Source organism: Eptatretus burgeri, chromosome 7 (assembly GCF_056783735.1).
Source record: "Eptatretus burgeri isolate ZD-2024b chromosome 7, Ebu_testis_v1, whole genome shotgun sequence".
Lineage (NCBI taxonomy): Eukaryota > Metazoa > Chordata > Myxini > Myxiniformes > Myxinidae > Eptatretus > Eptatretus burgeri.
The window spans coordinates 89,809,517-89,881,605 of NC_140967.1; the positions used below are offsets into that span (position 1 = coordinate 89,809,517).

A 72,089-nucleotide genomic window follows, 5' to 3' on the forward strand; every position below is an offset into this window, starting at 1 on the left:
ATGGTCAGACACGATTGAGGGGAGCTACTTCCAGGCGGTCCAATGGCTGGATATATGCGGCCGGAATGGAATCATCCTCAACCCGGAGAAGTTTGTCTTCAGCGCACCCACGGTGGACTTCGCGGGCTTCACCATCACCATGACCGACGTGCGACCGTGCAGCCGCTACCTGGAAGCAATCCACGATTTCCCACAACCGCGTAACATCACCGACGTCAGATCGTGGTTCGGGCTTGTCAACCAGGTGGCATACGCCTTTAGTATGGCCGAACGAATGCAGCCATTCCGGAAGCTCCTGAAAAGTGGAGAATGCTTCCAGTGGTCCATGGAGTTAGAGAACATATTCCGCGAGTCGAAAGACGTGATCGTACAAGAAATCAAACACGGTGTCTGCATATTTGACAAAACTAAGCCAACATGCATCGCCACGGACTGGTCGAAGGAGGGAATCGGATTCTGGTTGCTTCAAAAGCACTGCCGATGCGTGCCAGTTAGACCATTCTGCTGCACTGATGGATGGAAAATAACCCTGGTCGGCAGCAGATTTACACACGCGGCAGAATCCAGATACGCGCCCATAGAGGGCGAGGCTCTCGCAGTCGCGGACGCCTTGGACAAGGCGCGCTACTTCGTACTGGGCTGCAAGAACCTGATCGTTGCGGTAGACCACAAACCACTGCTGAAACTACTTTCGGACAGAGCACTTGACGACATACCCAACCCCCGCCTCAGGAACCTCAAGGAGAAGACCCTGCGTTATCGCTTCCGCATCATACATATCCCGGGCATGAAGAACAAGGCGGCAGATGCCATGTCGCGCAGGCCGGTTGGCACCACGCGACCTCCACTCATGAACCTTCCAGATGACAATGCCACCATAGCGACCCACCTCCAACCAAGCACGCACACCGACGTTCTGTCCCTCCTACGCCAAACTGAGCAGGAGTATGATGACGACGTCGAGGAGGACAACCTGGCATGGTGTGCCGCGGGCCTCGAATCATTGCGATCAGTAACATGGGATCGCGTCAGGGAAGCCACCAGCAGCGATGGCGATATGCACATATTGGAGGGAATGACAATGAACGGCATCCCCGACTCAAAAATCGAGATGCCAGAGACAATTCGCGACTATCACCAGTACCGCGAGAACATTACATCGACAGATGGAGTGATCCTATACAAGGACCGAGTAGTCATACCACCCTCACTCCACCCTACACGCTGCCCACCAGGGTGTATCAATGATGACCGCCCGCGCAGAATCCTCTGTATTCTGGCCAGGCATGTCGGCCGACATCAGCGCCACTCGGAAAAACTGCGAACACTGCCACCGGATGGCACCATCACAGCCTGGAGCGCCACCAACTCCACCTATTCCGGTCGTTTACCCCTTTCAGGCAGTGTGCTCGGACTTCTTTGTACACAGGGGTGCACACTACCTTGTGACGGTGGACAGATACTCGAACTGGCCGATCATCTCAAAGTCGACGGGTGGCGCCGCCGGACTCATAAACCACTTACGTTGCGCCTTCGTGACGTACGGGACACCAGAAGAGCTCGCGTCGGATGGGGGACCGGAGTTCACCTCCACCGAGACCAGGTCATTCCTGCACAGATGGGGCGTACACCACCGCTTGTCATCGGTGGCCTTCCCTCACAGCAAATGTCGCGCGGAGATTGGAGTTAAAGACAATGAAACGACTTATCACGGACAACACCAGCCCGCAGGGAGAACTTGACACTGACGCTGTGCAGAGAGCGATACTACAATATCGTAACACGCCTGACCCTGACACGAAGATCTCCCCGGCAATGTGTGTCTTCGGCCGCCCGATACGCGATTTCATCCCAATTATCCCCGGGAAGTACAGACCGCACGACACTTGGCATGAGACCCTGAAAGCGAGGGAGGAGGCCCTCCGCAAACGTCATATCCGCACAGCCGACACCTGGGCAGAACACACCAAACGCCTTCCGCCACTTGCTGTAGGGGACCTAGTCCGTGTACAGAACCAGACAGGATTCCACCCCAAAAAATGAGACAAGACAGGCAGTATTGTGGAGGTACGCCAACACGACCAATACGTGATCAAGATCGATGGCTCGGGCAGAGTCACACTTCGGAACAGGAAATTCCTGCGCAAGTTTAGCCCAGTTCGCAATGACCAGCTGCCACCCCGGTCTATCTATGATGATCTAGCAACCCGCATCACTGTACCTGCACCCGTTGTAACACCGCAACTGCCTGACCTCGACAGCGAACCCGTGACATCTGCGACGCCAACGGGGCCCACGCCGGCACTGACGTCAGTATGCACACCCCGGCGCAAGACCACACCCGTTTCAGACACGCCAGCAGCACCAGGACGAGGCACACCGAGGCGCGCGATCCTTCAGACGCCACCATCGGCCCCTGAAACCCCGAGAGCCCCATCCCCACTGGGGCCCGATGTGACACCACCAGCACGAGCGATAGGTCAACGCCGATCCACCAGAGCGACCAGCGTGCCTGCCTGGCACAACGACTACTCCATGAAATAGTCACACGATGGGCGATATCAACTTTTGTTCATTCATTAAACTTAATATTTTCTCAGCCTTTATCTATTAACATAATAAAGACTCGGAGGGAGATAGAGAACATTGTACTTTACGGTACTTCTACATATCGACGGCCCCCTGTGCCAGTGCGCATGCGCAGCCTGAGCCGGAGCCAGGGATGTTGTGGGTGTTTCAACCTGTTCAATACTTGTTTGATTATTGTCGTTTCACGCTAATAAAGTGGTCGAACAAATTGAACTCTGTTCTTATTTACATACATACATATATATATATATATATATATATATATATATATATATATATATATATATATATATATATATATTTAGTTACGTGGAGGGGTGCACATATATATATATATATATATATATATATATATATATATATATATATATATATATATATATATATATATATATATATACATATAGTTACGTGGAGGGGTGCACATATATATATATATGTATATATATATATATATATATATATATATATATATATATATATATATATATATATATATATATATACATATAATTATAGTAGAGCGAAATGGAGACAGTTGGTCCGCTGTGGCGACCCCTAACGGGAGCAAGCCGAAAGAAGAAGAAGAAGAAGATATATATATATATATATATACATATAGTTACATATACATATACATACATATACTTACATATACATATACAGTATATATATGTATATATATATATATATATATATATATATATATATATATATATATATATATATATATATACATATACATACATATACATACATATACAATATATATATATATATACATATACATACATATACAGTATATATACACATATATATATATACATATACATACATATACATACATATACAGTATATATATATACATATATATATATATACATATACAGTATATATATATACATATATATATATATATATATATACATATACATACATATACATACATATACAGTATATATATATATATATATATATACATATATATATATATATATATATATATACATATATATATATACATATATGTACATACATATATATATCTACTAATATACATATACATATATACAGTATATATATATATATATATATATATATATATCTATATATATATATATATATATATATATATATATATATATATATATATATATATATATATCTATATATATATATATATATATATATATATATATATACATACATACCGTATATACTTACATACATGCAAGGTTACATTGTAAATAAAAGTTTGAGAACAATACTTCGTGGCTGCAACTCCATTTCTTACATATTTTATCACAAACACGGCAAAAAGTTCCTAAGTAGAAGAAGAAGAATCCCATAGAGGAAGTGGAAGCGCTCCGTGTGGGCTGTGCTTGAAATGAGTCGATTGAGACAGTACGACCGGCTCCCCGTGTGGATCGTCGAAGACCACCACGATGTAAGATTGCGTTCATACTTTGAAACTGTGGGGGGGTCTGTATCCCTTGGCTTTATTAGTGAAGTGACAGAGAAATCCGAAGATGTTGGTTTGTTTTATCGGTGCCACATGTTTCGAAGAAAACCATCGACGACTTCCGCATCGCACTTTCGAGGAAAGTGGTTTTGAGACGATCATCGACTTCTGAGTCGCACTTTCGTCCCCTCGTCCAAAATCGAATCGCCTCGTGACCTTGTCCCTTGACCGACTCGTCCAGCACGTTTTGTAATGACTTGTCTACAACTCTTCGCGATGTCAGGATGTACGGCAAGTCGCTTTTGGCCCCATCATTCAATGTTGAAAAATGAATTAAATAATTCTCGTGTCCGCATCCGGATCTGCACCAAAATCGAATCGATTCTTCCTCGTCACACACCCAATCCGTCCACGAAGTTTCGTCCGAATCCGTCCACAACTTTTTGAGATATACTGCTCACAGACAGACAGACAGACAGACAGACAGGGATGAAAGCAACGTCTGACCTTTGGTGGCAGAGCCAATCGGTTTAAGCACTCAAACAAGCTCTCCATGGAAACGGTTGCTAAGCAACGGCTGGCTTGGCAAGCGATCGCTCGCTGATTGGCTCTGCTACTGAAGGTGGACAGAGGTTATGTTTTCACGTCTGTCTGTCTGTCTCTGTTTGTCTGTCTGTCTGTCTCTGTTTGTCTGTCTGTCTGTCTCTGTTTGTCTGTCTGTCTCTCTGTTTGTCTGTCTGTCTCTGTCTGTCTGTCTGTCATGTTTGTCTTTGAGCAGGATATCTCAAAACGTTGTGGACGGATTAGGATGAAACTTGGTTGCCAACAGGTTGGATGTGCCACGTGTGACACTGATGAATTGATTCGATTTTGGACCAGATCTTCACCAAAATCCTGCTCACAGACAGACAGACAGACAGACAAATAGACATCGGTGAAAACATCACCTCCGTCTACCTTCGGTGGTGGAGGCAATAAGGACAAGTACAACAAAATATTTTGTGAAATAATTTATCCCAGAAATTGTTAATATAATTGCATTTAATTGTATTGATCGAATCGATAAAATAGCATTCCTTTACCTTTTTGAGTTCTCAACGATTTCTACAGCTGATGAAGTCCGAATGAAACTAGAATACAATTGGATGGATTCTAATAATTGTTAATGATGGAATTTAAATAATAAATTACATGCCTGAGTAAATTGGCCAAATAATTTTATAACTACATGATCTGCATTGTTACTGCATTTTATTACTACACAAGCAAATACCTACTGTCGCTTTGCTGATGGTAATACTAAAGGGGGGGGGAGGGAGAAAAACAGGGGGAAGAGGGTGAGAGAGGGGGGAGAGTGAAGAGGTGGAGGGGAAAGGAGAGAGGAGGGAGGAGGGAGGAGTAGCAAGGAAGAGTGGGGGAAAGGAAGGCAGATGTGTGGTTGAGCGTTAATTACGATTCATACCGTCTCATCAAAATGATTCTACATAGAATAACAGTGAAGATGGAAATAAAATGATGTCTGAAATCAATTTTCTACCGGACAGACTATAAATACCGCCCAGACACGTCTGGAGCTAAGCACGTCCGGAGCCAAACCCTGTTCAGACATAACCACCATCCATATATGGACAGAGAGATAGAGAGAGAAAAAAAATAGTGGGAGGAGGGTGCTGCACTGTATTGGGAGGCGGTAGAACATGGATGGGACATATATATATACATACATACATACATACATACATACATACACACACACACACACACACACACACACACACACACACACACACACACACACACACACACACACACACACACACACACACACACACACACACACGTGCTTGGCCGATTCGGATAACTTGATCGGCAATTTTTCAGGAATCTGCAGGTTGGAGTCAGTATGATTACCAACGACAGTACATACTGCATACAACCCAGAAACCTTGAGTAACTTTCACCGAAAAACAACAGTTGTATTTACATAGACGTTTCAGGGATATGTTCACAAACATTATTCTTTATAAACAGCTGCATGACTGGTGGAAAAAAAATTTGGTTCGGTAATTTAGAAAATACGTTGAGGCAACCGCTTGGAAATCAGGTGTTATTTCACAACTCGCTCAGAATGACGGAGCATGAACCTCTCGCTCAGGGAGGTGGAACACTGACCTCTCGCTCAGGGTGACGGAGCACAGACCACCCGCTCGGGGTGACGGAGCACAGACCACCCGCTCGGGGTGACGGAGCACAGACCACCCGCTCGGGGTGACGGAGCACAGACCACCCGCTCGGGGTGACGGAGCACAGACCACCCGCATGGGGTGGCCGAGCACAAGACGCTCACTCTGAATGATGTGGCGGGCAAAAGCGTCCGCAGTGAGTGAACAATTCGTTCAGAAGGACGTTGCAAGGTACCGCTATCAACTGTAAGGCATTCGGCAAATGGCATAAGCACTCATACAAGCACTCCAATTAAATGGTTGATAAGGAACGGTTGGGCAGGCTATCGCTGCATATCATATCGGATCCCTTTACATTTAAAGCCCTTCACCGCAGATGCAGCAGTTTTAGTGAAATGGTATGAATTCATTCAAATAATGACTATCCACAAAAGAGTTGCAGCTTCATGCAGAACAACCCTGAGTACATTGCAAAGTTCAATCGCCCGTGAAATAAACATTGCAGATAATCTGCCATCTTGCCTGCATCTCTGTGCACACGTCACGTGGTACATTGGTTCAGGATCCGTGCAAACATTATAACTTTTCTTTAAAACGTCCGTTTTTCACTAGATTTGCTTTGATACCCCAGAGAGCACCTCGTGGAACCTCCGAAAATAGACACAGGTCTGGCAAACGCTGTGGATAGGCAGTCCCTCCAGCAAGACAGGGTGCGAGGTCGAACAGTGAATGCACTAAATCATATAGCTCAAAATCATATTGACATTTATTAGTATGGATTATTATCAGCATTGTTACTACATTTCATTACTACATTATCTGCGTTGTTACTACATTTTATTACTACATATCTGTGCATTGTGACTGCATTATCTGCATTGTTACTACATTTTATTACTACATTATCTGTACATTGTGACTGCATTATCTGCATTGTTACTACATTATCTGCATTGTTACTATATTTTATTATTCCCTTATCTGCATTGTAACAACATTTTATTATGACATTATCTACATTGTTACTACATTTTATTTCCACATCATCTGCATTGTTACTACATTTTATTACGACATAATCTGCATTGTTATTACATTTTATGATTACATTATCTGCATTGTTACTACATTTTATTCCTATATTATCTGCATTGTTACAACATTTTTTTACTGCATTGTTACTACATTTTATTATGACATTATCTGCATTGTTACTATATTTTATGACTACATTATCTGCATTGTTACTACATTTTATTACGACATTATCTGCATTGTTACTACATTTTATTACTACATTATCTGTGCATTGTGACTGCATTATCTGCATTGTTCCTACATTTTATTACCACCTTGTCTGCATTGTTGCTACATTTCATTACTACATTATCTGCATTGTTTCTACATTTTATTACTACCTTATCTGCATTGTTACTACATTTTATTACGACATTATCTGCATTGTTTCAACATTTTATTACCACATATCTGTGCATTGTTACTACATTATCTGCATTGTTACTATATTTTATTACTTCCTTATCTGCATTGTAACAACATTTTATTATGACATTATCTACATTGTTACTACATTTTATTTCCACATTATCTGCATTGTTACTACATAATCTGCATTGTTACTACATTTTATGATGACATTATCTGCATTGTTACTACATTTTATTATGACATTATCTGCATTGTTACTATATTTTATGACTACATTATCTGCATTGTTACTACATTTTATGACTACATTATCTGCATTGTTCCTACATTTTATTACCACCTTGTCTGCATTGTTGCTACATTTCATTACGACATTATCTGCATTGTTTCTACATTTTATTACTACCTTATCTGCATTGTTACTACATTTTATTATGACATTATCTGCATTGTTTCAACATTTTATTACCACATATCTGTGCATTGTGACTGCATTATCTGCATTATTACTACATTTTATTAATACATTATCTGTACATTGTGACTGCATTATCTGCATTGTTACTACATTTTATGACTACATTATCTGCATTGTTACTACATTTTATTACTACATTATCTGTGCATTGTGACTGCATTATCTGCATTGTTCCTACATTTTATTACCACCTTGTCTGCATTGTTGCTACATTTCATTACGACATTATCTGCATTGTTTCTACATTTTATTACTACCTTATCTGCATTGTTACTACATTTTAATATGACATTATCTGCATTGTTTCAACATTTTATTACCACATATCTGTGCATTGTGACTGCATTATCTGCATTGTTACTACATTTTATTACTACATTATCTGTACATTGTGACTGCATTATCTGCATTGTTACTACATTATCTGCATTGTTACTACATTTTATTACTTCCTTATCTGCATTGTTACTACATTTTATTATGACATTATCTGTACATTGTGACTGCATGATCTGCATTGTCACTACATTATCTGCATTGTTACTACATTTTATTACTTCCTTATCTGCATTGTTACTACATTTTATTACTACATTATCTGCGTTGTTACTGCATTTTATTACGACATTATCTGCATTGTTACTACAGTTTATTACTACATATCTGTGCATTGTGACTGCATTATCTGCATTGTTACTACATTTTATTACTACATTATCTGTACATTGTGACTGCATTATCTGCATTGTTACTACATTATCTGCATTGTTACTACATTTTATTACGACATTATCTGCTTATCTGCATTGTTACATTTTATTTCCACATTATCTGCATTGTTGCTACATTTTATTACTACATAATCTGCATTGTTACTACATTTTATTACTGCCTTCTCTGCATTGTTACTACATTTTATTATGACATTATCTGCATTGTTACTACATTTTATAACCACATTATCTGCATTGTTACAACATTTTATTACTTCATTGTTACTACATTTTATAACTACATTATCTGTGCATTGTGACTGCATTATCTGCATTGTTCCTACATTTTATTACCACCTTGTCTGCATTGTTGCTACATTTCATTACGACATTATCTGCATTGTTTCTACATTTTATTACTACCTTATCTGCATTGTTACTACATTTTATTACGACATTATCTGCATTGTTTTGGTGGCAGGTTTTGCACTCCGGCCACCGTAAAACCCTTCATTCCGCAAAACGCAAAAACGCAAAACGCAAAAACCTAACTGACTGGAAGAGGGGCCTTGTTGTCCCTCTCTGGAAAGGGAAGCGTGATCGCCAAGACTGCAACAACTACCGAGGGGTGACGCTGCTCTCAGTGCCGGGCAAGGTCTTTGCTCGGATAATTCTTGATAGGGTTCGCCACCATCTGCTTGACCACCAGCATCCAGAGCAGTCAGGCTTTACACCAAAGAGGTCAACGGTTGACCGTATCCTTGCACTTCGTGTCCTCACCGAACGCAGACGAGAGTTTTGGCAGGGGCTGCTTGCAGCCTATGTTGATCTCTGTAAAGCGTTCGATTCAGTGAATCGGGATGTTCTCTGGAGGATTCTTGGTCTTCGTGGGGTGCCACCAAAACTGATCGATCTGATGTCTGAACTCTACTCTGGTACTGAGAGTGCTGTGAAGTGTGGTGGTACCATCTCTGACTTATTTCCAGTTGTTACTGGAGTTCGTCAGGGATGTGTACTTGCCCCCACACTTTTCAGCACTTGTATGGACTGGATTTTAGGGAGGATGTCGGAGAGATCAAGTTGCGGTGCATCGTTTGGGAATGTCAAGATCTCGGACCTTGATTTTGCAGATGATGCAGTCATCTTTGCGGAGACTTTAGACATCCTCTTGGGGGCCCTCGAGATGCTGAATGAGGAGTCGGAGCCGTTGGGATTACGGGTTTCTTGGGTCAAAACTAAGATCCAGGCTTTCGGTGACATCTTGGATGCTGCTGTCCTGTCTGTGTCTGTTTGTGGTGAGGATGTTGAGGTCGTGGAGAGATTCACTTACCTTGGCAGTGATATTCATGTCTCTGCTGGCTGCGAGTCAGAGGTCAATAGACGTCTGGGTCGGGCCTGGGGAGTCATGGATTCACTGGATCATGGGGTGTGGCACTGCCGGTACCTGTGCGGGAGGACGAAAGTCCGAGTCTTCAGGTCCTTGGTACTTCCAGTCTTGCTCTATGGGTGCGAGACTTGGACTCTGACCAAGGATCTGAGACGGAGACTTAATTCCTTTGGTACCGGGTCTCTTCGGAGAATCCTTGGCTATCGCTGGTCGGATTTTGTGTCCAACTAGCGGTTGCTAAGAGAGACTCGGATGAGATTTGTTACCTGCATAGTCCGTGAGCGTCAGTTGCGGCTGTATGGACATGTGGCTCGTTTTCCTGACGCTGATCCTGCTCACCAGATTCTCTCAGTGAGGGAGTCTCATGAGTAGAGGAGGCCAGTGGGCCGACCACATGCCTCGTGGTTGCAGCAGGTTGACCATTATCTCACGGAGATGGGGATGGGCCTGGCATCTGCCTGGGGGATGGCCAGACGGAGGCCCCTGGAGTACCGGCGGAAAGTGGACGCAGCGACGCGCTGTTCTGGCACATGCTCCCATACCTGACCTGACCTGCATTGTTTCAACATTTTATTACCACATATCTGTGCATTGTCACTGCATTATCTGCATTGTTACTACATTTTATGACTACATTATCTGCATTGTTACTACATTTTATTACTACCTTATCTTCTTCATTTCAACATTTTATTACTACATTATCTGCATTGTTACTATATTATCTGCATTTTTACTATTTTTTATGACTACCTTATCTGCATTGTAACTACATTTTATGATGACATTATCTTCATTGTTACTACATTTTATTTCCACATTATCTGCATTGTTACTACATTTTATAACTACATAATCTGCATTGTTACTACATTTTATGATGACATTATCCACATTGTTACTACATTTTATTACTATATTATCTGCATTGTTACTACATTTTATTACTGCATTATCTGCATTGTTACTACATTTTATTACTGCATTGTTACTACCTTTTATAATGACATTATCTGCATTGTTACTATATTTTATTACTACATTATCTGCATTGTTACTACATTTTATTACGACATTATCTGCATTGTTACTACATTTTATTACTACATTATCTGTGCATTGTGACTGCATTATCTGCATTGTTACTACATTTTATTACCACCTTGTCTGCATTGGTGCTTCATTTCATTACGACATTATCTGCATTGTTTCTGCATTTTATTACTACATTATCTGCATTGTTTCAACATTTTATTACTACATTATCTGCATTGTTACTACATTTTATTACTACCTTACTGCATTGTTTCTACATTTTATTATAACATTATCTGCATTGTAACGACATTTTATTTCCACATTATCTGCATTGTTACATTTTATTTCCACATTATCTGCATTGTTACTACATTTTATTACTACATAATCTGCATTGTTACGACATTTTATGACGACATTATCTGCATTGTTACAACATTTTATTACTATATTATCTGCATTGTTACTACATTTTATTACTGCATTATCTGCATTGTTACTACATTTTATTACTGCCTTCTCTGCATTGTTACTACATTTTATTATGACATTATCTGCATTGTTACTACATTTTATAACCACATTATCTGCATTGTTACTACATTTTATGACTACATATCTGTGCATTGTGACTGCATTATCTGCATTGTTACTACATTTCATTATGACATTATCTGCATTGTTTCAACATTTTATTACAACATTATCTGCATTGTTCCTATATTTTATTACTATATTATCTGCATTTTTACTATTTTATTACTACCTTATCTGCATTGTTACTACATTTTATTATGACATTATCTGCATTGTTTCTCCATTTTATTTCCACATTATCTGCAATGTTACTACATTTTATAACTACATAATCTGCATTGTTCCTACATTTTATGATGACATTATCTGCATTGTTATTACATTTTATGATGACATTATCTGCATTGTGACTATATTTTATTACTACATTATCTGCATTGTTAATACATTTTATTACTACATTATCTGCATTGTTACAACATTTTATGAATACATTATCTGTGCATTGTGACTGCATTATCTGCATTGTTACTACATTTTATTACCACCTTATCTGCATTGTTACATCATTTCATTTCGACATTATCTGCGTTGTTTCTACATTTTATTACTATATTATCTGTGCATTGTGACTGCATTATCTGCATTGTTCCTACATTTTATTACTACATTATCTGTGCATTTTGACTGCATTATCTGCATTGTTACTACATTTTATTTGTCCCCAAGTACAATTCCCTGAGATTGCTGTGAAGCTTATCCAATATTTAACTTCTGTCTGCAACAAGAATAGAAAGCTTCATCAAAGCTGTTCGAATCTCCTTAACTTGATAAACATCATTGAATGAGGGTTCTTCACTTTGCCACATCATTACTTGTTTCTCCTTGTTAAAAACCAGCCGTGTTGATGGATATTTGCACATTTACTAGACTTCTGTCAATTCGCGGATTTCCTCTCCCTCCCCCCCCATCTTCAAAATTGGTCTTTTTATGAAGCTAAATAATCAAAGGTTTATTTATTTTACTTGCATGCACCCCCACCATCCTGGTGACAGTGCCCGTGATGGTCCACCGAAAGAGGTTGGCCAATTTGTGTCTGGGAGTCAAAAAAAAGTAAAATTTCAGGAACAGCACCGTGATCAAAATATAAATCACCAGGATGAGTGATGAGGTGAGGAAAGCGTGTGATAAAAAGATCGCACCGTAATCACCAATATTATAATCACCTCGGTGCTATGACCAATCGACAAGTGAATATTGCTGACATAGCTACAGGCACTCAAACTTTATTTATTTCCTCCGCCACTGAAGGTGAAAGATGTTGTTTTCACTCCTCTCTGTCTGTTTGTTAATTGGCAAAAAAAATTTTTGCCAAGTATGTTTGTCTGTAGCGTTTGTCTGTCTGTTTGTCACACAATTTTTGGCCACAGTTTTCAAGCAATTGTTCTGAATTTTTTTTGGTGTGTGTAGGTGACCAGCCAATGACAGCATCACTAAACTTTGGTGAAGATCCGGATCTGAGAATTTCTAAAGTGATTCTTCACCTTTGAGAGATCCGGCCAAAAACGATAAATAGCATGATATCTTAAAAGATTTTGGATACGAGAATTATTTAATTTAAAAAGTGATTCTTCACCATTTAGAGATAGGGCCAAAAACGATTAATAGCATGATATTTCAAAAATGTACTGGGCCAAATATGTTCTCATGGATCAGGCATTGCGTGTCCGGAGGTATGCGCTCTACCGCGTGCCCTTCTATTTATAGTAGATTCTGCTTTCCCTACTTCCTCCCCAAGCTAATGTCGTAACCATATCATCTCAGGCTGTTTAACCAGGGAGGGGGGGGTGGGGGCTTTACAATTCTACCATTCAAAGGTAAAACCTCGGGAGCTGCTAGCCGATTGGCCAAAACATCAATTAATATGTTTGTCCTTTGGACAATTTGCTTCTATTCAAAAACCTTTCACTGTTTACCTTACACCAGGCCCTGCCATACATATACCGTGCTTTGGGCTCTCGACACCTTCCATTGCAAGACATTTCCTTACTACATTGTGACTCGCATCCAGACCTTCTCCTGCCGACCAAAATGCCTGCTGATTGCGTCTTTGACACTCAACGCTTATTCAGGTGTGTTATGGAGCCACTTACGAGATATGCGTCTGTAAATGAACACCATAATCCTCTTCCTGAGGGTCATCTCTTTTTGGTGTTTGAAGAAATTGATATGTTCATGGCCTTGAAGGCTGCCCCACACTAGGTGATGTTCGCTGACGCAACGCAATAACATTGTTGGTGACCAATCTTGTACAATATTGTTTTGTCATAGACTGCCGCACCCTTGACTCACACAACGCGATTGTCTATCTCACTATTTTCGTTAAACAAAATGGCAATGAATAAGAAATGCAGGGAAAGGATGAGAAGGGTGAACATTCTGAGCAATGCTGCTTTGGCACCTGTGCTGGTTCAACGCTGACTGCCTACCAGGAGAAAGAAGCGGCCGTGCCGGGTAAAACCCAACGTGGAGAGAAGACTGAATCGGGGAGCGTTCAACAACTTGCTCGTGGAGTTTGCTGCAGAAAAAGAGCGTTGTGATGCTAACTTCCAGGGGATGCATCCGACATTCATTAATGAGCGAGTGGAGAAAGGAGAAACATGACTTATTCAGGGGTGCCATGTCTGTTGCAGAGCGGGTCGCAAGAACTTTGTGATTTTTGGCCACAGGTTTTGCAGTATTGAAACTTAAACAAGCATTCACTCGAACTACACACACACACTCGCTCGCAAACATACACCTGGTAGGTACAATAATAATAATAATATTACCATTCCTTTCGCGCCGTAAAGGCGCATAGGGCTGCCGAGACAGTTTCATTGGCAAGGAGTGCAGTCCTTGACAGGTCGTCACTCCGACGCAGGTCACCTCTTATGGTTATTACCCCAGTACACTGGTACTCATTTCGCCAACCTCAGAAGGATGATAGACTGAGTCAACCCCACCTGGTGTTAATTCAATGGTCGACAGAGGTTCCAACTCAGGACCCAGAGGTCCCAAGCCAGCTACCTTAACCGCTAAGCCAACACCAGTAATCATGTCAATGTAATTCATAGGCAGAGACTGTCATTCAAAGTTGTTACAACACAATGTACTGAGAATATAGTAAAATTTTACATTTCTGAAGCTTTGTTAAATACAGGAAACAAAGGGCAGGTTGAGGCTACAATATTGAACTAACCATAAGACATTTTTGGGCTTCAAAGTTCACAAAAGCTACAATTTTTTTTTCTAATGCTGTAGATGACATAACGCCATGACCCGGAGCTACTGAAAGTTGAAATTTAATTGGTCAACACATTTCGCTGCTCTGGTGATTGTTGGAGACTGTCGTACACTACAGCCTGAGGTGTGCGGCCTGATCATCCCGGGGGCAGCTACAAGTGAGTTTGATGTATCACGTTTGCTGTCCTCTCCCACCTCGTCTGCTCTCCATGCTCCCGCATTTAATGAGATATCAGCAACTTGTCCATTGTAGCCAATAGCTCAGAAAGAAGGGTGCTGCTGACATTTAACTCCTTTTTAAAAAAAAATTGTCTGTGCATTTTGTTTTTATTACGCCGTGCATGCAAAGAAAAAAGCGGGATTAAGTAATTGGTTCAAGTCCGTCCGTCTGTCTGTCATCAATTTATGATTCTCAGTTTATGATCGAGAAACAATTTATTTAAATAGAATGTTAAATTTTGAACATGAATCGGAAAATGAATATGAAGCAAAGTGTGCCGCTTTACCGTATCTTGGCTTTGAATTCGTCCCAATCGCACGTGCGCAGAGAGGAATGAGATAATTTTCTAATCTGTCTGCTTGTCTGGCAGTGAAACAAAATTGAAAATCATTCCAAGCAGGAAACTTACTGTTTTTAAGGACGTCATAAAGGACACAAACAACAGGCGCAAATAAATAATTTAACGTGTTAGATTGGCACCCTCAGCCAATGATACTACCCCGCAGCCTTGTGATTCACACAAATGAAGAATAAGTTGAATATCAGGCCTGGCCAGCCAGTTCGTGAAAGAATTGTGTCAAAAAGCTTCCTCGGCCGACCCCACAAGAAGGTAGGAATAATTGGGCCCGTTAACAAAGTTGTAGTGTATTATTGTCACTGTCCCGGTTCTGTTCTTTGTTATGTTCACATCTGTGATGTATACGAATGACATCACACGGGAGCAACAAGATTGGTGGGAGTATATTCAGCAATTTTAACGGTTAAACCACTCGGCTGTTCTCGGGATTTTGATTGAGGCGATGGGTGTTTGGACCATTTGAGATGTGACCCAACTTTCCCCATGTAAGTCAATTGGACCTGTCCAACTGTGTTGCACTCCGACTCACCAGTACGCACTTTCCTTTGATAAAGATGTTAAGTTGGCTGCTCTCCCATCTTCTAGCATTTGCTTGGGGGCATTAACGATCCCTTTCATCACAAAAGGGTACCATTGCATACCGGTACCATGGACAAAATTTAAATTGTAAATTGACGAGTTTCCGTGACATCACATCTGCGGGGCAAAGACTCACAAGGAAGTGGCATCATTGAAAATTTGTCCATCTTAAAACTTTTTTCTTTTTTTCTAATCATGTGGAGACTGAGAAAAGGTGTTTAAAAAAAAAACCCCAAAAAAACAGCAGGGTTTTGTAGTTTCTCCAATTTTGGTATCGAGGCTTGTTTTAAGGGATTTGCCCTAAACATGGGATTTGGAATGAGGCCCTTGTGGGATAGCTTTGCACTCAACCCCAAGAATCCTTCCCCTCCTTCCTGCCTTCTCATCCCATCTACATCATTTTCTTCCCACTGCCTCTACATATTTATTTGATTCCTTTTTTTTTTACCCAAAAACTGCCCTTATTCACACTACTCGCTCAGGAAAACCATTCCCATACGTTTTACTAACTACTCTGAAAAAAAAATAAAATTCTCTCATCTTGGTTCACACTTTTTGTTTATTTTCCTTGTCTTAAAACTGTGCCCCATAGTCCTGTAACCCACCCCACCATTTTGAACAATCCACTTGCGATCTGAAATCAGCGATTGGAATGTGATGGGTGCATCGACAGTTCGATTTACCTGATTTCCTGACAAGTAACAATTTTTTCAAGTTGACATCCCTTTTTATTGTTTTACTGTTGGCATCTTTTGATTTGAGTGCACAGCTCTCTGGATGAGAAGGTTTTGTTGTTTGTTCTTCATACGTAAACATTATTATCCCCACGCTTTTTGAAAAAAAAATGGGGGGGGGGAGGAAGGGGGGATATTGTAATCGGTTCCGTCTGTCCGTCACGCTGTGTCCTCATAAATGGTTGCACAGAAATTCATCAAACTTGGTAGTTATGATCCAACACATGGCACAAATGTGCAAGAGCAGGATCATTTTGGCTCCCCCCCTCTCCGGGATGGGGTCAAAAGGTCAAATACCAAAAATGCAATTACGGTCACATTTTAAAACATTTTTTTAATGAAAGCTTGTGTATGCAATCAATACTGGGCGACGCATGAAATATATGACGATTTTTTGGATTTCATCCCCGGTCCATGCCCCACGAAGTGAGGACTTTGTCTTCGGGGTCAAAACATAAAAAAAAAAATTTAACTCAAAATTTGATATTGGGTCATTCCTGGTGGAACCCTTTGTCATCCTTCAACCTTACTTTAGGTGGGAAGCGTGGGGATTTGCAATGGCTCACCATCGACTTCGCTCTAGTTATTATTTGATTTCTGTTGGACGTTACCGTTTGGACTACACGCATTGGCAAGGAAATGAAGAGGCTGCCATATTGATTGTTATCTTGATGATTGACATTTCCTTCTCTCTCCTTGTCCCATAGTGAGTTGAGTATTGAGAACTGGATCCTGCCAGCTGTTTACGCAGGTCATGTTGCCCACGTGATTTGGCTTAGACCACCTTGGGCTGAGCAGCTCGGTGAGGGACAGCACAACTTCCTCGTCGGCAAAGACCGGAAAAACGAGACCATCAGGTGAAGCTTGCTCGAAAAGCATTTTTGTTTAATACGTTTTATCAAAATAATTATATTCAGTCCAGCGGTGCATGCCACGACAAGGCAAATTATACTCCACTTCTTTACCGTTCAGATGTACTCAAACTACTGACGTCATATAGCAATATGAACTTCCTTCCGAGTGTAGTGGCCACAGTATGATTCAGGTAGCTGGGACAGTGTTGGCTTTTGTCTATTCCAAGCTATTGAGATCAAAAGGATGAAAATGTCTTTCTGGACTGGTATTGCATTATGTGATTGGCTAAGAGGTGGCAAATGAGATTTGGTAGTGCAAAGAAATGCAATTGTATGAATTAGCAGAAGGATAAGGGCTTAATAGCTCATGGGTTTGGGCATTACCTACTTGGAATGATCCCTGACAAGCAGCCAGGGCCCTTTGGGGAAATGCGATTTGGTAGGCTGGAACCAAAAATGCCCTTCAATGATTGGAAACGATTACAAAAAGTCCAGAAAGCAACACGGACCCATCTGAGGCTGAGACCTCAGTCTGTGCGGCCACACCGAGCGCCGGAATATGTGCCGAAAAGAAAATAGACTGCACCTTCTTCAGTGAGGAAGAAGATCTCAACCTCATTATGCAAATTATGAGTTATGAGTTTGCATCAAAGCAAAACCTGAAGAGGTAGGTGCCGCCTGCCCCCAAACAAACAAGGACTATGCTCCACAAGAATCGAAAGGTTAACTGGAGCATAGAGTAGTGGGAGACCATGTTGTACTGCAGACACATCCCAGCATGCTTTACAGAAAAATAGAGCTCAGTCACCCAGGTCATGATTCACAGGTGTACATGTTAGAGGCAGAGAGGAGCATTTTTCTCTTCTGTATACAGAGGCTCATGGAAAAGCTAGGACACTGAATGGATCAGGACGTAACAGGCCAAAAGGAACGAGAGAGAGAGAGGGGGGGTGGACACCAACAGCAGACTTGAAGGACAAGATAGAGAGAGACTTGGACAAACAATGGGTGTGGCGAGGAATGGGGGACAGGAAAGGATGCATGGGGTGTACAGGATGGATACAGAAGGAAACTCTCAGGAGCAAACAACTGGACATTTGGAAGGAGAAGGGCTTGAGTGGTGGTTAACGAGGGTAGAAAAGATCATGGTTTTGGATTGGTGAAGATCTGAGATGGTGGTGAACAGTTGCCTTGAAGACCTGGAGGGAAGAATGAGATTGAAGAGAATGTGAAAGTTGGTTCCATAGGTGGGAAAAAGAGGAATGAATGAGTGGAGGTGAACAAACAGTGGTTCTGGATTTCGGTAGTTTCACCAGAAGGGGTTGATGGTGGACCTTGTGTGCCCTGCAGAACCTTGGGGGGTGGGAGCGGGAGGTGACAAAGCAAGGAAAGAGCAGAGACTCCAAGAGCAGGCAAGGCAGCGGTAGAAGACAGAGACCACCGACCTGTCTGATTGGAAAGTAATCGGCCCATAGACTCAGCTTCAGCACAGATGATTCCAATGATCTTGAATTCCTTGGTTTCCATATTGTCAAGCTGAGCAACATGTGAGGCAGAGGGGCCAGCCCAGAGAGGAGAGCAGTATTAGGTCAACCTGTGGATGAAGACTTTGGATGAGGTAGAGAGGAGTTCAGGTGTGCCAAGGAAGGACTTTGTATGATGGAGCATGCCCAGTCGGCGACTGGCTTTGGAAGCCAGCTTTGAAATGTGGTTTGCACAAGAAAGATCATTTCTGATAGTGAGACCCAAGAGTTTGAGTGACTGAACTTCCTCAAGAGGATTGTTGAAAAATAGGGGCAATACCCCAGGGTGCTTACCTGGTAGTGGCTGGATAAGAAAACCAGGGAACCACTGTTGGCATGGATGACGCACAAAATATGTAATGGAGAAGAAAGTAAAGGGTGGAGGAAGGAGGGGAAGAGGTGGGTGGGAGGAGAGGAGAGGAGAGGAGGGGAAAGGGTGGGGTGGGAATCCAGAGGGAGGGGTTGTGGTTGTAGGAAGTAGGGGAAGGGGTGCAAGAGGAGGGACCCGACATTGTCCGGCAATGGTTTTGGAGTTATGGAGGAGACACTGACATACAATGACATTTATTATAGATTAACAAAGGTACCTGGCGTTGCTAGGTAACTCTGGGTACCTTTGCTCGTATCTAATATATAAAGGTCTTTCTAATCACTCACTCAGTTGTAGACTGTATAAACGTTAAGTACTTTCTATATGGGCTAGAATGTTGAAATTTGGCAAACTTATGTAACTCAGTCATGATTGCAGAAAAATAATCAAAAAACTGTCCGTAAATGTCTGTAAACAAAAATATCCATGAACAAAACTTGGCCTCTGGAGCCGTGCTCTCCTCGCTGGGAGAGGGACGGAGCTCGGACTGCATGTTAATAAAGAGCTCGTACTGCTCATTCATTCTTAATTTAATGCAAGTACAATGCACTTGTAAATAATATCGTTTCCACAGCTTGGGAAACCTGTTTGAATTTGTCATGCCACAAGTTGATCCATGTACAGTGCTTATAGAAAGTGTACACACACCCCCCTTTCAAGATTTTCACCTTTTGTTGACTTGTATCTTGGAATTCACAATGATGTCTCACAATGCCCTTGCCTTTCACATGATAGATGTATGTTGGCACAGCAGTGGAGCCTTTTATAAGTTTTGGATGGGCACGATCAAGAAAGTCATAAAAATGAGACGTTCACGTCCTCGGCAGGGTCACAAGCACGGAGACGTACTTTCTGAGCGATGGCTTGTACTCACCGCCATCACAGTTGGAGCCTGCAAAACACCTGACACTCGACGTATTCACGGTGATGCCTACCGAACAGGCAGAATTCAGTTGTGCGAGCGGGGAAGAGAAATGCCAAGGCGGTCAATTGACCTGCGGACGCCGAATGGAGCCCTTCTCGTACGATTCCGGCCAAACATCGTTGCCTTCCTTCAACAAGGCAGCCTTCATTTTGGATATCGACCTTGACTTCTTCTCAGTGCAAAATCCTTTTAAGGACCTTTATACTGAGGTGAGGATATAATTGAGGAAGGGGAACAGGGTCAGAAAGGGTAAAGCTGGAAGCTAAGGGGTCGGATTGATGATTCACGGGAAGATGAATCGATTCTGTTTTTTGTGTTCGTTTGATCGGTCGAGCTGCATCGATTAATAGAGGGCCGTCATGTGAGAACATTTTCAGAAATCCTGATACCCTGGATGGAGACTGATGAGAAATCTTGGGGGTTTTGTTTTTTTTCTTCTTCTTCTTACAGGAAGAGATGACTCTGTTGGAAGATCTTTATCGGTTCTGGCGTCCTGCTGTGGTTGATGAACAGGTAAATTCTCCCTTACCTGAGGTTCAGTTTACATTTTGATTCTGTTTAACCATCTTTCTGCTGATTACACTGAACAACAAAATTTTTTACTGGAGATGTGTAAAGTGATTTAGACTAATTTGGGTATGCTGATTTCAAAAATCATCACCGTTTTGCTGTATCACGTCAGGATTTTCAGTAACAGAAATATTCCCATTGCCTAGAAGTCAGGATTTCAATGAAATTTACAAAAATTCATTTATTCATTTATTTCATCATGAATGCTTCAAAATTATAGAAATTACAGAAAAACTCCACTAGAATGTAATTAAAAATGCTTTAGGCATTTGACTTTGCGTTTGTGCTGCTCTGTGTCAGTTTCACGATGCAGGAACCAGCAGAAATCGCCCATCATGTTCGGGTTGTGCCGCCCTTGGTAACGCGTCTCCATGAGTGAAATCTCTTGGTGGAATTGCTCGCCGTGCTCGTCCGAGACTGCTCCCAAGTTGTCAGGGAAGAAGTTCAGGTGCTGGTGTAGGAAATGGATTTTCAGGGACATCCTGGAGCCAAGTTTCCTGAAGGACTCCAGCAGCTGCTGCACTATTTCTTCATAGTTGTCCGCGCGCTCGTTCCCCAAGAAGTTGTCCGTCACAGCTTTGAAGCTCCTCCACGCTGCCAGCTCTTTGGGGTTTAGAGTTGTCGGAAAAGTTTCGTCCTTCATAATCTGTCGGATTTGCGGTCCAACAAAGACACCAGCCTTGATCTTGGCCTCCGACAAGGTGTTACCAAACATTTCCTTGAGGTATAAAAACCCACGCCCATTCAGATCCATTGCCCGTACAAAACTTTTCATCAAGCCGAGCTTTATGTGGAGTGGTGGAAGGAAAACCTTGGCTGGGTCGACAAGGGCGACATGCTTCACGTTGTGTCGACCAGGTACATGCTCTTTTCGCTCTTCCCAATCTTTCTTCGTCCAGTGATTCTTGTCGTCTCTGCTATCCCAGAGACAAAGGAAGCACATGTATTTCGTGTAGCCTGACTGCAGCCCTAACAACAGCGCCACCACTTTCAAGTCTCCGCAGATGTGCCAGTTGAAGTCATTGTACTTGATGGAATCAAGCAGCTGCCGCATAGTCTCATAGGTCTCTGTCATGCCGAACGCGTGAGCCAGTGGGACTGATGGTTTCTCGTTGCCATTGTGGAGCAAAACAGCCTTCAAGCTGTTCTTCCCCGAGTCGATGAAGAGGCGCCAGTCTGCAGGATCGTGATCACACCCAAGTTCTTTCAACAGACCGTTGATGTCACTGCAGAATGTCATCGTGTCTTCCATCTCAAAGAACTCAGCCATGTCTCTGTGACGTGCTCTGAACAAGGATATCTTGGTGTTAGGTTCAAGTAGATTCCACTGCTGCAGCCTTGATCCAAGCAGCTCTGCCTTCGCCTTTGACAGCGAGAGATCTCTTACAAGATCATTTAAGTCTCCCTGGTTCAGAAGGTATGATTCTTGAGTGTCGGGTTCAAAAGGTTCATCATCACCATCCTCTTCACCACTGCTTACAGCTATGTTCTGATCAGCTGGAGGTGTTGGAACGGGGTTCTCGTCATCATGAGGCACAGGTTTACGAGCAGAGATGCAGTCAGCGTACTTGATGTGACCTTTATTCTTCTTGTTGAAGCCGGCGATGCTTGTGCAGCAGAAATAACAATCATCATGATGATTCTGCGGCTCACGCCATATCATGGGCACCGCAAATGGCATGCTCGCGCGCTTGCCCACCAACCACTGAGTCAAGGTTGTGTGACAGCTTGTGCAGCAGATGTGTGGTGCCCAGCTCTGTTCTTGGTCCCCCACCTTACACCCGAAGTAGTGAAAGTAGGCGGCCTTCATTTTCACTGCTGTAGATATACTTCGCTGTTGATCTTTTTTGGTATACCGACCACAGACATAACAGAAGTTGTCAGGATGATTGGTACAGGAACGCCTACTCATCTTTATCTGAAAGAAAGAAATATAACACAAGTTAACAACAATTGTACGAAATAGACATGTTAAAGACATATGTAAATTTCATTGAAATCCTGACTTCGAGGCAATGGGAATATTTCTGTTCCTGAAAATCCTGACGTGATACAGCAAAACGGTTATGATTTTTGAAATCAGCGTACCCAAATTAGTCTTAATCACTTTACACATCTCCAGTGAAAAATTTTTTTTGAAATTTGTTGTTCAGTGTTATGTACGAGTCAGTACAGTACTTCCATAAAAAAATAAAAAAACACATTGCCAGGCATCTGTAGGTTTCAGAGATCTGAGTACAGGTGAACATTCCTCAAATTTTCCTTTTGCTTTGTAATTCTGAGTTATACTTTTGATGACAATGAGGACGGTCTCGTTTTGTAACGAGTATGCGGTGAGTGTTGTCATAAGCAGGTAACTGCAGGGTACCTTCAAATCTCTCGTGCTGAGGTCGAGTGCCCTTTTTTCTGGAGAGATGCTCACTCGTAATCACGTTTCATGGAGAACACGTATTGAAAGAGGGCAAGAAGATCGATGTATGTAGATATTGTGGTGCTTTACGTCAAAAGGTGTGTGGCTGCAGACGCTGCTGGAGTGTACGACACTACGTCGGCAGCAGCTGAACCAGCTTTGTGAGGCTTTCTCCCGGCTCAGTCAGGACGATGGGCCCGGCGTCGTAGAAGAACTCTGTACACAGGAGAGGTGTGTAGTACGCACAAATGGGATCTCGAGTCATCTATTTATTATGTACTTGAGAGGACTGGAGGGCTGGGGTGTGGGAATTGAGAAAAGCTTACTCGATTAATAAAGAGAAAAGAGGAGGGGGAATGATAGGATAGTGTGCAGTGGGAGGATCGGGAGATGAATGGGGAAACTAAGTTGGGAGGGAAGAGGAGCAAAGGAAATGGAAGGAAGAGGAATTTATTGCTCCGAAGTCAGTATCTTATCTGCAATGTGAATGTAAAGATTACAGAATATTTCATTATCAAGGCATGGCCGATAGTATAGGCCCCAGCACAGCTCCCTGGGATGGTTGGCCACGTAAGGCATTTGTATTTTATGGATTAGTTTGTCTGTTTTTGCTGCTTTTTCTTACAGTTCTTACAAATTCTAGTCAAAGTGCTCTTCTAGTGGGGTGGCTTAGCCCAAATATTCAAAAGAATTGTGCATTTTGTGATACAAGCACCAAATTTGGCACAAATGTACATTAATATGTTGTGAACATTTTCAGATATTGGGCCACTTGAAATTCTCTCTTTATGTCCGCCATATTGGATTTCAAAATGGCCACCACTTGAAATCTACATTTGCTATTATCTCTGGACGTAATGTAGCTATTGACTTGATTCTGGTATCTAAATGTATGTTTTTGGGGGCAAGGAATCCAATGGTACCATTTTCAACTTCATATTATCTATCACAGTCTGTTATATAATTTTATTTGGAAATTATCTCGGCAAATATTGGATTCAACACAATACTTTGAAAAGAATGTCTTAGTTCTGTGAATGTCTTAGGTATAATACTGACATGCTACATGGTCTAGTATTTGAGGCTAGGTGTACTGGTATCTGAGGCTAGGTATATAACGGTACTGAAGATACGTGTACATAAACAGTGTCATGTTAACAAGTTCAGCATTGCCACAAGTACATGTATGTTGTTGACTCATAGTCATGTGCAGTCCCCTTCACACACACAGAGGGCTGTGCACTGAAGGGCAGCCTTTTTGCACTTGCAGCGCCTCACACACCCTTTCTTGCACTTGCAAGAAACCAGCTCAATGCAGCTGTGAGCTGCCTCAGTTAGCCTGGTCCAGTAAGGTGTGTACTGTCCTTCTCCAGTCCTTGACCAACCCCAGTTGGTTGGTGGAGGGAGCTCTGGTGCTGGCAGCAGTATCTGACCCCACACATGTCCACCTTGATACATTGCCCTCTTGACATGTTCCTCCAGAGCTGCCTTCGTTGGAGGGATGAGCTGCACATTGTTCTTCCTTGCGAAAAGTTTCCTCTTGGCCTTGTCAATGTCTGTGCATTTGCTGGTTCGATCATACAACAGGATCACGAACCTCTCGATGATGCGCATTGCATCGTCTGGTATGTCACGAGGTGCAGAGGACAGCAGCAGCAGCGCCTCAGTGAGTTCTGGCAGTACCGTCCAGACTGCCCATGCAGTCTTCTTGCCATGTCTATGAAAACTAGACACAGTGTCGCATCCAGTTAGAGCGTAGAACATTGGCAGTGCACGAACCTCTCTCGTCCCAATCCAGCTGCTATTTCGTGTGCTGCTAGGTATCAGAAACTCTGGCCTGTTCCGAATGCCAGCCACAGTTTGTCTTCTGGTTGCAACTCCTGTGCCAGGGACACTGCCAGCACCACAACATCGGTGTCTACAGTCCAGATGAGTATTGCATGGTGTCCATGCTGGACTGCGTGAGATGCATGCAGCAACATCCGACTGTCAGCTTCTTCATGGTTACATGGGGCGAGTGAGGTCAGATCTGGCAGTAGTGGCTTCCTGAGCACTGCCTCTCCATCAGTAATGACAAGTTGCTTGTCCTCCTGGTCAAACCATTCCATGAGAGCTGCTGAGAGGAACCTGAACAGCTCGGTCTTGTTGCTGTCCACTCGTAGGAAGTTCTGCCAGTGTCCTGGTATGGCTGCGGCCGCCACCACACGTCTCCGCACACCTTGTCCCCACTTTGCACGTGTACTACCTTTCAGTGAATCAGCAAGGTAAGTATCCCAGACCAGATCCAGGCGTGACACTGTTTGCAGCTTCGTGGACATATATGGGATGAAGATCTGTTGTGCATACTCTTCAAAGGTCTTTGATGCAGCCGGCTTCAGCATCTGGACGATGGCTGCTCCATCAAGCACAATACAGGTCGTGACAGGAGTCTCTGTCTTTTCGTCGGAGACTTCTTCCAAGCATGTGAGGAGATCACTCTTGGTACCGGTGCAGAGGCTTCCACCATCAGACAATGCAGGAGGACATGCCTGATTCTCGTGACAAAAGAACTCCTTAAGGTTTCCATCCCTCGTCTGGCAGCCAATGTACAGGCGAGCGAAGAGTTCACGGTCATTCTTGATGGAGGCGAGCTGTTGCTGACCAATGCTCTGGCTTCTTGGAGTGGAAGTGCTGAACACCTTCAGCTTGTTACGAGGAATGGGTGCGTCCACTGCCTTTGTTCTGTCCAACAGAGACTCTCTGGTGAAAGCCTCGAACTGCTCTTGGCCAATCCTCTTGGCATTCATCACGGTCTCCACAGCAGCAGGATCTGCGATCTCCTTTGTGTCCAGTTTGACTACATCCTGACTCCTCCTCGAATGGGTTGCCCATCTCCTCTATGACACCGACGAGAGAGATAAGAGCGAACATCTTTCACAAATGAGGCCTGTACACTGATGACGTGTGTCTGCTGTTTGCCGTCTCCAGTGTTGGTTCCAGTGTGTTGAAATTCAACAATCTGTGCAGCATGGGCAAGATGGACTGCATCACTATCACTGTCCAGCTCCCAGGCTTTGGCAAGAGCAGCACCGACATCTTCTTCAAATGCCATCAGGATGTCTCTCCCCTTGGTGTGTGCCCGCATGTCAGGAAACTGAGCCAACAGTCTCTGTTTGAGTCGTGTGGAATGGACTCTCGTGTCGAGCTGGACTCCTAGCTGTTCCATTCTGGACTGATAGAGCTGGAACAAGGTCAGCCAATCTGAATACTGGTGCCGTCTCCTCATCTTGTCTGGTTTCTTCAATGTCGAGGACGAGTTCAGCGAAGACAACTGCCGACATTACTCGCTCTTGTTTTGTGTCCTGTGATCCTGTTGACTGGGCCTTTCATTTTGAAAATGGTACCATTGGATTCCTTGCCCCCAAAAACATACATTTAGATACCAGAATCAAGTCAATAGCTGCATTACGTCCAGAGATAATAGCAAATGTAGATTTCAAGTGGCGGCCATTTTGAAATCCAATATGGCGGACATAAAGAGAGAATTTCAAGTGGCCCAATATCTGAAAATGTTCGCAACATATTAATGTACATTTGTGCCAAATTTGGTGCTTGTATCACAAAATGCACAACAGGTTTGCTGTGCTGCTGCACTATTTAACTCGACAGGTTTCTCTGCATTTGTTGTTGAGGCTTTTGCAGCATCTCTGCTTGATTTGTATTGTGACGTTCTGCAACTTATTTCATTTACTCCAACTTTCTGTTCGACCTAAAAACAACACGAGGAGGATTCATTTGGATCAAATGGACCTCGTAAAGGCCATTGTGGAGTCCAGTGTGACCTGCAGGGATGTCTGTCTGCAGGTGGAAGCCCCTGGAGCAACTTGTGATTCTGCTCAAACGACGACTCGGCTCAAAGCCAGACTATGAGATGGTACTTAAAATTTGTTCTCTGCTCATTCTCACTCCTGCAATTATCCTTTTTGACTTTTACAGCAATCCATTCCACCACCTTTGGAAAAGCAAAACTGCATGTTGTGTTCACATTCAACATGTAATATATGTATACGTCATTGGAATGTAATTTGTTGTGACGTAGTTGACATTTTATCTCAAGAATGTGATTGATTGTTGCAGGTACACCAGGCCGGCTTGACGTGTGATGGAACTCCGCTACCTCATCACGTAAGCTCAAAGGATGAGGTGCGGAAACTGATGGACAGTCTGTCACGGCTTCTCTGCTCCCTGCCAGCTCCGACCATCATCACTATAGCACGGTACCTACCATCTGGGTCTTGGCTTGGTTTGTAAGAGAATATGTCCATGGAGCTCAAGGCAGGCAGTGGGGATGGTTATCGAGTAACTCTGGCAGTCTTTATTTTGAAATGACACAGCAATTCTAACTCGTGGTGCAGTTCATTAAGTGAATAACGCATTGTGCGGTGGAAACACTTTAATCGCATTTCTGAACAACAACAAATTAAATAAATAAATAAATAAATTTTAAAACCCCAGTTTGCTACGAATATTCACTTTCCATGAACTATTCTTTTTTTCCAACTACAGTGCCAACTCACCCCTCTCACCCCTCCCTCTCAAAGCAACCATCACACTCTTCACCCTCCAAGCCTCCCTCTCACCTTTCTCAAAAACTCCCCCCTCACCTTTCTCCGACAACTCTCCCCACTCACCCTTCTCCCACCATTCACCCCCCTCACTCACCCTTATCAAAGTTGCCCCCCCTCTCATCCACAAAGCTGCCTCCTTCCCCTGCCCTCTCACCTCCATCTCATCACTCCACCTCCTCAAATCCTCAACTGCCTTCTGCCCCATCTCTTGCCCCCCTCTCCCCCAGCACCACAGAGCCTTTTCTCCTCCTCATCCGGCCCCCTCTCCGAGCTATTCTGCAATCTCCCACACTCTTTCAACAACTCTCCTTACCTCCCCCCTCCTCCCTTGTCCTACCCTGCCCCCCCCCTCCCCTCCCCTCCCCTCCCCTCCCATCCCCTGCACCCAAATCCTCCTCCCTCCCTCTTCATTAACAGTGTGGACCTCAAATATCCGGGGCCTTCGCTCAAACCTTTCAGATCTTTCCATACAGGTTACCACTGACAAACAGAAACTTTCCTCCCTCATGATGTCTCTGACTCCCAAGTATCTCTCCCTGGTTACTCCGTCCTCCGGAATGATAGACCTGAGCCTCGTACTGGTGGAGGAGTTGCTCTCTTCGTCAAAGACTCTATTCCTCACTCTCCATGCACTGCCCTCACTCCCCCACACCCCGAGGAATACCTCTGGCTTCGGCTTCCCCTCCACTCCCACCTCATGTTTAGATGTGTACTGTACCGTCCACCGAACAGTGATGACTCCATCTACACTTCACTATCCGAAAACATGGACCAACTTCTATCTTCTCATCCAAACTCTCTCTTCCTCATATGTGGTGACTTCATTTGTCATCACGCCAGTTGGCTCGGTGTGGGTACCTCTCTCACCTGTCATGGCACCTCAGCAAAAGCTTTCTGCGACTCATTGGGACTGACTCAATCGGTCAACTTCCCGACCTGGATCTCATCCAATGGTACTTCATCTCTTCTGGATCTGATTTTGACAAATTTCCCTGAAAATATCTGCTGTTCTTCCTTCGCTCCAATCGGTTCTTCTGACCACGTCTTTGTCAAAGTGGGCATCTCTCTGGCTGTTCTTAGAGAACCTCCTCACCGCCGTCGAGTCTGGCATTTCACTCAGGTCGACTGGCAGGGTCTCCAAGCAGCCATCAAACCTCTACACTGGTCTCCCATTGCTACTTTCTCCAACATGAACTCATCGTGGGAATTCTTTCAAAGAATTTGCTCTCCCTCATGCACAGATTTATCCCCTCTCGTGTTCAGTTGTCCTACCCTTCCTCCCGCCCTTGGTTCACTGAAGCTTGTGGCGAGGCAGTTGTCCTGAAACAACTTGCCTTTGCCTCACAGAAAGCAAGTCCAACTGAGGGCAATCTCAGTTCCTTCCATAAAGCTCGGAACAAGTGTGTAACTACCCTCAGGAGAGCCAGAAAACAACATCTTTCTAATCTCAAGTATGAACTCTCAAACCTCTCGCCCTCCTTCAAATCCTGGTGGTGACTAATCAAATCTGTTTCTGGTGTATGTCCCCCCCCTCCATCCCCTCCCTTACCTCAAATGGCCGCACTGCTGATACCGTGAAATACCGCTGATATACTTTTCAACGTGAAAAGGCTGAATGCCTAAACTCGGTGTTTGCATCGAAATCTTGTGTCAGAAACCCATCGCTTTCTGTACCCACCTTACCCAGTCGCACCCAACTGTCCCTGGATTCTGTGTCCTTTTCTTCTGACATAGTGGAGAGCTTGCTGAGATAGTGGAGATCAGATTTTGCAACCGGTCCAGACGGTATCCGCCCACATGTCCTAAAAACCTGCTCCTCTGCTCTTGCTCACCCTCTCTCTGTTCTTGGGGGTGGAATTTGCAAATATCATGCTCTGCACGACGTCTTTTTCTTGTTTTGGGTTTTCGTGATGAGCACCCCCTAAATTATCTTCAAAAGTGGTGTTTAAATTAACCCAAACACCCAATTTTCATTCATGCACCACCTTGGAGTTCCCTTGGTTTGCATGGAAAGTTTGGGGCCACGAGGTTTCATGGTTTTGGAGTTATGGAGGAGACGGACGGACGGACACACACTGACATTTATAATTTTCGATAATGGCTACATTGTGTGTAGCACCTTCAGGAAGTATTCACACCCTTCTACTTTTATCACGTTTTGTTGTGTTACAGCCTGAATTTAAAATGAATTAAATATAAAAAAATTTTGTCACCGATTGACACAAAATACCCCATAATAAAGTGAAAACATGTTTCTTGAAACTTTTACAAATTAATTGAAAATGAAAACCTAAAATATCTTGCGTCAAGTATTCAACCCCTTTGCTATGACACTCCAAAATGAGTTAACGTGCATCCAATTTCCTTTGATCATCCTTGAGATGTCTCTACAACTTGATTGGAGTCCACCTGTGGGCAATTCAATTGATTGGACATCATTTAGAAAGAAACACCTTTCTATACAATCATCTATACAAATATTCTATACAAATATTCTATACAATATTGGACATCTTTAGCCTGGTGTGTTGGCGCAGTGGTTAGGGCAGCGGCTTGGGATCCAAAAGGTCCTGAGTTCAAGCCCCGTTGGGCCACTGAATTAATACACCAGGGGGTTGACTCAGCCTGTCATCCTTCCGAGGTCGGCGAAATGAGTACCAGTGTACTGGGCCGGTGTATACCCCGGTTAAAATAGGTGTACCATATCCCTGTGTCGTAAGAGGCGACCAGGGATGCGTCAGGAAGGGCATCCGGCGTAAAACATGTGCCAAATCACTATGCGGATCGGATGATCCGCTGTGGCGACCCCTAACGGGAGCAGCCGAAAGGAGAAGAAGAAGACCTTTCTATACAAGGTCCCACAGTTAACGGTGCATGTCAGAGCAGAAACTCCACCATGAAGTCCAAGGAACTGTCTGTGGAACTCGGAGATAGAATTGTGAGGAGGCATAGATCTGGGGAAGGGTGTAAAACAATTTCTAGAGTGTTGAAAGTTCCCAAGAGCACAGTGAGCTCCATCATTAGGAAATGGAAAGAATATGGAAACACCCAGACTCTTCGTAGAGCTGGCCATCCGACCGAAGTGAGCAACTGGATAAGAAGGACATTGGTGAGGGAAGTGACCAAGAACCCATTGACCACTGATAGAACTATGGAGTTCCTTGGCTGAGATGGGAGAACCTGCTGGGATGACAACAGTCTCTGCAGCACTTCGAAATTCTTGGCTTTATTTGGAGAGTGGCCAGATGGAAGTCATGCCTGAGAAAAAGGCACATGACAGCACACCTGCAGTTTGCAAAAAGGCACGTGTAAGACTCTGAGAGCATGAGGAAAAATATTCTGTGGTCTGATGAGATGAAGATGGAACTCTTGGGCCTGAATGCAAAGCGCTACGTCTGGCGGAAACTGAGCACAGTTAATTGCCCATCGAACACCATCTCTACCGTGAAGCACGGTGGTGGCAGCATCATATTATGGGGATGCTTTTCAGCCGCAGGGACTGGGAGACTTGTCAGGATAGAGGGAACAATGAATGGAGCCAAATACAGGAAAATCCTTGAGGAGAACCTGCTTCAGAGTGCAAAAGACCTTAGACTGTGGCGAAGGTTTCGTTCCACCAGGACAATGACCCCAAGCATACAGCCAAAGCAACACTGGAATGGTTTCAGAACAAGAACATGAAAGTCCTCGAGTGGCCCAGCCAAAACCCAGACTTGAATCCCATTGAGAATCTGTGGAAAGACTTGAAGATTGCTGTTCACCGACGCTCCACATCCAACTTGACAGAGCTTGAGCAAATCTGCAAGGAAGAATGGGAGAAGATCCTCAAATCCAGATGTGCAAAGCTGATACAAACATACCCAAGAACACTCAAAGCTGTAATCACTGCCAAAGGTACTTCTACAAAGTATTGACTTGGGGGAGGGGGGGGAGGGAGGGGGGCGTTGAATACTTATTGACACAAGATATTTCAGCTTTTCATTCTTCATTAATTAGTAAAAATTTCTAAAAACATGTTTTCACTTTGTCATTACGAGGTATTTTGTGTAGATCAGTGACAATGTTTTTTTTTTAAATTTAATCCATTTTAAATTCAGACTGTATGACAACAAAACGTGACAAAAGTCGAGGGGCGTGAATACCTTCTGAAGGCACTGTATACATTTGCTTATTTGAATAAAATTATATTTTTTCATTGCACACAAAGTTTTAGTTTACTTTTGCATCAGAGTACTTCAACAAGAGTGCGCTTTTGGTTGGAATACTTTGGCTACATCTATTTATTCTGAGCAGCCTATACATAGCCATTATATACAAAACAATAGGCACGGCACCAACTACTATAAGTATTGAGCCATTGGTGATGCCTTTTTTTGTACAACTCGGTTTGTTTGAAAGTTTACTTCCTGAACATGCAGGCTTTTCAAATGTATTGATGCATGCATGGTTTGCTGAACTTCACTGCTGAGCTTCGGCGTTACGTACACATTGGCTTAGCCCAGAATGGGAGAGGCGAGTATTACACACAATGGACTTGGCATAGTTCGTAATAAATAAATGAACAGCAATTCCTAACCCTCCTTTACAAATTGGAGCAAGCGCTTGTGCATGATGCTCGATGACCGTTAAATCTAAACACTGAACAATAAACTAAAGCCTTAACGTACTGTATCGACACAAGCCTTGATTATCACAGACACGGGGGTGGAGGACATGGTGGGTAAAGCAAAATAATCGATGAATATGAGCGAGGGCACATTAACATGCCCTCATTGTCTGGGCCTTTCCCTTTATGCGAACAACTTTCTTTCCTCCTTTTGCCCTCGACTCTGGTGTGGCACCCTCTCGGTCTTCATGAAAAAAGGAGTGTTGGTCCCTTCGTGCAACACGATCTAATCACTATCACCTGGTGCATTGACCCTCCGATACCAAACAAGGACCATGACAGAATATGTGGGGAAAAGGGGGAAACAATGGCTTGCGACCTTACAGCTTCCTTTAGCTACTTTATTATTTGACCCCCAAACAAGGATGTCCATAAGACTCGTTTTCTCGCACATAAATACATGCACCCATTTTGCACCCAAAATGACCCCAACCCCCCCCCCCCAATGCACGTTGCAGTGGACAATATATATTTTCTGAAGGGTTTGGTAACCGTAACTGACTCATCACCCCCCCCCCCCCCATTCTCCCCCAACCCACCACTGTGCTTTTTGCTGATCCCGCTACAGCTCCAGCTTGGATGAATATTGTGCTGCAGACCAGGTTTCCTGGATCGAGGAGCACACGCTCGGGATGTTACGGACACTCTACGGTGACATTGACGTCCATAAAGAATACTGATCTTCCTCTTATTGTTTGCAGAAAATTAAACAAAACTCTATTAGCCGATCTGCACAACGAGAGTCACCTCGACAGTGTTCCACCGGCTACTCGTTTCATAGTGTCGTCGCGTCGTCATGACGGTGAATCTTTTTACCAAAATCCCATGAGCTTGGCTTGAAATCTCCTGCAAACCTCATCAGATGTCATGGTAATGTTTTGGGGGGTTTTTTTTGGAAAGGGGGGTAACTCAAACTGAGAATGGCAATTACGAGTTGTTTGGACTCTCATCATGAGCTATCTCATTGCTTGCTTTCTGGAACATTGTTGTTGCACAGTGTACTGTGAATATAGATGAAACTGAATATGTACAAAAACACACGAGCAACGCAACCCCTCCGGCCCCTCTTCCTTCTTCAAATCTGTTGCTGTATTTCTTTGGCATATCTGCCTACCACTGGGTTATGAGCTGTAGCCTCGGTAAAGGTATTGAGGGTCATTGCGTATTATATTTGCTTGAATATTTACAGTGCCTATGGAGAGTTTACACCCCCTCTTCAAAATTCTCACCTTTTGTTGCCTTATAGCCTGGAATTAATTTGCATAACGTAAGACTTTTCCCACCTTCATTTTCGCATCATAACCCACAACTTCCAAATGAAAACCAAATTCCACAAATTTCAGAAAATTAATCAAATATACAAAACTAGAATATCATGTTTGGATAAGTGTCCACCCCCCCCCCCCACCCCGAGTTAATACTTGGTGGAAGCACCTTTGACAGCAATTACAGGTGTGAGTCTGTTGGTATCGGTCTTTACCAACTTTTTATGCCTTGATTGGGCAATATTTGCCCATTCTTCTGGACTAAGCTGTTCAAGCTCAGTCAAGTTGTGTGGGGAGCGTTGATGGACAGCAATCTTCAAATTGTGCCACATATTTTCAATTGGATTTTGGTCGGGGCTCTGACTGGGCTACTCAAGGACATTTATCTTTTTGTTCCTGAGCCACTCCAGCGTAGCTTTGGCTGTGTGCTTCGGGTCGTTGTCATGTTGAAAGGTGAACCTCCATCCCAATTTCAGCTTTCTTGCAGAGAGTCGCAGGTTTTCCTTGAGGATTTTTCTGTATTTTGCTCCATCCAATTTCCCTTCTATCCTGACAAGTGCTCCAGTCCCTGCTGATGAGAAACATCCCCAGAACATGATGCTGCCATGACCATGACTTACAGTAGGGATGGTGTTCTTTGGGTGATGTCCTCTGTTGGGTTTGTGCTAAACGTAACATTTTGCATTTCGGCCAAAGAGTTCCATCTTGGTTTCATCAGACCACAAAACTTTTTGCCACATGGTTTCAGAATCTGCGGAGTGGTTTTTTGCATACCTCAAACGGGTTTTAAGGTTGGCTTTTTTGAGTAATGGCTTCCTTCTTGCCATCCCCACTGTACAGGCCAAACTTGTGGAGTGCTTGGGATTTTGTTGTCACATGCACACAGTGACCAGTCTTTACCATAACGACCTGTAGCTCTTTCAAAGTTGCCATTGGCCTCTTGGTGGCCTCTCTAATCAGTCTCCTCCTTGCTTGGTCATCCAGTTTGGAGGGACGGCCCGATCTCGCCCGTCGTTTTAGCCCGATCACTCAATGGTGAAGAATCGTTGAAAAATATTTCTTGAATCCGGATCCGGATATCCATCAAAATCGAATAAATTCTTCCTTGTTAGAAAGCCAACCTCCCCAACAAGTTTCGTCCGAATCCGTCCAAAACTCTTTGAGATATTTTGTTCACAAACAAACAAACAGACAGGGTTGAAAATATAACCTCCATCCACCTTCGGTGGCAGAGCTAATCATCAGAATCACTTCAATTTATCGCAGGTGGTGGCGAATTAACTTGGTGTGTGATTTTGAAGGCGATTGGTTGCAGCTGAGCTAATTTACAATTGCTACTATAAGGGGGGGGGGTGGTGGACACTTATCCAACCAAGATATTCCAGTTTTGTATTTTTAATTAATTTTCTGAAATCTGTATAATTTGTTTTTCACTTGGAAGTTGTGGCTTACGATGTGTAAATAAAGGTGGAAAAAGTTTGAGTTGATGGAATTTAATTCCAGGCCATAAGGCAACAAAAGGTGAAAATTGTGAAAGGGGACGTAGACTTCGTACAGACACTGTATTTTACCCTCATAGTATGTCATTGCACCATGCAAGTGTCTACATGTTTTCAGTCTGTTATCACACATTATATTCAAAGGCAGATGTTGTTTTGAAGCCGCCGGTGTAATGGGGGCTTGGCCTTGTCCAGGGGCTGCGAGAAGCTTGCATGAATGATCGCCGTCAGCCATTAGACCGGGTAATTATTAGGGGCAATTTCATCCATCGTAATGCCTCCGTCTCTCCTTGTGCTAACCTTTTCTTACTTGTTTGCTCATAAACATTGGAACGGCTGCACCTGCGTCGGGCGAAGATGTTCCAAGGGGCACGCCTCTGTCGTGCCACCGTCGTCATGACGGACTGGATTCGGGGGAACAGTTCAAGCGACTTGGTGATAATTTCGGATATTTTTCATTTCATGAGCCAACAAAGAAAGCCGAATATTTGCTGGACATTGCATGTCAGCAGCTTGAAGGACCCTGGTCTGAGTTACAATAATATACTGTGCATTACTGTAGTGTTGCACGTGCATTGCACAAACTTTTATAACCGTAACATATTTATTTATTTGTAGCATTTTTGAGGATTTCACTTTTGTCTTTTTTTTTTTTTCACTAAACTGCCATTCTGGTGACGAGCATCCTTTCGTTTATTTTTTTTTTTAATCTTGGTTTTGGTTTTAATTATCTCTTTAGCCAAACATAAGCCTGGTGTTGGCTTAGTGGGTAAGGTGGCTGGCTTTGGAGCTTCGGGTCCCGAGTTTGAGCCCGTCAACCATTGAATTAACACCAGGTGGGGTTGACTCAGCTCGTCATCCTTCCGAGGTCAGTGAAATGTGTACCAGAGAACAGAGGTAATAACCATTTGGGGTAACCTGCGTTGAAGTGGCGACCCGTCCAGGGCTGTACAGTACTTGCCAATGAAACTGCCTTGGCAGCCCTATGCGCCTTTACGGCATGAAAGGAATGGTATATTATTATTATTATTATTATTATTATTATTATTATTATTATTATCTTGCCAAAACTTCGTTTTTGCAAGATCTGTTACTTGGTAAGTTTTTTTTTTTTGTTTTTTTTTTGTTTGTTTGTCTGTAATCATTGGATTTTTCACCTTTATCTCACTCTGTAGAGCACAATTCTCATCGGAAACTCTTGTGGGTACACATATCGTAGTATTATTACAATACCCTTCAGCACACATGAAGGTCAAGGCCACTTTGCGGTAAATCATGGAGGTCGCCGAAACCCTTATTTTTTGAATAATTTTAATCGAATCATCTCCAAACTTTATGGGAATGTAGTTTATGGTCTGGTGCTCAGCTGATTAGTTTTTGGTGGCGATTGGCCTTGACCTTCATGGTTAGCACCTAAGGTCGAAATATTTTGACCCCAAGATCAAATTTTGAAATCTTAGGTACCATATCGTGTAATACCTCATATGAAAACCCTTGATGAGTGCTTTCTAGATATGTCAAGCTTGAGACATTATGACGTCATTTGGTGACGTTATGAGGAAAATGCATATTTTTCATGGTTACTCTAGAATGATTCTCATCGGAATCTCTCAGAGGCAGATATTCCTCAAGGAGTCGCTCCTGCTGGATAGCAACTCTGTTCACCTCAGTGTGACCTTAAAGAAGTCACACGTGGTCACCTTTTGGCAAGATATGGGTCACCCTGCGGGTGACATTGGTTTATTTATACTTTAGTAATAACATCAAGAAGATTCATGTTTAATGCTGAAACAGAAATAAACCCAGAAGTTTACCATGGCACTGTTGGGCCAAATGGCCTCATTTCCTCCTTATTTGAGGTCAGTTTCTCCTCAATCTCATGTTGTCAGGCACTTGTGTTGTCGTTTTTTTCTTCTTCTATGATTTTCAGATGCGTGCACACACACACACACACACACACACACACACACACACACACACACACACACACACACACACACACACACACACACACACACACACACACACACAATTTCCTTGTGGGGTGGGGATTGTTGTGCCCTTGACCTTAACCTGGGCACCCCCAGCACTTATGAAAAATCTGGTGGAGATTGGCCCAGGGGTGTGGAATTATTGAGAAATCAAAGAAAAGGCTTCACCCGCACACACCATACACACACCTCAACGGCAAACATATTCCTTTCCAATTGAAGTGGGAAGCAGGGGCTTCCATAACACCTCCTTCAGCCAATGCCTAACGACTGGAGGTATTCCAAATAGAAAGACAAAAGCCATCATGTATATATCATCCAAGACTGTAGTTGGAGCAAATCATATCTGACAATGTCGAAACACCAAACCATTCCGGCAGATGGAACTATACAGTGTATGATATGTACCTTCAGCAGGCTCTCAGGGGAGGGGAAGGTTGAGCACTCATAAAACCAGTTTAACGCACCAAAGTCTGGTCCGAAGTCCAGAGACCTTAGATCAACCAGAATGGTGCATACCTCTGCCAGGCTGACCAGTTTATGTTTTGTATTCCACTGATAGGCTGGATCTGGATCTCCAAAATTTAATCTGCTTGTTCTTGTCACCTACCCAACTCGTCCACCAAATTTCGTACAAATCCGTCCATAACTTTTTGAGATATCCTGTTCACAGACAGACGGGTGAAAACATAACCTCCGCCCACCTTCGTGGCCCAGGTAATTATAGCAACTTGAGTGTCCACCTTTATATGGATGAAGGCAAGCTCCAAGGATGGCTGTGCTGTCATGTTTTCTTCCCAATGAATAACCACCCACTGAGGTGGACAGGTAAATGGGTCGTCATTCTTGCTAATGTACCCACTCCCATCATTGGAGTTTATTTTCTTTGGCAGTTTGGCTTGATGGTGGATGTCAAACACCAAAAGCTTAATGACACCACTCCGAGCCTTTCTGTGCAAGGGATCACCTAAAACTCACCCTTCATCAGCCCGATGTTTGGTAACCTGGAGGGTCATACATCTTATGACACCCTTCTTCGCCAATATCCAGACGTCATGCAACGTGTTTGCAGTGGTTCCACGGTGAAACACTGTCACACACCACATCTTGACCCGCGGACCACTCCTTGTCGGCTGACCCACGTCATCTAGCTCCAGTCCGGTATAAGATAGCTAAAGCCAAGTTTGACCACATGCTCAAACTGGATAATATACCACCCTCTAGCAGCAACTGGCCATCCCCTTATACATGGTGCCAAATAAGATGCCCAGCAATTGGAGGCCATGTGGAGACTACAGAGCCTTGGATAGAGGTACGGTGCCTGACGTCTACTACATTCCGCATCTGCAAGACCGCATCTGGTCTGGAAGGGAAACAGTTTTCCTCCAAGTTTTATCTCATCAGAGCCGACCACGGCAATCCAGTGGACCCGGACCCAGCAGATTTGCAGACAACAGCAATAACTACTCTTTTTTTTTTGGACTTCTTGAGTTTATGCATACGCCCTTTGGGCTACGCAATGTCACACACCCTTCAAACACTTCATTGACTAAGTGCCCCGTGTCCGATACCTTTCGTCGAAGCTTATATTGACAACCTTCTTATTACAAATGCAACTCGAATAACATGATTTCCACCGAAGGTTGCTGTTTTATCGTCTCACAGCATGGGGTGATCGTTAATCCACTTAATTGTGAGCTCGAAGTACCCTCGCTGACATTCCTGGGTCATGTCATGAACGCCGACAGTATCCAACGACTACCTGACAATTTCCTGCATGCGCCGTCTTCACAAGCTTTGGAATTCCTGGAGCTGGTCAATATCTGGCTACGCCGATGTCATGCAACCACTGATCGACTTACTGGCCTGCAAGCATAAAAATAAGGCAATCGAACTGACTGATGCAGCCTGAAAAGCTTTTCATCAAGTGAACTCAGCTTTAATGTTAGCGACTCTTCCATCACATCACATCCCAAGGCAGATTCACCGATCCACCTGATGGATGATGCATCAGATGCTGTTGTAGGAGGAGTACTTCAACAGTATCTAGGTGGTTAGTGGCAACCATCGTAGTCTTTTTGAAATGATTACAGCCAGTAGAAACGAGGTACACAGCACCTTCAGCCATGAATTGCTGGCTGTCTTCACCATTCATCATTTCAGATATTCTCTTGAGGACCACATACATCTGACACATGCCTACCGAGCTCGACATGACATGTACTCTCCATGAGAAGTCAAGCGTTTGGACCCACATCTCCCAGTTTTCCACAGACCTGTGGGACATCATGAGGAAACGATTGGATAGCAGATGCCCAATTGCATTTTCGCCTGCCAGAAATCTCAGCAGAAACAGTAGCCAAAGCATTTGTTTCAAGGTGGATAGCTACGTTTGGCACCCAATCCACTAGCAGCACTGATCAAGTCCACACGCTTTGAGGCTCTCACGACTGGAGAGGAAGCACACAAGAACAACGGCTTACCATCCAGCTGCTTACGGCCTCGTTGAGCCTTTCCAAAGACGGTTCAATAGCTCACTCAAAGGCAAAGCTGAGACTGCCCCAAGTAGGCCTACTATGAAGCATACGTGCTACGGTGAAGGCTGATCTGGCTTGCTGTGCTGCTGACCTCGTGTTTGGGACCACCATTGGTCTCCTGGGGAAGTTTGTGTCATCAACCACAAGCCCAGCTACAGCGGACCCCAGCAGCTGTGTTGATAGTCTTTGTAAGAAAATGAGTGAGTTGCATCCAACTCCAACTAGAATTCAACACTGCACTACACAAGTTCACAACAACCTTTTGTCAGGTACACATGTCTCACTACGTGATGACGTTATCAGAACCCTACTTCATCCCTCTTTCCGAGGACCTTCTCAAGTGATTAGCAGAAAGGACAACTACTTTCACTTTGTCCTTGACAGCAAAAGGAAGCCCGATACTGTCAGCCTGGACAGACTCAGGATTGCTTACACATACGGCGATGCAGAGACATCACATCCTTTTCTTCCCGATCTACAAATGGCAATGCCTACTTCAACCTCACAGATCTATACACCAACTTCTTCACCAATGATTTCCGCACCGAGAGTGAGGGGAATGTGTCCAGGCAGGCACATCCATTGGCCAAAAAGGTTTCTGCAAGTTTTGGATGAAGGCTAAGGCACGACCATATTTTCACATAAATAACCTACCCCAATGTGGACGCTGCACCTGGGGAAAAAGTGCTCCAGGAAAATTTCAGGCACATATAACCCGCACACAGGTATAACCCGCAAGCCAGCTTTCCTCTCCACATGACCAGGAGATAGCAATCTCCATATTTCCAGTAACCGACACGGCTTTGTTGTCAAGGGCCGATGCCACATGGTGGGAGGGAAGGTGTCTCCAATACCGTTACATAACACTGCATCAATCAATGACAACTTTGTTCCAGGAATCCTTTATTTAAAGATGCAAATATTTAATGACACAAATATTGAACATGTTAACGATGAAAGCAAATCGCTTTGTTTAAACGTCGTCTTCCCACGGTAGTGATCGAGGAATTTCTCTGACACAACATGTTGGATGCCATTGGGTTGCTTTCTTATTTCAGCCCATATTTTCGCAACTATATGTTGAACGGCCTTTTTGGACGTTTCTGGGTGAGCTTTCCCATCAGGTTGAAGAAGATTTTTCTGTAACAGCAATGGCTTTGTCGAGAGATCTCACTGAAAATTGGTGATTGAAGAAAAAGTGATGTTGGGGGTGTCACATTTTGGCAAAAAAAAAAGTGTTACTTAATTTTTACTTTCAGTATGGTAAAATACTGCACCATATTACCCGCACACGATTATAGCCCGCAGTTGGAATTTTTGGAACTTTTTGTTCTAACGTATAACCCCATGGATTATTTGCATGAAAATACAGTACTGTACTTCTACACAAGGAAGTTATCCATTTTTCATTACACTGATCAGCGATGCACTCATTGATCTTCCGAAGGGGAAGCTTGATGTTGTGATTCCTTGTAAATCCTTTTTCAGAAACAGACTTCCTTTCATATCTTGGACACCTCTTTTTCTTTTCTTTTCTTTTTATATACACTGTCAAGGCTCGTATGAGAGCTAATACACAGAACGTACAACAAGGGGAGCAGGAGACAAGAGGGCAGGGAGAAGGAAGGAAAAAACACTGGAAAAGAGACATGAGATCTGTGGAAGGGTGAGGGATGGGGCGGGTACACAGGGTAAACAAGATGGACATGACAGGGAATTTCAGGAAGGAAAGCAGGGAATTTTAGGGAGGTGGGTTTGAGGTGGATTAACGGGGAAGATAAGAGATGGTGGTGAACAGCTGTTTTGAAGATCTGGAGGGAAGAATGGGATTGAGAGTGTGGCAGTTTGTTCCAAAGGTGGGAAAAAAGAGGAATGAAAGCATGAAGGTGAGCAGTGATTTCTTGATTTTGGTAGTTTTACCAGAAGGGGGTTGCTGGCAGACCTTGAGCGCCCTGCGGAAATATAGGGGCACATGTCTCAGAGCAAGGGGGTGAAGCTGGAGAGGAGATGGTAGAAGACAAAAAGACCACCGACCTGACTGCGGTGAGAGAGTGAGAGATACAAAGACTCAGCCACATCGCGGGAGATACCAATGATCCAAACTGCCTTGGTTTCGACAGCGCGAAGCCGAGACGGGTGAGAAGCGGGAGCACCAGCCCAGAGGAGAGAGAGCAGTATTCCATCAGGCTGTGGACGAAAGCTTTATATGTGGTCAGGAGCTCAGGTGGGCCGAGGAAGGACTTTGCATGACGGAGGATGCCCAGTCGGCGAATGGCTTTGGAAGCCAGCTTACAAATGTATAAACCATAATATCATGCAATATATATATATATATATATATATATATATATATATATATATATATATATATATATATATATATATATATATATATATATATATATATATACATACATATTTCTTCTTCTTCTTCTTTCGGCTGCTCCCTTTCGGGGTCGCCACAGCGGATCATCCATATGATCCGCATAGTGATTTGGCACATGTTTTACACCGGATGCCCTTCATGACACAACCCTGGTCGCCTCTTACAGGGATAGCCAGGCTCATATATATATATATATATATATATATATATATATATATATATATATATATATATATATATATATATATATATATATATATATATATATATATATATATATATATATATATATATATATATATATATATATATATATATAGTACTGGGCCGGTGTATACCCCGGTTAAAATAGGTATACCATATCCCTGTGTCGTAAGAGGCGACCAGGGTTGCGTCAGGAAGGGCATCCGGTGTAAAACATGTGCCAAATCACTATGCGGATCATACGGATGATCCGCTGTGGCGACCCCGAAAGGGAGCAGCCGAAAGAAGAAGAAGAAGATATATATATATATATATATATATATATATATATATATATATATATATATATATATATATATGTATATATATATATATATATATATATATATATATATATATATATATATATATATATATATGAGCCTGGTGTTGGCGCAGTGGTTAGGGTAGCGGCTTGGGATCCAAAAGGTCCTGAGTTCAAGCCCCGTTGGGCCACTGAATTAATACACCAGGGGGTTGACTCAGCCTGTCATCCTTCCGATGTCGGCGAAATGAGTACCAGTGTACTGGGCCGGTGTATACCCCGGTTAAAATAGGTGTACCATATCCCTGTGTCGTAAGAGGCGACCAGGGTTGTGTCAGGAAGGGCATCCGGCGTAAAACATGTGCCAAATCACGATGCAGATCATATGGATGATCCGCTGTGGCGACCCCTAACGGGAGCAGCCGAAAGAAGAAGAAGAAGATATATATATATATATATATATATATATATATATATATATATATATATATATATATATTGTCATGTTTGTGGGTAGTTGAAGGAGCTTCATCGGAAAGATAGGATCGTGGAGAGTTGTTTGGTCCGTGGACGTGTAGGAGACATCTCGATGTAATTAAGTAGGGAAACTGAGCTTAAGTGTTACGTGTTCCCACACAGGGGGTGGTGCGGTGTTATTTTGCGAGGGAGTAAGAATAAGTTTCCCCAGTATGTAATCACTCCTCTGTGACTTTTCCCTATGTATTTATGTTTCAAGATCGGCAATAAAGGTGTGGAAACGCGTCCCTAAAACAACTACAAGCAAACGTGCTGAGCAAGCAGAAGCCCCACCTCCAAGGGTGATGGTGGGCGAAGTCACGCCCCCGAGGCTGATTATTGAGGGCCGTGACGTCAGAATCTAGCCGAGCGGAGGCGCCCCATCTTCCTGGATTTTTCGTGCAAGTAAGCCATGCTCCGGAAGAGAAAATGGTGGTTCGGGGTGAAGTCACTCGGAGGAGAGTGGAGTTCAGGGGGAGCGCATGCACGATGCCAGTGTGGGGAAGGCACGAGTGCAGAGTGAAGGAAGACGGCACGGTTCTTGTGTTCATGCTGAGAAGTGACTCGCATGGTGAAGCAAGATGCTGGCCTTTGTCTCTTGGTCGGGTCATCAGGAACGGACCCTGAGCCTCGTGTATGATGAATAGTGGGTCAGTGAGGACGATCGACGCATGAAGCAGCTGCATGCAGTCTCTGAGCCTTGGTGTTGAGTGCCGCTCGCGGATTGCCTGGCGTACATTTATTCCCGTTGCGAGACAGCGGTTTGGCACCATTTTGCGCACGTCTGCACATGCTGGTGGAAGCCCCTCGATTCCAAATTCCACAAAGACCATCTCTTGCCAAGCTAAGTACAAGAATAATATGAGGGATTTGATTTTCTTTTACTTCATTTCCCTTTGTCTGTGTGTAGAGGTGCCTCAACTGAAGGAATTATTTACTTCACGTTATTATCATTACCTTTTGATTATTGTCCTTTGTAAATATGTCTATTTTCATTAAATGTGTTCATTTTAAGTAACTCTATCTGTTTATTTGTAATTGGGTTCAAGTATAAACCCCCCCTGTGCATCCATTTCTGTGCTGTGCTCCTCCGTCCCTCTACCATTGCGCCCTTTTCCTGCGCGCGCATTAATCTCCGAGAGTTTCGGCTGTAGGCCTCCAAGGGAGAAGTTCAGCCGTCCGCGGCTGGCGGTGTTAGCCGCCCGTCACCATGAATTGGATCGGGGGATTAACCCTGGGCTGCCAGCGCCGCGACAATATTATATATCCAAGCAAGTTTACTATTCAGATTATTTACCATTCACGTGCTCAAGATGAGCACACATGATCCTTGTTGAAGAATGAGCGCTGAGCTATGAATTTTGCTGACCATGAGGTAGGAAATGACAGAAGAGATGGGAGAACACCAGGCCTTGCCCTTTGTGTTTGTTTTTGGGTGATTTAAGATTCTGACTTTTACTCAACATTTATCTACTTAGAAGTGAAGTTTATTTCATGTTCATCTCACTTTTTTCATACAAGGACGATACGTAATATTGGTTTTATCTTATATTCTTCCTTCACCAGGACAGTTTGTATTTTTGCGAAGTTATAAAGCGAAATTACGACTAATGCCTTGCACACTCTGTCATAACAAAAAAAACCAAACATGTGGATTTGATCATGCAATACGGGACTTTCAAAATAAGCCGATCGCCCCATAATGCATCGGCACGCATGTGCAAAAACCCTTTGTAACAATGGCAATCTGGGCATAATATATCGTGCATATGAGGTTATGAATGTTTAACTTTTTCAGCCCTGACAAATAATGGAAATGCAACATACGGATCCATACCTGTCACCGTCACCATGGCATGGGAGTGACCGTTATTGGCGTTGATCGACTCAGCTATCAGTGAAGCATTGCGAAAGTTCACTAGTTCTTCAGCAATTTTTGTGAGTCTTTGCATACAATAACACAATTATGGTCAACCATTTGGAATTGCCCTCAGTTTGACTCTTTTGTTCGAATACGACAAATTGTTCAAAAGATGATTTGATTTCACCCCAGCAACAGCAGGCTCAGTGCCCTGATTCGCAGAAGTGAGTCCATGAAAACGAACGCACAGTACATGTATCAAAAGCATCGTTGGGCAGTTGAGGCATGAAAAGTCCCGTATTATTGAAGGATGTTCTAGCATTTATTCCAAGTGCCTTTTTGACACGAGGGATGTGCAGAACACATAGTTTGTACTTCGAGCCTCATGCAATAATCGTTCAGCACGTGAAACTCATGCACCCTTATATTTTTTCCGAGGTGACATGAAGCATTCCAAACAAATTTGAAACGGTTTTTCCAAGACACCAGCATGTGGATCATCCAAAAAAACACTCACAAAAGCAAGGCTCCTTGACATAAGGAGAGGAACACAGTTTATGACCTCAAAAGACATTATCAAGCCACTGGATCAACAAGAGATATGCCAAGAAGTGGACGTCCCAAGATAACGAGGGCCGAGCAAGTGAAAAGGCATGCATACACATACTCTCCTCTAAGCTGTCTAGCCTGGGTGTGAATCTTGACACAGCTCTGAACTGCCATCCTGGTGTTCCTCATATAGAATGGGGGCATTAATGTGTGTTCTGCCCCTCATATGGACATTAAAAGTGGGGGTCCCGTCTGCCGACATTCATTGGTGACGTTAAAAATCCAGTGTCCTTCACAAAAAGTAGGTGAGTTATCACCAGCATCCTGAACAAATTACTAATCCCTGTCCTGACTACTGCTAAGAAGGCAATGCCAATTAAAGCACCCAGCATAACTCGTGCCAATAAACCGCTTCGGTAGCACCGACGATTCAGTTTGGCAAAGAATATGATACACATCATAATCCTCACAATTTCTGATCGCACTACCTTTCAATGTTCATGAAAGATGAGACGGTGATCAGGTCACCACGTGGTATCGGTATGGATATTTATTTCTGGGACATGCTTCCACGACCTCGTCCTGGTTGTGATTCCTGATGTTTTGTGTTTAGTATATTGTTTTCACACTTTGACTTTTGCAAACGTGGCCTCAATTACGATATTGCTCATTCGGTGGTTTGTACCGTTTCTATCTCCTGCATTTTCTTTCCGAAATCTGTAAGGCACTTCTTCTTCGTGAACGGCCATAATTGTTCCCAAGTTCTTAAGGGATCAGCTGGGGGAACTTCTCTCCCACCCCCAAGTCTTTAACGAACCGGCTAGCCGGGCCTGACGCTCGACTAAGTAGTTAGAGCAGGAATTTGTCATACACGACTTTCAAAATGACGTATGAATGCTAGGAGGCATTTTGCGCATGCGCACTGTGTGTGTGTGGGTTTACACTGACTTGGTTCTGCTTGGTGGGCACTTTTAACCTGCCGTGACTAGCACAAAATCTGTCAATCAAATTGACTTTAAACATAATTTTCAGCATTTTAGGGGAAAGAGTGGCAATTTCAGGATGGTTAACCATAATTGTTCTGTTTCTGAATGAAAATCGGATACACGGAAATATAGGAATACGAGAAATATCCAGGGATGAGACCGAGACGTGTTGATTTCTCATAATTTCCTGTTAATATAATTAGCGGCCGCAATGAATATATATATATATATATATATATATATATATATATATATATATATATATATTAATTTTTAAACCACACACACGGACAGACGGACACTTCAACAATTAGCAATCGACGCAAAAATCAAGTATAATTTCTCTTGTGGCCCTTGAACTAAACAAACAATATATTTATAACAGCCATCTCAGCTCACCCCCTCCCCTCCTCTTCCAACATGATTAATAGTAAAGAACATCATTTTAAACTTACCTGGTACATTCATTCATAAGCCCCAGATACGTCCTTCCCAATGGTGTTCAGAAGCACCTTATCCAGATACACAGTCCATTCACCGGTAGTGATCCGCCGGGGGTTTGTGTATCACACGTCCGTCCACTCGGGCCTTGCGTCGACCTGGGGTTTAAGGGGTTCTTTCAGTTAATTACCTTGACCATGGAAGGTGGACAGAGGTTATTTTTTCCTCCCTGTCTGTGAGCAGGATATCTCAAAAGATTATGAACTGATTCAGACGAAACTTGGTGGACAGGTTGGGTGTGTGTGACTAGGAAGAATTGATTCGATTTTGCTGAAGATCTGGATCCGAGAAAGTTTTCATTTTTTTCGTGATTCTTCATCTTTGAGAGGTGGGGCCAACACAATATGTTGCAAGATGTCTCAAGAGGTTGCAGACGGATTCGGAGGAAACTAGGTGGACAAGTTAGGTGACGAGAACAAGCCGATTTGATCTTGGTTCAGATCCGGCCTATCGGTGGGATACAAAGTGTAAACTGTTCAGCCTGGTGGAGGTACTTGCTCTACCAAGTGTCGTTCCAGTTTCTCTCAGGTTAACAAAATGCTCTTTTCCTGCAGTAAGTTGCGGAGTGCAAGGTGTTGCCACCTTTGAAGTTTCGTGGAATACGCTCATCCTCGTGCTTGTTGAGACATGCTGAGCAGGTCTTATGCACATGCAAATGGGTTACATATGATGCTCTAAGTTTATTAATAACCGCCATGTGCTGCATGGCTAAAAAGCGCCGCAACGGGGATCACTCGATGATCTTAAAATGGTTCACCATGGAAATGATGTATGGTGGGGATGGGAAAGGAGGTGGGGAGTTTTGCATGGGGATCTCAAATGAGACTGGACTTCACGTCCTCGTAGCAAGACTTGAAACTCGAAGCGGCATACTTTCAAACTCACCTGTCGGCTGTAACAGGTAACATGGTTTGGAGTCACTGCGGCTTCGGTTTCTGCCAGAACAAAACGCCATCATTCAAAGGAAGTCGTTTAATAGCATTTCAAGTTTCCTCTTTCTGGGTGTTCTGATTGCACCACAGCAGCTTAAACTCATCCTGTGTTTGGTTACCATTCACAATATAAGTCTCATCAGATAAAGTTCACATGGTCCATCACATTAAGAGGGTTACTGTAAGAGCCCAAGGGATGAAACAGACCACTCACAAAAATAAAGAAAAATTCAACAACGAATGGCCTGCCCAGCCTCTCGGGCGTTACTAGTGTCATCACGTAGATCAAGGTAAATGTGCTTACAAACTACGTGAATGATGTCATACTACTGAATACTGATATCTGGTTAAAAGTATAAAAGTGATAACAAGCCGATCGGTTTATAGAAGAGGATGCCATCATTGGTTTCCTGCATGGGAAGCACGATGACAATGTAGTGAGACCCGATTGGTCCACAAGGGTCCACCATATGGCAGTGAGGTCGTACGCTCGGCACATGAGAGATCTCGGCTGTCACCTTATCAGAGGTCACATTTTCGAGTCGGAGAGAGCAGTTGTCCCAAATGGTCCCCGGATGACTTGAGTCATCCTCATCGGAGGTCGTTGAGATCGGTCCGTTTGCCACTTGCCAACCAACTAGCGTGCAGCTTGAGACCTGCCTTGGTGCCTGGAGGTGCCACAGCAAAGAACGAGTTCACGGAATGTGTCGCGCATGTCGTGGCTGCGGAGCGCGTATATGAGTGGGTCGATGACCGAGTTGCACATGACCAGGATAAGGTAGAGGTTGAAGTGAGCCATGTAGCACACGCAATACGGGTTGTGCGGGCAAACCACGAAGAGCATGAGGTGCAGGAAGAGAGGGGCCCAGCACACGACGAAGACCCCAAGCAAGATGGTGAGGGTGACGGCTGCACGCACGCCCCTAGCCCCATGCTGGGCGGCGATGCGGCGAGCGTGCCTCCGTGCCAGCAAGAACATGTGCATGTACAGCACGGCCATGAGAGCCAGCAGTGTGAAAAAGGTCGCCACCAGGCATAGCACGACGGCGGTGCTCTCATGGTAGGCAATGAAAACCACGCCGCAGGCCGTGCACCCCACCCAGATGGCCGCAATGGCGAGACCCACATTGCGTGCGGTCATGATACAATGGTAGCGCAGAGCATAGAAGATAGTCACGTAGCGGTCCGCGGCTATGGCGAGCAGGCTGCACATTGAGGCGACGAACGATGTGCAGATCATCGAGTCAAATACGTTGTCGATGCGCTCAAGGGTCTGAGGGTCTATGTTCAGCACCCCACCATGCCATAGCTCCAGCATGATGGTCTCCCAAATGTTGGAGGAGCTTACCAGGAGATCAGCCGTGGCCAGACTGCACATGAAGTAGTACATGGGGGAGTGCAGGTGCCTGCTCCGGGCAATGGCCACGATGACCAGCACGTTCTCCAGCAGGCCAAGGACCCCAAGAATGAGGAAAACCTCCAGGGCTATGGTCATTTGTGGACACGGTCTCTCCTCTGTATCTGCAACTGTCATGTTTCCTCTCTGACTACCGCTCAGAGTCAAACTCATCGTCCCGTCCATTCTTTCGCCTTCCTCCCCAGGTGAACCTTACCTTCCTCGTTCCCGATCACACCTCATTCACGTCCATCGGTATCAACTTGTTGTTTACGGCGCTTCTTCCTCCTCGTGCTGTTTCGCTCGTCCTCTTCCAACAAGCTGGTGTTGAGGACGAGTGAGCGAGACCTCCTCATGTCCTCCCTCTATCCTGGTGAGGTGAACAAACTCAAACTCAATTTACATGCCATTAACTCACCATTTGCATGCGAAGTGACAATAACAAGTCGCCATAGGTGTGCTAGGGCTTGCATTTCAAATAATGTATGAATGTGTACGGAAACAAGTCATGGAGGGGACATTCCGTCTGGATTCAAAGCCAGTACATGATAAGGACCAGTTATGTCAAAAATAATCACGCACAACAGTTCATAATTTCCTGTAAAGGATGAAGCTAAAATAACGAGTTTGCTTACCTGGCAGTTCGACTCCATTTCATCTCCCAAACCTATAAATGGATTTCCGAGACCTCATGGTGTACTCCCAAGCTGGCACAGGGTGTACATGTGTGTGTCGTAGCATGCATGTACATGCGATTGATCGTTTTGTACACCAAGGGGAGAAACTGACACCACGATCGGAATTAGCTGTTTGGAGACGGAGTGAGTGTTGTGGCTTTTAAATGAGATGGTTCAGGTACCGCCCACAGCTACCTGTGTTTGTAATACAATCCCATCCCTCAACTCTTACTTACCCTCATTGCACTCCATACTCACCATCAACTCTTACTTACCCTCATTACACTCCATACTCTCACCCTCAACTCTGACTTATCCTCATTACATTCCATACTCACCGTCAACTCTTACTTACCCTCATTACACTCCATACTCTCACCCTCAACTCTGACTTATCCTCATTACACTCCATACTCACCGTCAACTCTTACTTACCCTCATTACACTCCATACTCTCACCCTCAACTCTGACTTATCCTCATTACACTCCATACTCACCGTCAACTCTTACTTACCCTCATTACACTCCATACTCTCACCCTCAACTCTGACTTATCCTCATTACACTCCATACTCACCGTCAACTCTTACTTACCCTCATTACACTCCATACTCACCGTCAACTCTTACTTACCCTCATTACACTCCATACTCTCACCCTCAACTCTGACTTATCCTCATTACACTCCATACTCACCGTCAACTCTTACTTAACCTCATTACACTCCATACTCTCACCCTCAACTCTGACTTATCCTCATTACACTCCATACTCACCGTCAACTCTTACTTACCCTCATTACACTCCATACTCTCACCCTCAACTCTGACTTATCCTCATTACACTCCATACTCACCGTCAACTCTTACTTACCCTCATTACACTCCATACTCTCACCCTCAACTCTGACTTATCCTCATTACACTCCATACTCACCGTCAACTCTTACTTATCCTCATTGCACTCCATACTCGCACCCTCAACTCTGACTTACCCTCATTACATTCCATAATCACCGTCAACTCTGACTTACCCTCATTACACTCCATACTCTCACCCTCAACTCTTACTTATCCTCATTACACTCCATACTCACCGTGAACTCTTACTTACCCTCATTACACTCCATACTCTCACCCTCAACTCTTACTTACCCTCATTACACTCCATACTCACCGTCAACTCTTACTTACCATCATTACACGCCATACTCACCGTCAACTCGAACTTACCCTCATTACACTCCATACTCTCACCCTCAACTATTACTTACCCTCATTACACTCCATACTCTCATCCTCACCTATTTACTCTCATTACACTCCATACTCTCACCCTCAACTCTGACTTATCCTCATTACACTCCATACTCACCGTCAACTCTTACTTACCCTCATTACACTCCATACTCACCATCAACAATTACTTATCCTCATTACACGCCATACTCACCGTCAACTATTACTTATCCTCATTACACTCCATACTCACCGTCAACTATTACTTATCCTCATTACACTCCATACTCTCATCCTCACCTATTTACTCTCATTCCAATCCATACTCTCACCCTCAACTCTTACTTATCCTCATGACACTCCATACTCACCGTCCACTCTTACTTACCCTCATTACACTCCATACTCACCGTCCACTCTTACTTACCCTCATTACACTCCATACTCACCGTCCACTCTGACTTACCCTCATTACACTCCATACTCTCATCCTCACCTATTTACTCTCATTACCATCCATACTCTCACCCTCACCTATTTACTCTCATTGGAATCCATACTCTCACCCTCAACTCTTGCTGACCCTCATTACCATCCACACTCTCACCCTCAACTCTTGCTTACCTTCATTACCATCCACACTCTCACCCTGACCTATTTACTCTCATTGCAATCCATACTCTCACCCTCACCTATTTACTCTTATTATAATCCACACTCTCACCCTCACCTATTTAATTACCCTCATTACCATCCATACTCTCACCCTCACCTATTGACACCCTCATTACAATCCATACTCCACCCTCACCTATTTACTCTTATTATAATCCATACTCTCACCCTCACCTATTTAATTACCCTCATTACCATCCATACTCTCACCCTCACCTATTTACTTACCCTCATTACAAGCCATACTCCACCCTCACCTATTTACCCTCCTTATAATCCACACTCTCACCCTCACCTATTTACTCTCATTAGAATCCATACTCTCACCCTCAACTCTTGCTTACCTTCATTACCATCCACACTCTCACCCTGACCTATTTACTCTCATTGCAATCCATACTCTCACCCTCACCTATTTACTCTCATTATAATCCATACTCTCACCCTCACCTATTTAATTACCCTCATTACCATCCATACTCTCACCCTCACCTATTTACTTACCCTCATTACAAGCCATACTCCACCCTCACCTATTTACTCTCATTAGAATCCATACTCTCACCCTCAACTCTTGCTTACCTTCATTACCATCCACACTCTCAACCTGATCTATTTACTCTCATTGCAATCCATACTCTCACCCTCACCTATTTAATTACCCTCATTACCAACCATACTCTCACTCTCACATATTTACTCTCATTATAATCCATACTCTCACCCTCACCTATTTAATTACCCTCATTACCAACCATACTCTCACCCTCACCTATTTAATTACCCTCATTACCAACCATACTCTCACCCTCACCTATTTAGTTACCCTCATTACCAACCATACTCTCACTCTCACCTATTTAATTACCCTCATTACCAACCATACTCTCACTCTCACCTATTTACTCTCATTATAATCCATACTCTCACCCTCACCTATTTAATTACCCTCATTACCAACCATACTCTCACCCTCACCTATTTAATTACCCTCATTACCATCCATACTCTCACCCTCACCTATTTAATTACCCTCATTACCATCCATACTCTCACCCTCACCTATTTACTCTCATTATAATCCATACTCTCACCCTTTCCTTACCCTCATAATCCATACACTCGCCCTTTTCTTTTGCCAACCCAGAAAATCCAAACTTTGTACCTTACGTTTTACTTATCCTCCATACTCTCAGTCTTAGTTTTTTTCACCCAAATTTATCCTTCCCAACCAAATCAACTTCCTTGCAGGACACAATGTTCCCTTCTATCTTTTTCCTTGATGTTCATTCCCTTGCTTGATGTGTCCAACTGTCACCCCACTGCTTTGCTGTCATTATGTTGCCCTTGTACCCTCTGTCACGTCACTCTTTCATCGGCCAAGATATTGTAAAAAAATCCAAATAAATAAAAGGAATGAAAAACGATGCACTGTATACTGGAATCGGATCACCATAGCAAGAGTGGCAAGCACAGTGGTTCTCAAGCTGTAGCCCACAGTCCGCATGTGGCCCAATCAGCTCACTGTTGTGGCCCAAGTGATATCTTGTTTAAAAAAAAAAATATATATATATATATATATATATATATATATATATATATATATATATATATTGTTACGAATTTGGAATTCGATTGCACACAACATACAGGTTCCTTTAGTCAGCTATGTCGATAAGTGCTTGTTCCCTAGATAGCTCACCTTCCATTGTTTAAATGTTTAGAAATCGATTCGATGCGCTGTGGATCGATTTAATAGTTAGGGAGCGAACAATGGAGACGTCCCTCCCTGTCTTCTGCGAAGAGGAAGAAGAGCCCTTCCGTCCCGTGATTCATGATGTCAACATCTCCCTCCCACCCATGGTTGAGCGGGGGATGGATCACGAGGGCATGAGTCACGCAGGGCGCGGGGGAGGGGGTGGAGAAGGATAAAGAGGAGATCCTTTTTTTGTTCGTGTTCGGAGTTGGGGAGTGGTCGTTCAGCAGACCTTCGGGTCCTGCTTGACTTGGGTTAGGGTTGAGGCGTTCGGAAGGTTTTTGCTTCTGCTGAGTAGTTGTTTAGCAGGCCGTCGGGTCCTGCTTGGCTCGGGAGAGCTTCGGCTCCGGCCTGGCTCGGGAGGAGGCTTTTTGAAGGCTTTCTGCTTTGGTGGTTCAGTGAGCTTCGGCTTCTGCTTGGCTCGGGAGAGATTTTTTGCTTCGAGCTGCTTTGTTTGGAAGAGAGTTGAGCTGGTCGCTCGGCTCGAGCTGCGAGTGGTGACTTCTTCTTCTTGGTTCGTGGAGCTCTTTGTTCTCCGTTTGGTTCCCGGCTTGGTGCGACTCATCGACCTCATCTTGGAGGTGGTACCTCGGGGAAGCGGCGCATGGACGAGAAGGAACAGCGCCTCATCTCACCAGCACGTGTTCAGAAGCGCGGGAGGATTCGCTGGAGCTCGGGAAGGATCGTGGCTCACGGCGATTGGGTCCAGCTCGCTCTCGCTGGAGCCTGGGTCCGAAAAACTTGAAGACCACACGAGGTGGAGAGGTTCGAGATAGGTCCTGGGTTTCAGCTCACCTGTCCTCCAAGCTGGAGCCCGTTATTAAAGGCCTCAGTCACCATTTTGTGCGTGTGTGTGTGTGTGTGTGTGTGTGTGTGTGTGTGTGTGTGTGTGCGCGCGCGCTCGTACGTGTGTCCGTGGGCCCGTCTAATAAGTAGGAAATTGTTAAGTGCTTTGTGTGCTGTAAATGTTTGCATTGCATTTCGCATAGTCGGTATAGTTCTGCTCTTACGTGCTTTCCTAGTTCCCCATATTATTAATAAATACCCCCAATTGTTAAATGTTTTCAGCTCGTCGTGTCGATTCTTTCATTGACTGAGCATTTCGTGTGTTGGGAGTTAGAAAGCTGTTGGTGTGCCGTAAGAGGGGGACATTTGGACCGACGGTTCTCGGCGATTAAGCCGCTCGGAATCGCGCACGGGACAGGCTCGCCTCAGCGGCTTGTTCCGTACGTGTTCCGTCGAGGGTGGAATACCCCGGTAGTTGGATCACGTGGGTATTTAGGTAAATTGAAGATTGGCAATCGACCCTACCCCACGTGGTCTGCCCATTGGCGTATTTCGGTTCTTGTACAAGGGCCCGTCGACTCAGACTTATCTGGGCGGCGATTTATATTCCAGGCGATCGGTCGGGCCGACTTGACTTGCGGCGCCATCAGAGCGGTTGGTTGGCGGCCGACCCCCAGCACCGTAACAATATATTGTTACGGGTGTGGAAATTCGCAGGACACCATAAAGGGTTTCTCCAAGATCAGTTATATCGATAAGTGTGTGTTCAGATAGATTTCCCCACCGATGTCCAAGGGAATAATTCGTGTAACCGGGCTGTGAATCTTCAGTTATCCGTTTTTCTTTTACTATCGTTATTTTGGACCAACCGCTCACAACAACCACCTCCACCGCCAACATCGCTCTCATCAACCGCTTCACAACAACCACCTCCACCACCAGCACCTTCTCCACAACCGCCATCAGACCAACCACCTTAACCACAACCGCCCAACCACACCACCCTTACGACCACCACAAAACGCCAGCCACACCACCATTACAACAACCACCGTAACCACCACCGCATTGCCACCTAGGCACACGGTTGCGAGAAGCCGGGCATTCATCGGGGGAGAACGGATGACGGCCCCACCCCCCCCCCAAACGACGGACCCTGCGAGTGGATTCTCAACACGTGCGGAAAAGATGCCTGGAGAAAGAAAAAGAATGGGAAAGGCCCCGATTCGGCGAGGAAAACGCCCTTCTTCTGGAAGTTTCGCGTGCGTGCTGAAAGAGGGGGCGAAAGGGAGGGGCGAGGTGCTGTGGAAATAAAAGAGCGCGCTGAACGTAAGTCAGGGTCATCGGCTGCTGGAGGTTGTGAGGTGTGTGGAGGAGAGAAAAGAGTGTCGTGTCGGAGTTGTGGGCAGTGTGTGGAGCCGCGGTAGGGAGCTGGAGAGAGCGGAGCGCAGCAGAGCCAAGGCACGCGGCCTGCCGTACCGTGCCTTACCGTGGATCGCGGGAGAGGGGACGTCGAGGGTCGCCCTAGCAAGTCACCACAAGGGTGAAGGTAGCCAGCCCGGTCTCTCGGAGCCTTTGCGGTCTACACGGCTCCGTGTTTATAAAGACCCCAAGGGGTCAGTCTACCCCTCGTCTGTCCTGGGTTTTTTTCCTTTGTTTCTTTTGCATGAACGTTGTGGCGCCATGTCCGTAAGTAGAACTGTTAAGTGTGTACATAATAGATAGACGGTAGTAGCTCTTTTGCATTGCTTTTGTTGGTTGTATACTTGTGTGTGTGTTCGGCCTTGCATAATTATATGACTGCATGACTGTATATGTGCCGCTATTTCAATAAATGTGCTTGTTTAAATGTTAACCCGTTCGTTACGTCCTTTCCCTGATTGAACTGCCATATTGCACTCAGAATATAGTTGGTTGTTAAATAACCGATAAAGTGATCGGGTCCAACGGGGCTGCGCAATAAATACCCCGCTTGGTTATCCCAAAACGAAGCGAGCTGCTTAAGCGGCTCGCTTCCAAGCGGCCCCGTTGAGGTACAGTCTCTCGGTAGTCTACCCACGCAATTAATTTGGTATATCGACAATTCGGCGATTGACCCTGTAGCGCGAGTAGAATATTGACTAGGCTGTGCTGTGCTCAGAACACACCCGTGGCTGGTTTTCGGCGTTGTTCCGGAAAGCCGCGACTGGATTGTCCGTTCGGTGGGCGAAGCGGCCGCTATTGGTTAAACGTGGTCGTTCGCACACCGGCGGGTGAGAATCCACAATAATATATTAAAGATGCTGCAAGTGTTTTTTCCCACTGAATCAGATATTGTGTTGCAACCAATGAGCATGCCCCAAAAAAGTTATATGCCTTTGGTATAAATGCCTCACAGATCAAAACTCCAACATATTGTAACAGTCCCCGATCAATCTGGATAACTTCGGTCCGAACTCGGTGAGTCGCAAAGCGCCCCTTGTCCCAGGAAACTCCTGCCTGGATCCCACGTCCAGAGCCGTGTTACGTTATATATTGAGGTTCTAGGTACAAGCGAGTGTTGGGGAAATTATTACTCTCTAGACAAGAAACCTTTGCCTCAGTCTGAGTAGGTCAAAGTGTTTGTGTTTTTCCTCTACTGTTCTACTATTTAGTTGTTAAGGCCTACCACCTACTTATAATCTTGTCTTTCTTTGACACTTTGGACATTGCTTGGGTTTCTGAAAGTACAAGGTGACCGGGCTGATAAGCTGTGCATTCTGTTTTTGCGATCAAAGGCCTCTCTGCTTATAAAATGGAATGGATATATGGGGAGGGGGAGAATGATCTGGGAGAGAGCAAATAAATGGTACAGAAGAAAGAACTCCTTGTGGACATTGATTATTACTGGACTTCTGTGGTTTATTTTATCCCGATACATGCAACACTGAGTCGGCCAGACGTTGAATCCTCGAGGAGGTCAAGACCCCTCAACAATCAAGAATCCTTTCGATCACGACGCGGTTCGAGGGTAGAAATCCACATCAGTTGGTGCCGTGACTCGGATTCGAATCGGCGTTGTGCGGCGCTCGTGACCGGAGGTGCTTAATCTGCCGGAGGCAGTGCCTGGAGGAACGACAAGTGCTTGAGCGAAGGTAAGCAGGGGGGGGTTCTCCGAGGGTGCGATTTATTTTATTCTGTGATTTTAGAGTGAATTTATCGGTTGTGATTTGTGTGATTTTAGAGATGGGAAATAGAAATTGTAAAAGGAAGGAAAATGGGTATACCGAGGCAAATTGTATTCAAAAACCACGGAGAGGTACATGTGCAAGAATTATGTTTGATAAGTATGGGCCTGAAGCTGTGAGAGACATGGGGAAATGGTGCAATTGGACCAAAAATAGTCGATTACCCTTCCCTGAGAATGGAACGTTCGATCACGAGTGTTTAGACAATTTAAGAAAAGTACTGGAAGTGAAAAATAGTGACAAAAAGGTCCAGAAGCAGGTGAACTGGAGCGTTTATATAAATTGGATGAAGGAATGTCATGACAGAGACGAAAAGGCACGGTTGTTAAACCTGAAGGGTCAGCTAGACCAATTAACGAAGCAAATGCCGGTGAGACTTGAAAATAAAACCAAGAGACAGCGAGCAGTGGCTGTCAGATTTGAGGATGAAGAAGAAGACTCAGATACATGGCCAGAGTGCACAGTTCCGATAGCACAACCGCTCGAGGACGAAGAAGCGGGAGAGACAGAGGGAGATGATGCCACAGGGCAAGGAGAGGCTCAACGGGGAGCCAGGCGAGTAATAAAGAAAGAAACAAGAACACAAAGCAAAAATAAAGTTCCTCTTGCTGACAAGGGTAAAATACAAACTCGATCAAAAAAAATAATGCCGGAGACCGCGAAGGACGGAGATGATGAGGCACTCATTGGCGTGTTTCCATTGCGAGATTACCCGGGTGCAAGGGAGGTACAAGCGATATACCGTCCGTGGGGCTCTGAATTAAAAGCCATCGTAAATGAGATGCCGAAGATACGGGAGAACCCAAAAAAATTCCAGGCGGAACTACGCGTGGTGGTGGCATGCCATCAGCCAACATATATGGACATGGAAATATTATTAAAATTAGTGGTACCAGAGGGGTTACTCCGACAATTGAAACAGGGAGCTGCATGGCCAGATGAAGCTCCTGGAGACAGGGAGGAGCTCAAAGAACATATCGACACCCTCATTGACGCTGTCACAGAGGTGGTAACACTTAAGACCGACTGGGCAAAAATACAGGTGTGCAGGCAACGCGCTGGCGAGGACCCATTGGAGTTCTTAGAGCGTTTTCGGGGTGTATACCAATGTCACTCTGGACTGAAAGAAGAGGGGGTACCATTTGCTCATGTCTACCTTAATGGTTTGACGGCCAAATTACAAAATGAGATAAAGCGAGTATGTATTGGTTGGGAATTAAAGGAAGTGAAAGACTTGATGGAATATGTAACGCATTGTAATTCATTGTTGAAACATCGTTCTGACGAGGAAAACGAATCAACATTAATGCTATCCCAGGTTCAAGGTCAAGGTGAATGCCCCGGGGAAAGGAATGTGAGATATAATGCACAAAACCGAGGGCAAACCTATTACCGTCAGAGACCAAAATACAGAGACCAGCGCAGAGATTTCTGTTATACATGCGGAAAACCAGGACACTGGGCTAACGAATGCCGAAATCGTAGAAACAGTCGAACTTATAGTTCGTATGAACCGGTAGAACAGAGACCAGCGGCACAATACAGAGATGAAACTCGCAGACACTCCACGCCTCCAGTGAATGAAAATCCATATTATAGACAACAGGAAAGATGGGGAACACAGTTTGAGCAAGCTGGTTCATTTCAACCCACTGCACCTCAAACCGAATTCCCTCCTCCTCCTCCTCCAGCCTCGTTCCATCCTCCTCCACCCTCATTTCTTCCTCCTCCATCTCAAGGTTCATTTCAAACCCAAAACCCATTCGTTTTATGACAAAGAAAAGAAGCGACTGCGTCTGAGTTACCCTTCCTGACTTTGAAACCATGTGACGAACCGAAATTGACTTTGAAAATTGAAGGCCAAGAGATTCCTTTCTTAGTCGACACAGGAGCGACCAAATCTGCACTCAGAAGGAGTGATTTCCCAGACGCCCCGTTATCGCGAGAACGAGTAAAAGTAGTGGGAATGTTGGGAGTTGCTAGTACCATTCCACTGACAGAGCAGCTCCGGGTGGAAATTGGACCATTGTCTGCAAACCATGCATTTTTGATGGCAACTGATACACCAATTAATCTGTTGGGGAGAGATCTGTTATGCAAGCTGAATTGTTCAATTAAGTGTACCCCTGATGGTGTATATTTAGAAATACCTCACGAATCACACATAACTATGATGAATTTATTACAGGAAAATACAGAAAATCTTGTATATCAATGGACTGTGATTAATTGTGAAGCATTTAACCATTTGCAGGAATATTTATCACATTTGGAGAGAAACGTACCCGAGGTGCTCGATTGGGTGAGTAAACACGGCATGGACAGACGGTACTTACAGACTCGACTACATTGCATTGCAGATTGCAACATCAAGGGAAAAGATAACGTCTATGCGAGTGAAACGCTCTCGAAATTACACCAGACCTTTGACTTAGTGTTGGGAACAATTTGGATTGGGAAGCAAGGAATTGGCCTGGAGGTGCATCTGACGCAGGAACAATTAAAATTGTGGAACCAACCGTCCAGTGTTACACCACATGTTACTTTAGCGATTGCAGAAGGTTACCAAGAAACGGACATTGGTCACATGGTAACCTCTTTGAAGAAAGCATCACAAGCGACTTTGATGGAATCGAGCCAAGTAAACGGACTTTGGAAGATCGGGGAACAGGGATTCTGTTGGACAGAATGTCAAGGATCAGCAAAAGCTGTGTTCGAGGTGGTCGATCTCTCAGAATTAAATGGGTCAGGAAAATTACCTGAAATACTCGAACAAGTCCCGACTTGTCTGTGGGCAACACATGCCAACGATGTCGGCCAAATTAAAAGTATGAATCCAATCAAGATCACTATAGATCCAAAAAAGAAACTGCCTCGAAAACCGCAATACCCTTTGTCTCCAGAAGCAGAGGTAGGAATTGCTCCTGTCGTGGAAGCGCTATTGAAACAAGGGATAATTATTCCCACTGTTAGTCAATGTAATACACCGATCCTACCTGTGAGAAAACCTGGAAAGCCAACGTGGAGATTCGTACAGGATTTGAGGGCAGTGAATGATGCGGTAATTCCAGCTTTTCCTGTAATTGCAAATCCAACTACCATTCTATCAAGCATCCCATGTAACACTACCTATTTTAGTGTTGTGGATCTTTGTTCAGCTTTTTTTAGTATACCAATAGCCCAAGAAGTACAGTTTCTGTTTGCATTCACCTACCAGGGAAAGCAATACACTTGGACTGTATTGCCCCAGGGTTATTGTGAAAGTCCAACATTATTCTCGAGGGCCCTCAAAGACGACTTGGATGATGTAGTTTTCCCTTGTGGATCCACACTGATTCAATATGTTGACGACCTGCTGCTCTGTTCAGCGTCAAAAGACGCATGCGAACGAGATACATTGACATTGTTGAGGGCCTTAGCCAGGAAAGGACACAAAGCATCGAGAGCTAAATTGCAATTTTGCCAAGAAGAAGTGAAATATTTGGGGCATATTCTGAAGGGAGACACAAGACGCATCTCCCCTGAGCGTATAGCGGCAATATTAAACCTGCCCAAGCCAACTACTGCTAAACAGATGAGGTCTTTCCTCGGAATGACCGGCTATTGCAGACAGTGGATACCAGATTATGCGGCCTTAGTGCGCCCCCTGGTGGACATTGGTTCGGCAAACGCACCCAGCCCACTTGCATGGACACAAAATGCAGACAAGGCTTTTGTAACGTTAAAACAGACTCTTTCTTCGGCTCCCGCTCTGGGTTTACCAAACTATGAAAAACCTTTCCATTTGTATGCATGTGAGAGACAGGGATTCGCACAATCTGTGCTGACACAGAAGCACGGGAATAAATTACGGCCTGTTGCATATTATAGTACTAAATTGGATCCGGTAGCGCAAGGATTCCCCCCTTGTCTCAAGGCAGTAGCAGCCGCTTCGCTCGCGGTGCAGGCGACCGAAGCGCTCGTCGCGGGAAACACTTTGATTCTCCTGGTACCGCATGCAGTGACAGCTGTATTGTTAAAAACGAAAACACAACATTTGTCGGCTTCAAGAGCAACAACATACGAACTCTCACTCACAGCACCCACGAACATTACGATTAGGAGATGCGCACCGCTGAATCCTGCTAGTTTGTTGCCAGGAGTACAAGATGGTGATCCTCACAATTGTGAAGAGATAATCGCCCACACGTGTCAACCCCGTCCTGACTTGAGAGACACACCAATCCAAAATTCTGAATTGGTTCTATATGTCGACGGCTCATCATCGCGTGCACCTGATGGATGTTTATTAACAGGCTACGCCGTTTGCTCTGATCACGAAGTAATCGAAAGCGGGAGATTGGCTGAGAGCTGTTCCGCGCAGCAGGCAGAACTGTTCGCCCTCACTCGTGCATGCCATTTAGCCAAAGGCCAAATAGTGACAATCTACACTGACTCCGGCTATGCCTTTGGTGCTGTACACGAATTCGGAGCACTCTGGCGCGAAAGGGGTTTTATAACATCATCAGGTACACAAGTAAGGAATGGAACATGGATTGCGAATCTACTGGAAGCAATACTTCTGCCTCACCAAATTGCAGTGGTAAAATGTGACGCCCACACTGGGAGATCTGATGACGTCTCACGGGGAAATGCCAGGGCAGATGCAGCTGCAAAATCTGCTGCCCACACCAGAGCTCTTTTAATATCACAATGTGTATTGAGACAAGAGGCAACACCGACCATTGACGATATAAACACTTTGCAGACAGCTGTCAGTGCTAAAGAACGAGATTTGTGGATACTGGCTGGATGTGAATTCGAAAATGAATCCAAATTATGGAGATCATCTGATGGTCGTGTGGTGGCACCAAGAGCTCTATTACCTTGGCTCGCCCGATTGGCACATGGGGCCGGGCATACTAGCAAAGGCGGCATGAGTGCTTCAATTGGGAGACAGTGGTTTGCCCCGGGGTTTAGTCCAATTGCAGAACAGTATTGTAAGACATGTCATATTTGCCAAAAACATAACCCAGCAAGGGGGGTGGAGATGGCCCCAGGGGGTCATCCAATTCCATTCGGACCTTTTGTTCATATCCAGATGGATTTTGTCCAGTTACCAAAATGCTGCGGTTTTGAATTTGCGTTAGTCATCGTCGATTTGTTCACCAAATGGGTTGAGGCTTACCCTTGTCGGAAAGCAGATGCCATTACTGTGGTTAAACTGTTGATGAAGGATTTCATCTGTAGGTTTGGAATACCTTGTAGGATCTCCAGTGACCAAGGTACTCACTTCACAGCCGAAGTGGTGAAAGAATTATGTCGCGTATTGCAAATCAAGCAACATTTCGACTGCCCGCATCGGGGGCAGTAGAGAGGCAAAATGGATTCCTGAAGAATAAACTGGCCAAGATTTGTGAACAAACTGGATTAAAATGGCCAGATGCTCTGCCAATTGCTCTCATGACTATGAGATCTACCGCAAATCGAAACACTGGCTTATCTCCGCATGAGATTCTGATGGGAAGACCAATGAGATTACCGAACTCACCTCCTTTGACTATAAAAGACATGAACGTGCAGCAAATGGACGACACATTGCTTACGTTCTGTGTCTCTCTGAATCATGCTGTAAGAACTTTTTATGCACAGGTGAAACAAGCTCTGCCAGAACCAGCCACATCTGATCATCACAACTTCAAACCCGGAGACTTTGTTTATGTGAAAATTTACAAACGGAAGAACTCTCTTCAGGCACGTTGGTGTGGGCCATTTCAAATACTGCTAACTACCCATACAGCTGTGAAGTGTAAAGGAAGAGCAACATGGATCCATGCCACACACTGCAAACTGGCACACGGCAAAAAAGAACCCGAAGAGAACATTGCTTCCTGATAGCTTTAATGATTCTTTCCATTGCAGGATTATTTGTACTACTAAATGCAGGTGGTGCAATGTGTACTTGGTCTGTTAAACCGATAAGTACTGTCTGTGATCAACGTTATTTGCATGTTCTTTGGAGATGGGCCTATCAGACTACCCACCAAACTAAGCCTAGGGCATTCAGAGACCGAAGAATCTTAACGAGCAAAGTGGGTTCACCACATGGAATAAACACTTATCTGGCTCTTTCTCGTAAACACGCGAAAGCTTTTAATAAAACCAATTGCTGGGTTTGTACTAAGATACCTCATTCAGCAGTTACTGGGATACCGCTTCTGGCTATACCATTTAATCTGAGTGAATGGTGTGGGTACTGGGCAAAGGAAAGAAACTGGGATAAACAAGATAATAACCTTGACGACCACATCGTTACCAATGGAAATGGAAATTGCCTCCGACAACGAAATTTCAGTAACTGGTTTTGGCCAAATTTTAATTTAAGTAAGATGCCTCCACATTTTATGGTTGAACGGGCAACAGAAAAACCCGAACTATGCTTGGTACAAGAGGCATGGGGAGAAAGAAGATTAGGGAATTCTGAATGCAGTCATTATGTTTATGAAAATCACACGATGGGACCACAAGTCGCTTTAAATAATACCTATTTCGTGAGTGGAAATCGAGCATACCCATGGCTTCCAGTTAATTGGAGTGGATCTTGTTTCTTGTCATTCATTTTGCCACATATGCGCCTGTTATCTAAGTCACCTTTTGAGCATTTGAAACGGGGTAAACGGGGTTTCACGTCAACTGAACTATTCTTCATGATTTTAATCCCTCACTACGGTGTTGGACAAACATCTGTGGGATTGGCAGAGTTAGCTGCTTCGCTTGAATTATTGGCAAATAAAACTGCTCTAGGCATGGTTGATATCAACTCGGAGGTCGTCGCCCTACGTGCAGTTTCAATGCAAAACCGAGTTGCGCTCGACCTCATTCTCGCGGCTCAAGGAGGAACGTGTGCTGTAATTAACTCTGAGTGTTGTACTTATATCCCTGATAACTCGGAGAAAATCACGAACATAGCTGACAAGATTAAACAAGAAGGAGCCAAGTATCACAATTATTTTATGAAAGATGGGCTTTATTCCTGGTTTGAAGGGATTTTTGGAGGCTGGGGAACTACCCTATTGCATTGGATTTCCGTTGGGTTATTGTGGATCATCATTGTAGTGGTGCTTGTTAGATGTGCAACAATTACAATGCCGGCATTGATTGTTTCTTGTCTAAAGAGGAATACTGCTAAAAAGGTGATGGTGGCCCAAGCACCACCCTCATACCCTGGTTTTGAGACTGAGTCCTACGACTCTTTTGAGATAGAACCTGAACTTGGAAATCCATAAGTAGCGCAAATGAATGTGTTCAATATTCACGGGAATTGTCAATCCACTCTTGCTCATCTGCTTTGTTCCCGAAATAGGTTGTCGAAAATCAGCTGTGCAGCCCAACGGGTAGCCTTATCTTCTATCGGCCTAGGGGCCTACCGGAACCTCAACCAGGTCCGAAGCTGTACAACCACATGAAGCCACCTGGCTTGCGGGACAGGAAAGGCTAAGGGACTGAGCTCTACGATGGGGAAAAGAGGGGATGTGACTACCCAAGAAAATGGGCACACTCAAACGCAAGAGAGAATGCATTTACAAGTGAAGAGAAAATATATATCGTTAAACTTAACTAGTGTTGCCTTTTTAGGCAACAAGGGGGGAGTGTTGGGGAAATTATTACTCTCCAGACAAGAAACCTTTGCCTCAGTCTGAGTAGGTCAAAGTGTTTGTGTTTTTCCTCTACTGTTCTACTATTTAGTTGTTAAGGCCTACCACCTACTTATAATCTTGTCTTTCTTTGACACTTTGGACATTGCTTGGGTTTCTGAAAGTACAAGGTGACCGGGCTGATAAGCTGTGCATTCTGTTTTTGCGATCAAAGGCCTCTCTGCTTATAAAATGGAATGTATATATGGGGAGGGGGAGAATGATCTGGGAGAGAGCAAATAAATGGTACAGAAGAAAGAACTCCTTGTGGACATTGATTATTACTGGACTTCTGTGGTTTATTTTATCCCGATACATGCAACACTGAGTCGGCTAGACGTTGAATCCTCGAGGAGGTCAAGATCCCTCAACAATCAAGAATCCTTTCGATCACGACGCGGTTCGAGGGTAGAAATCCACATCACGAGTATCATGCCGATAGGCAACCGAGTGACTGATCTTATCATTGGCTGAGCTCACCAAGTCCCGTGACCGTGGTCTTATCTATGCACTAATCACTACATCAAACAGATTCCCCCTTAGCTGCCATATGTCAACGTCATGATGTAAGCAGGATGAGTCGGGAGCCCAAATCGATTTAACAAGTGCATTAAAAAAACGGATATGCACAAACAAGCATCAACACAATTTCCCATTATCAACTACATGACCCTCGTGATATTCTGGTAGGTACAGTCAATGTAACAATCTAATTATGGACCGCATTCGTCTGACAGAGATAGAGGTAGAGTCACCAGATCTCAATCCAATTGAGCATCTGTGAGATGATATGGAATGAGCTATTCGGAGTAGAGATCCACGACCAGCCAACTAAACAAAACTATCAGAAGCATTGGAGTCAAAATGGGCCAACATCCCTATGGAATGCTTCGACAACTTGTCGAGTCCATGTCCCGACAAATTGAGGCTGTTCTGAGGGCAAAAGGGGGTGCAGCTCAATATTAGGAAGGTGTTCCTAATGGCTTTTTTACACACAGTGTAAAGTGGTGGAGAAACACCGTTCATGAGAGGGTTATCAGAAGATTTCAAAGTCACTCATTACCCCTTTGATTACGGTGAAATCCATCATGAAGAAATGGAGGACGTATCATACCACTCAGACTCGACCCAGATCAGGTCGCCCGTCCAAACTCAGCAGCCGGGCAAGTAGGAAACTGGTTCGGGATGTCACTGTAAATCCAACAATGACTTTGAATGATCTGCAAGGCTCGACCTGGTCTCTATGGACAGATGGGAATAAAGAAACCATTACTAAAAATGATCCATCTAAAAGTCTGTATGGAGTTTGCGAAAAAGCATCTTTATGGCACAACCCTAACGCTGCACATCACCCAGACAACACCAACCCTACTGTCAAGTACGGTGGTGGCAGCATCATGTTATGGGGCTTATTTTCATCAGCAAAGACTGACAAGCTTGTCAGGACAGAAGGGATAATGGACGGTGCAAAGTACAGGAGAATTCTTGATGGAAATCTGCTTGAGTCAGCCATGAATCTGAAACTGGGTTGGAGATTCACATTTCAGCAGGACAATGATCCGAAGCACAAAGCTAAAGCCACACTGGAGTGGCTGAATTAGAAGAGAAAAAAAAATAATCTTGAGTGGCCCAGTCAAAGTCCTGAATGGAACCCAATTGAACATTTATGGCAAGAATTGAGGATTGCAGTCCATCGACGATCACCATCAAACTTGGCAGAACGAGAGCAATTTTCACTTGAAGAATGGGCAAAGACTTCACCATCTCACTGTGCAAAGCTGGTAGAGACCTTCCCAAAAAGACTCGTTACAGTCATTGCTGCAAAAGGTGTTTTCACCGAGTCCTGACCCAAGGGTCTAACTACCTTTACAACCATGAATTTTGATTTGTACGTGTTTATGCAGATAATGCTGACATGTAACCTCCTTCAACTACGAGGTCCGTCTTAAAATTAACGGGACTGACTTCACAGCAATTTTATTCCAAAAAATAGATTGAAATCACAGCTTGTCCCGTTCAAAATAGTTTCCCTCCACTCTCAAACACTTGTCCATCCTCTTCTTCCACGCTTCAATGCACCCCTGGAAGGATTCTTCTGGAATCCTCTGGAGCTCCGTCATCACGGCCTTTTTGATGGCCTCCACATCAGGAAATCGGGTCCCCTTGATCACCCTCTTGAGCTTGGGGAATAGGAAAAAAATCACAATTGGCCAAGTCTGGCGAATACGGGGGTTGCTCTAGAGTTGTCACGTTCCTCTCTGCCAGAAACTATCAGATGCTCAGGGCACTGTGAGCAGGGCATTGTCACAGTGGAGCACCCAGGTGTTGTTCTCCCACAGATCCCTCCTCTTGTCCTGGAATGATCTCAGGGGGCGCCGGGGGATCTCCTTGTACACGTATTGATTCACTGTTTGACCCTGTGGTATAAACCCGAAGTGGACGATGCCCTCGATGTAAAAAAATGCAATGAGCATCACCTTGACCTTTGACATCCTTGCTTTCTTTGGTCTTGGTGATGCCGGACTTTTCCACTAACGACTCTGCCGTTTGGTCTCAGGACGTATTCGAACATCCACAATTCATCGCCAGTAATGACTCTCCCGAGCAGGTCTGGATCGTCCTCGAGGCACTCGATAATGTCTTGACAGACTAACTCTTTGCTGTTTCTGGTCCTCGGACAACAGCTTGGGGACCATCTTTGCGCATACCTTGCCCATTTAGAGATTTTCAGTGATGTACCAGACAGTGTCCTTGTTGATGGAAAGTTCCTCAGCAATCATCCACTCTAAGTCGACAATCTGCACGCACAATCTGCTTCACACGCTCGATGCTGTCTGCCGTTCTGCTCGTTGAAGGTCTTCCAGACTGTGGATCATCTTCAACCTCATCCCGTCCCTCTTTGAACCTCTTGTGTCATTCAAATACACGTGTATGTGACATCGTTTCTTCCCCGTAGACTTGCTGCAGCATTGCGAAGGATTCGGAAGGTGTTTTGCCAAGCTTGTCAAGAAACTTCAGATTGGCTCTCTGCTCACGACTCATAGCGCGACTCAGGTTAGACAACGTGCAAAGTATGACCTGTAAAAAAAAAATCACACAATGAGCGCAGTCAACCATCACCAATCATATATATTGCTGGAATGTTGCGAAAGACTGTGACACAACCTATTCATTCAAGTTGTGTAAGTGGAGCACACAGCAAGCTCAGTCCCGTTACTTTTTAGATGGACCTCGTATAACAGTATTTAGTTTGATCTCTTCAATTGTAAATAAAAAAGTTCATTTGGAAAAATTGTTCATAATTCATTTAAATGTGGCATTATTGGTAGGGTAAATAGTGATGTATGCCTGGTGTTGGCTTGATGGTTAGGGTGGTGGGCTTGGGATCCAAGGGTCCTGAGTTCAAATCCTGCTCGGCTGTTGAAATATTACCATGTGGGGTTGACTCAGTCTGTCATCCTTCCGAGTTTGGCAAAATGAGTACCAGCTTCCTGGGATGATTGAGCTTTTTCAGTATCCTGCATCAGAGTGGTGATCTGTCCAGGATTGTGCCCAATATCCCAGGAGACTGCTTAGGTAGCACCAATGCTCTGCACAGAGTATGATCCCAATGGATGGATGGAATGCTTTTGCAGGCCACTGTAAATGAGTGAGATTTGTCAGGATTGAAAGACATATTCTAAATGTCTGGCAACCTTGTGATTTAGTCAAGGTCTGAAAAGAGGAAAGAGGCTGTAGCCTGTCTGTCTGAAGGATGAGGGATGTCACAGCAGAGGTGGTCATCAGCAAAGAGTTAAAAGGGGGTTTTCCAGAGTCCGAGTCAGCTCATTTATGAAGATCAGGAATAGGAATGGGCCCAGAACACTGCCTTGAGACTCCAGCCTTGACACGGTGAGGATATGAAAGGACTCCGTTAAGAGCCACATGTTGGCTATGAGAGTAGAGGAAGCCAGTCAGCCATGTGTGGTGGAGTTGGCGTTGGATGCCATTGGCAGAGGTTTTGGAGAGTAAGGTGGGATGCCAGACTGTATCAAAAGCACAAGATGTGTCCAGCGAGACTGCCCTGATATCAGGTCTGGCATTGAGGTCCAAGGTGGAGTGACCTGGTCTGAATCCAAACTGGTGATTTGAGATGAGGCTGTTGGGGGAAAAGGAAGGATTTCATATCAACTGTGATGATGGATTATATGACTTTGCTGATGATTGGAAGCAAGCTGATAGGTCTGTAGTTAAGAGGATCAGTTTTTGCATCTTTTATTTTTTTTAATGCAATGCAGTGATGTTGGTGGATTTCCAAGGTAATGGAGGATGACCAAGCACAAATGACAGGGTGAAAAGGGCAGAGACAGGATGTGCAAGAGCAGCAGAGCAGGTTTTTTGGAAACATGAACTGATGCCGTCCGGTCTATCAGCAGAGTCAGAGTCAAGGGTTGACAGAAACTTCTCTACCTTCTCAAGTGCAAAAGATGAGTCCAGGAGCAGTTGGGTATGACTGGGAAGGGTGGATACAGAGAGTGCTTCTGTGTCTTGTGTCCCCAACCCCTCAAACACAGAATTGAGGCATTCAGCCTTCTCATGGACAGAATCAGCTGCGGTGTCATTTGAAGAGAGGGAAGGGATGGAAGTGGAGCATACCCCAGAGACAGACTTAACAATACACCACCAGGATTTAGAGGAGGGAGACAAGTTTGAAAGTTCATCCTCAAGGTTGGACAGAAATTGTTTTATGGCTGTACTGAAATGGATACACACTTGTTGCGGGCTTTTTGGAATGCATTAAGATTGCCTTCAGTTGGATTTGCCTTACAGGAAGATAAGGCAAGTTGTGTCAGAGCAACTGCCTTACCACAAGATTCAGTGTACCATAGGTGGGAAGAAAGGTAGGATAACTAAAAACAAGATGGGATGAATCAAAATTAGAAAATTAGGTTTATTCTTAGAAGCTTGTTACATGAGTCTTTAATGTAATGTTATTGCAAACAAATGCACTTTCCAGAGGGCATTTCCTATTTTTGTTTAAGTTCTTGTTCTTGGAGATCTGTCGTTTCCACGTATGATAGCCTTTCGTGGAATAAAACTCATCAGAGGTGGGTCCACAGGAGGCTGTAGAGGTCGACCTGGGATCTGCAGATGATAGTACAGGTAGAACAGTGGGAGGAACAGGACCATGATAACAATTACACTTGTACTCGCAATGAAATGCTCGAAATATTAGGTCACAGGTGAATGCAAGATTTTTCCTTTTTCATGCTTTCAAATCTTTTTGCTTTCTTGCACCATTGTGTCCCCAAATCCACTCCTTACAAGCAGCTCATTTGATGAAATTTGAAATTAATAGATCTATATAAAAAAACATTTTTAGCAAACACCTCTAGAAAGAGTTAGGTAACAGCACAAAAGTACCCATAAAGGGATCAGAATATGGTTTACAATTAATGGAGATCTGGCCATCATCTCAGTCCATGACAATGCTCAGCTCTAAGTCTGGATTCCATCACGGCCTACGGGCACCTCCTTAAGTGTATCCGCAATGCTAGTTGCCATGGCAGGACAGTTGGCTGCGATAATCTTCTGGGACATCAGGTCAAAAGGGCCACCTGCCAGACAGTCAACACATAATAAGGGGTGGGAAGAGACAATGGAATGAATGAAAGAGTAAATAAGATGAAGAGGGCTACTATAATGATCCTCAAACAGCAAGGGACTTACCTGTTGTATCCACAATGACCCCACCAGCCTCCTCGATAAGCAGGGCACCGGCAGCCATGTCCCAGCAGTGGATTCCAAACTCAAAATAGGCGTCAGCCTCCCCAGCCGCCACGGAGCAGAGGTTCAATGCAGCTGAGCCGAGCTGGCGAATACTAAGACATATAAGAGTAAAAAGACCGCTGGCATGCATACCACCGTTCTGCCACACAATGATAAACTTATTGGGCATCATCCTTCAATAAACAGAGGTTTAACACCACAGGTGGAAATCTTCATACAGGCTGCAAGCAAAATCATCAGCAACACAAGCATGGCAAGTTCCTTCACCAACAATGAGCCTTCATCGATGTTCAAAACAGTGTCACAAGATTTGGACAAGCTTTGTAACTTTACAATAGCCTCTTCACCATCAAAAGCGTGTTCTGAAAAATCACTTTTCACATTTCTCTCAATACCTTAAACCGGGGGTCGGGAACGTTTTTGACTCAGAGAGCCATTAAAGCA

The 72,089-nt window shown here is 44.2% G+C and overlaps 3 protein-coding genes across 6 annotated transcripts in view; 1 reads left to right on the forward strand and 2 right to left on the reverse strand.

The window, feature by feature from the left end:
* Positions 1 to 3,947: 3,947 nt before the first annotated feature.
* On the forward strand, positions 3,948 to 36,353 carry C7H5orf22 (chromosome 7 C5orf22 homolog). 2 transcript variants are annotated; one of them, XM_085889519.1, is made up of 9 exons: positions 3,948 to 4,036; positions 13,823 to 13,968; positions 17,720 to 17,869; positions 20,587 to 20,893; positions 21,135 to 21,197; positions 23,777 to 23,895; positions 27,508 to 27,577; positions 27,781 to 27,920; positions 33,506 to 36,353. In XM_085889519.1, the coding sequence occupies exons 1-9, from the start codon at positions 3,977 to 3,979 to the stop codon at positions 33,615 to 33,617; spliced, it is 1,167 nt and encodes a 388-aa protein (XP_085745645.1). In that variant the 5' UTR covers positions 3,948 to 3,976; the 3' UTR covers positions 33,618 to 36,353. The 2 variants fall into 2 exon arrangements, with proteins under 2 accessions (XP_085745645.1, XP_085745646.1); XM_085889520.1 differs by lacking the exon at positions 3,948 to 4,036 and adding an exon at positions 4,190 to 4,337.
* A 10,980-nt stretch (positions 36,354 to 47,333) lies between these two features.
* Positions 47,334 to 54,278, reverse strand: LOC147023761 (melanocortin receptor 5-like). Of its 3 annotated transcripts, none has more exons than XM_085889530.1 (2): positions 54,158 to 54,278; positions 47,334 to 50,234 (listed from the first exon to the last, which is right to left on the reverse strand). In XM_085889530.1, exon 2 carries the CDS (start codon positions 50,048 to 50,050, stop codon positions 49,106 to 49,108), a length of 945 nt encoding a protein of 314 aa, XP_085745656.1. In that variant the 5' UTR covers positions 50,051 to 50,234; positions 54,158 to 54,278; the 3' UTR covers positions 47,334 to 49,105. The 3 variants fall into 3 exon arrangements, with proteins under 3 accessions (XP_085745656.1, XP_085745657.1, XP_085745655.1); XM_085889531.1 differs by lacking the exon at positions 54,158 to 54,278 and adding an exon at positions 50,500 to 50,686 and having other exon boundaries at positions 47,334 to 50,229; XM_085889529.1 differs by lacking the exon at positions 54,158 to 54,278 and adding an exon at positions 50,500 to 50,686.
* Positions 54,279 to 70,792: 16,514 nt separating this feature from the next.
* The window catches only part of IMPA1 (inositol monophosphatase 1), a 55,788-nt gene continuing 54,491 nt past the window's right edge, over positions 70,793 to 72,089 (reverse strand). The window contains exons 8-10 of the mRNA XM_085889528.1: positions 71,586 to 71,737; positions 71,307 to 71,473; positions 70,793 to 71,000 (exon numbers count right to left, since the gene is read on the reverse strand). Of these exons, the coding sequence (XP_085745654.1) occupies positions 71,355 to 71,473; positions 71,586 to 71,737 (271 nt within the window). The 3' untranslated portion in view covers positions 70,793 to 71,000; positions 71,307 to 71,354. The remainder of the gene's footprint in view (positions 71,001 to 71,306; positions 71,474 to 71,585; positions 71,738 to 72,089) is intronic.

Coding starts and splice junctions, on each gene's coding strand:
- LOC147023761 (XM_085889530.1), bottom strand. CDS start 50,050: ATGGACGGGACGATGAGTTTGACTCTGAGCGGTAGTCAGAGAGGAAAC.
- C7H5orf22 (XM_085889519.1), top strand. CDS start 3,977: ATGAGTCGATTGAGACAGTACGACCGGCTCCCCGTGTGGATCGTCGAA. Junction 17,870..20,586: donor CGGAAAAACGAGACCATCAG/GTGAAGCTTGCT, acceptor CGTCCTCGGCAG/GGTCACAAGCACGGAGACGT. Junction 27,578..27,780: donor CAAAGCCAGACTATGAGATG/GTACTTAAAATT, acceptor TGATTGTTGCAG/GTACACCAGGCCGGCTTGAC.